The sequence below is a fragment of the Dendropsophus ebraccatus genome, chromosome 5 (genome assembly GCF_027789765.1).
Source record: "Dendropsophus ebraccatus isolate aDenEbr1 chromosome 5, aDenEbr1.pat, whole genome shotgun sequence".
In the NCBI taxonomy this organism is placed as follows: Eukaryota; Metazoa; Chordata; class Amphibia; order Anura; family Hylidae; genus Dendropsophus; species Dendropsophus ebraccatus.
This window is the reverse complement of record NC_091458.1, coordinates 69,365,552-69,425,176: the sequence shown is the minus strand read 5'-3', so window position 1 is coordinate 69,425,176 and position 59,625 is coordinate 69,365,552. Positions and strand designations below refer to the sequence as shown.

At 41.5% G+C, this 59,625-nt stretch overlaps 1 protein-coding gene across 1 annotated transcript; it reads left to right on the top strand.

Annotated features, from left to right (window-relative positions):
* Nucleotides 1-15,557: 15,557 nt before the first annotated feature.
* DNAJC15 (DnaJ heat shock protein family (Hsp40) member C15) lies at nucleotides 15,558-59,274 on the top strand. Its single transcript, XM_069972305.1, has 6 exons — nucleotides 15,558-15,758; nucleotides 38,500-38,551; nucleotides 40,207-40,280; nucleotides 40,431-40,507; nucleotides 44,485-44,555; nucleotides 56,334-59,274. Exons 1-6 carry the CDS (start codon nucleotides 15,654-15,656, stop codon nucleotides 56,402-56,404), a joined length of 450 nt encoding a protein of 149 aa, XP_069828406.1. The 5' UTR covers nucleotides 15,558-15,653; the 3' UTR covers nucleotides 56,405-59,274.
* The last annotated feature ends 351 nt before the right edge of the window (nucleotides 59,275-59,625 follow it).

Here is a 59,625-nt window from a genome sequence, read left to right as displayed (position 1 = left end):
TGCTGGGCCCATACCAGCTAACGTGTACAGTCTCAGCATAGCAACAGGCAGCTTAGACTGAGGGGGGCCCTGTTTAGTTGAAGAACCTTTAAGCGTGCTGCATAACTGACATTGACTTTAATGGGTATAAGTAAACATCTCCCACTGTGAGACAGTGTTACATGGCTGCCTCGATAACTGCCCACCTGAGGCAATATCTCCTCACACTCAAGGTCCATCTTTGATTGGTCTTGAAAAAATGAGTGGAGCTTTGTCTAATGCATTTACTATAATGTATGCCATTAACTGGTGTATATTATGGAGGAAATGTATGTCAGCTAGTAGTAGTACCGATTAGTAGAGTGAGTTAGGAGACATGCACGCTAAACGTGTCAAACTCTCAGTGATACCTTTGCAATGATATTTAGACAGTAGAGCTTATCTACTATCATAGTCTGTCTCTATCCCAGCTTTAACCCCTTAAGGACCGGGCCTAAAATGGCCTTAAGGACCGGAGCAAATTTTATGAATATGACCTGTGTCACTTTATTCATTAATAACTTCGGGATGCTTTTACCTATCCGGCTGATTCTGAGATTGTTTTCTCGTGACATATTGTACTTCACATTTCTTGTAAATTGGAGTCGATACTTATAACGAATCTTTATGAAAAAAACCAAAATAACGTGAAAAATTGTAAAAAAATGCATTTTTCCAACTTTAAACCTTTTCTGCTTATACAGAAAATGGTTATGCCACATAAATTATATATTAAATAGCATTAGCAACATGTCTACTTTATGTTGGCGGCATTTATTAAACTATATTTCATTTTTTTTAGACAATAGAAAGCGTAAAACATTAGCAGCAAATTTCCAAATTTTCAGTAAAATTTCAAAATCAGATATTTTTAGGGACCTGTTCAGGTTTAAAGTGTATTTGAGGGGCCTGTATGTTAGAAAGCCCCACAAAGCACCCCATTTCAGAAACTACACCCCCCAAACTCTGCAAAAGCAGATCCAGAAAGTGTTTTAACCCTTTAGGGGAGTCACAGAAATAAAAGCAAAGTGTGTAAGAAATTTGAAAATTTTAATTTTCTGTGCAGAGATTTTATTGTAATCCAATATTTTTCATAATTATAAACTTATTACCAGAGAAATACGCCCCAATATTTATTGCCCCGTTTCTGCAGTTTATAGAAATACCCCATATGTGACCCTATTGCGCTATTTGACGCAACCACAAGCCTCAGATATAAGGGAGCGCCTAGTGCATTTCAATGGCTCCGTTATATTTGGTCATTTCTGACTGTATCACTTCAGCTTGGCAGAGGCTCTGGGGTGCCAAAACCTAAAAAACACCCCTAAAGGGACACCATTCAGAAAACTACACCCCTCAAGGAATGTAACAAGGGGTGCGGTGAGCATCTGGACCCCACAGGTGCTTCACAGATTTTCCCAACAATATGGCGTGAAAAAAGACAAAAGTATTTTTTACACTAAAACGTTGTTCTAGACTTCAATTTTTCATTTTCACAAAGGGATAAAAGGAAAAAAAAAACACAAAACATGTAGCGCAGTTTCTCCCGAGTACGGAAATACCCTACATGTGGACATAAAGTGCCAAGCGGGCGCAGGACGAGCCTCCAAAGGGAAGGAGCGCCAATTGGCCTTTGGAAGCTGGATTTTACTGGAATGGATTTCAAGGGCCACGTCGCATTTACAGAGCCCTCGTGCTGCCAAAACACTGGAAACCCCCCACAAGTGACCCCATTCTGGAAACTACACCCCTCAAGGAATCTAACAAGGGGTTCAGTGAGCATATGGACCCCACTGGTGACGGGCACAAATGTGGAACAATGTGACGTGAAAGTGAAAAATTTCATTTTTTCACTTTCACGGCAAAAATGTGCCCGTCATCAAGGGGTCCATATCCTCATTGCACCCCTTGTTAGATTCCTTGAGGGGTGTAGTTTCCAGAATGGGGTCACTTGTGGGCGGTTTCCAGTGTTTTGGCAGCACGAGGGCTCTATAAATGCGACATGGCGTTCATCATCCATTCTAGCCAAATCCAACCTCCAAAATCCAAATGGCGCTCCTTCCCTTCGGAGGCTTGCCCTGTGCCCACATGGCGCTTTATGTCCACATGTGGGGTATTTACGGACTCGGGGGAAATTGCTCTAAACATTTTGTGTTTTTTTTTCTCTTTTAACCCCTTGTGAAAATAATAAATTCAAGGCTAGACCAACATTATAGTGTAAAAAATGTAATATTTCATTTTCACGCCACATTGTTCCATATTTGTGTCCGTCACCAGTGGGGTCCATATGCTCACTACACCCCTTGTTACATTCCCTGAGGGGTGTAGTTTCCATAATGGGGTCACTTGTGGGGGGTTTCAACTGTCTTGGCAACACAGGAGCCTTTTAAATGCAACATGGCCCCTCGAAATTCATTCCAGCCAAATCCAGCCTCAAAAAACCAAATGGCGCTCCTTCCCTTTGGAGGCTTACCCTGCACCCGCATGGCGCTTTATGTCCACATGTGGGGTATTTCCGTACTCAGGGGAAATTGCTCTACAAATTTTGTGTTTTTTTTATTTTTTAGCCCCTTGTGAAAATGAAAAAATCAAGACAAGATTAATGATTAAGAGTAAAAATTTAAAACAAATTACACCAAATGTTGGTCTAGCCTTGATTTTTTTCCATTTCCACAAGGCGTTAAAAAAGAAAATAAACGCAAAGCGTGTAGGGTAATTTCCCCTGAGTACGATAATACCACACATGTGGACATAATGTGCCATATGGGCAAAGGGCAAGCCACCAAAGGGACAGAGCGCCATTTAGAGGCTGGAATGGAGGATGGAGACCATGTCGCAATTACAAAGCTCCTGTGCTGCCAGGACAGTAGAAACCCCTGACAAGTGACCCCATTCTGGAAACTACACCCCATAAGGAATCTAACAAGGGGTGCAGTGAGCATATGGACCCCACTGGTGACGGGCACATATGTAGAACATGTGGTGTGAAAATAAAAAATACAATTTTTTTCATTTTCACGTCCCAAATGTGGCCGTCACCAGGGGGCCATATCCCCGCTGCCCCCCTTGTTAGATTCCTTATGGGGTGTAGTTTCCAGAATGGGGTCACTTGTGGGGGGTTTCTACTGTCCTGGCAGCACAGAGGCTTTGTAATTGCATCATGGCATCCTCTAATAGGAATGGCGGCCATACCTATTTAGCTGGGGAAAAGGGACAATTCTAATTTATTTGGGGGTATTAGGCCAATTATTACTTTATAAGGTTGGAAATGACAGGTGTCCATCAAACTCAACCTGTGTTGATCCAGAGGAAGGCAAAAAACCCCTCGTGAGGCAGACGACAGTAGCCTCATCACAGGGGAAAAATTCCTTCCCGACTCCATAATGGCGATCAGAATAATCCCTGGATCAACGTGACCCCTGAAATAGGAATAAGGGACAGAATATAGATAATGTAGAACCCCAGTGACGTGTGGTGCGCCTTGGAGCGATCCAGTATGCAGAGGCCGGGGTGATCAGGACAGGCGTCACACTGGAAAATGGTGTCCTTCCTGATCCCCCTGTTACACCACACTCTGCACTTCTTCTGGGGTCTCCTGTTTTCCAGTGTGGGGGACGTCACCTGAAAATGTTGTCCTGGTGCGATACGGGGTCCTTCATATCCATAAGCGCTGGGTCCGCTCCATGGCTGCTAAATATTAGGGCGCTATTACTACTGATATGTTTGGATCGTGCCGCAAGCTACAGGGCAGCGAGGGACCGGAAGAGGGGGTGCTGGTATAAAAGTTATCCCCGTACAGGTGGTGACCTTTATCCAGCAGTGGGAAGATCAGTTCCCGAACGATCTTCCCACTAACTCCGAGGATGGGGGGGGGGAGGGGGCATCTGGGGGCTGGATTCGGGTGTCCCTTCCTACATACACTCTAAGTGCACGTGCACACTGCGGAATGGCGAAGGATAACCCTTTGTGCATTCCGCAGCTGGCACCCACCGGCGGACTGATGCGGGCGCGCGTCTCCGTCCGTGTCATAGACTCCATTCTATGTACAGGTGGATTCCGCTCTCCGTCAAATGTGTTCATTCTTTGGACGGACGATGGAATCCGCCCATGCATAACATGGAGTCTATGACACGGGTGGAGACGCGCGCCTGCATCAGTCTGCCGGCGGGTGCCAGCTGCGGAATGCACAAAGGGTTATCCTTCGCCATTCCGCAGTGTGCACGTACCCTAAATCTGTAAGTGTACCCAGAGGTACTCTCACAGAGTTTGTAGAATTTCACGCCATACCGTGATCTCTTATTGGGACGGTACTGGCGGAAAAGACGTGTCTGGGGGGCAGCGTACGCTACGCTACCCCCAGACACGTCACTGGATGATGAGGATGAGGATGAATGGAGGAACAAATGACCCCCCCATTCATCCTCACTGGCTGTTTCGGTGTCGGAGGCAATAATAGCATATGCGTCCGACACCGAAAACACCCTGGGGGCCATCTTTATACGGGGATTGGTATATGGGATATGTAGTGGTGTAGTGTCAAACTTTATTCCGTGTAGTGTAATGGTGTTTTTTACATGTTTTTTTAACATTAAGTATAAAAAAAAAAACTACGCCAAGAAAGGAGTTGCTGATAAATGCCGCACTTATGTGCGGCACTTATAAGCAGACCGTGGCTGTAGGATATAGGAAAAAAACACTCTACGCCAAAAAGGAGGAGTTGCTGATCAGCGGCGCACTTACGTGCGATGCTGATCAGCACTCGGCGGCGATAGGGTGCGGAAAATAGAAGAAAAAAAAATTGGGAAAAAAAAAAAATCTTTCTTCAACCCTATAGCTACTGATATGTGTATTATATACACTTATCAGCCGCTAGGGGGCAGTAGAACGCCAATTCCGGAAAAAGCCGAAGTTTGACGACGCTGGAGCCGATGATTACCGACGGGGACCGCCGGAAAAAGACGAAGACGCCGACGAAGACGATGACGCGTTCGGAACCCGGAAGTCGCGTTCGGAACCCGGAAGACGCGCTCGGGACGCTGGATCCGGTGAGTATGGGTCAATACCTGCTCTGGACACCTCAGCTACCTAGCTGAGGTGTCCACAGCAGGTATTTAACCCTTTCATGGGGTACTTATATCGCCGTGATCGGCCGGCCGCTCCTGGCCGGCCGGTCCCGGCGATCGGGACGTGGCACCGTGGCCACCGTTACTTTTAACAGTAATGGCGGTCGGTGCCGTCCTCGGACAGCACCGACCGCCATTGCTTTCCGGGCCATCGGGTCACAGATGACCCGGAAAGCTGCAGATCGCCGCCATATGCTGATCTGAATTGATCAGCCAATAGCGGCGATCGTCAGCACGGGAGGGGTTAATCACCCCCCGTGCCGACAAGCAGGGATGGCCTGCTATACATTATAGCAGGCCATCTTCCCCGATCGCTGCGTGTGTACACGCAGCAATCGGGGAAACCGCGGGCGTAAATGTACGCCCGTTTGCGTTAAGGCACGGGTTTTGGGGGCGTACACTTACGCCCGCGGTCGTTAAGGGGTTAAACAGGCTGTAAACAATAGTATTCTACTTTACACCACACCAGACAATACTTAGCATTTTTCATGGTTCTCTCAAGCTTGTATGAAGCAGCTGAGTCTCAGACATAAACAATTGTCATGCTGATATCAAGCACAGATTACATTTATGTGTTGTATGCATTAGCACATTCTGGCTTTAGCACTCACTGGCCCTGCTGTGTGAACTTGTGTAATCCGCTGTATAGCATCTAGATGATTATTCTTCAAAATAATAGCACCTATAGGGGACAAGTGCAATTTTAGCAGAAAGTTGAACTGCCTTGTTGAAGAGGCAGGATCCTATGACAGCTCGGTGCCGCTGAGTCACTAAAAAACTTAGTATGACACATTCTACTGTTAATGTTATCCAGGCATATGAGGCTGGAAGCATACAGTAATTGTTATTTTTTGTCCCTTTTAGCAGTGGATGTGACTAAAACCTAGTAATTACAAAGGGTAGCCGCATGCTTTTAGCCTTGAAGAGCACTTCTCCACAATGCATCAAGTCACATCCTGAAAATAGAAAATAGAACTCAAACAAAAAGCTACTTCTTCTACTCTGGGACAAGAACTTGTTTTTCCCCTGCCACAAAAAAAGCTCTTATTTGTGACCCAGGTAATGAGTTGCATCAAATTAGCCGTAAATAGATTTTATACAAATGTGAGCAGCACTGAAAGAGCACACTGTTCCCTAAGTACTAATACATCTTATCTAGTCTGATACAGCAACCAGCAAATAGCCCATAGCAAGCTAAAGATGTACAGTGCTGTAAGCAGCTGCTGTATATCCTCTCATATATACTCATTAAACCCTCCAATAAAAAGGCTCTGATGTTTGAAGACCAATACTACATCATTAAATGCCTGATCTTTACTTACATTTGCACTTGGCCTCTAATAATAAATTGTAATAGTCCCCTTATAATAGGCCAGTAGTGTTTATCACAGGAAGGAGGCAACAAACCTAATTATAGGTTGCTTCCTATAACTATACAATATAGGTAGAATGCAGTTCTTGCTTGCTTGACTGTGGTAAATGGTAAATGTGCATTTACTGCATTGGTCTAACGCTGTAAATAGAATTATTTTTCTCATCACTGTTAAAAAATCTACATTTTTTGGAAAGTATAATACAATGCATCTGCCACTAGTTCTGCCTCTGAGTTTGTGGGTAATTCATGAACACATGTATGAATGAACTATCAGTGGTACCAAAGGGGCCAAAGTGAAACCTATTACCAAGAAAATGTTGTCTAATTTATCACCATCATGTTATAGAGCAGGAAGAACTGAGCAGATTGATATATATATATATATATATCAATCTTTATGGCATTCTGGGATAAGGAGTCCAGTGGGCGGTGTCATGCAAATGTCTAAATTCTTTAGCGTGGAAACATAAGAGACTTCAATCAATTAATTACAAATTGTACTAAATCTTTTCCCATAAACATATATCAATCTGCTCATCTCCTTCTGCTCTATAAGATGATGCCGATAGCTTAGGTACCATTTTTATGGTGACTGGTTCCCTTTAAGACTGTATTCACACATACTGAAGAATGCATCCAGCCGAAATAATGTCCCTATGTTTTAACCAACAGCTGTGCAATATTGGCAGGATTATCTGCAACATTGCTTGGCTGTTGGTGAACAAATAGGGGCATTGTATTATCCACGTGTGTTCAGCTGGGGTCTGGCTGGGGTTTCTTTTCTTTCCCAGCTTCTGTTACCTTGTCTTGCTGCTTGATATACTTTTAGATTTTTCTGTATACTATCCTCCATTGGAGCTTACCCATGCGGTTTGACAGATCTTGCAGCTACGTGGCTTATCCGTTATTTGTTATTGATTAGGGATGAGTGAACTGTGAGTGTGCTTGGGTTTGTTAATTACCGGTGGCTAAAGAAGTTAGATGTAGCCCTGTGGCTATATCCATGGTTTCCAGGCAGCCTTAGGGCTGCACCCAACTTCTTCAGCCGCCGGTAATCAAATGCCACATGCTCAGGTTTGGACAAACCCAAGCACACTCATGGTTCACTCATCTCCTCTATGGATCTAGGTTTTGCATTCAGTTTTTTTTATCTGACATTTGCAGGTCATTCATCCTCTGTCATACTTGCGTTTACATTTATGCCAGTATAGTTCAATATTTACAAGAATTGAGCTACTTTGTATGCAGTTTTTATGTGCATTTAAAAAAAAATGAAATCTTTCTCCTATATGTCTTAGTGTTTTTTGGCTTAATGGTGTACAAAAGTTACATAAGATGTGCAACTTTTTTCTTACCCTTTTAGGCTACCTGTATCACTTTTCCAAATGGCGGTTGTAGGGGTGGGCTTAGCAGAAGGGGTATGGCCTCCCATAACACACACAAGAAATTGGCATACCTTATGCCCGAAATCCTTTCCGACTGATCGATAGTTAAGGTCCTACTACACTGAGCAATTATCTCAACTTTCACCTTTGGCTGCACATCTCTGTGTGTAATAACCCATGTGTGGCCAATGGCTGATTAAAGCTTAAAGCAATTGCTGCATGATCATCCAGCCTTGTAATAGGCTCGGCAACCAGGTGCCGATCTAGCAGATTGTCAAATATCACCCTGCCATCAGCAAAGAAACAAGCAGTAGGCAGGCAGGATAAAATGGTAGTAGCAATTTAACTAACATCCATTAATGTTTTTAAATGATTTCTACCTTCTTATGGGATCCCTATAGAAGTACAAGCACTATGGACCATAAAATTATTTGTGTGGTTTATTCCCTATGTATTAAACACAAAGGGGGGAGATTTATCAAACTGGTGTAAAGTAGAATTGTCTTAGTTGCCCCTGGCAACCAATCAGATTCCACCTTTTATTTTTCAAAGGATCTGTGAGGAATAAAAAGTGGAATCTGATTGGTTGCTAGGGGCAACTGAGACAATTCTACTTTACACCAGTTTGATAAATCTCCCCCTATGTGTCTCAGGACTTTGTTATCAGTTATCAAACAAAAGTCATTTATACATATACGTCAGCCATTTAAAGGGGTACTCCATTTCTATCAAATCAACTGGTGTCAGAAAGTTATATAGATTTGTAATTTACTTCTCACAAGTGTAAAGTCTTCTCATACTTATCAGCTACTTTATGTCCTGCAGGAAACATTGTTTTCTTTCCAGTCTGATACAGTGCTCCCTGCTGCTACTTCTGTCCAACACAGGAACTCTCCAGATTAGCAGCAAATCCCTATAGAAAACCTTTCCTGCTCTGGACAGTTCTTGTCTCGGGCAGAGGTGGCAGCAGAGAGCACTGTGTCAGTCTGGAAAGAAAACAACATTTCCTGCAAGACATGAAGCAGCTGATAAGTACTGGAACACTTGAGATTTTTAAAGATTTTTGCTGGACAACCCCTTTGAGCTATAGAAAAACTAACACTGACAGTGAACATGATGGAATGAGGGAAACCCAGCAAAGCCTTGTGTGGTTATCATTACAGAACATGTATCATAAAGCCTGAGTTTAGCCGCATTCTGCATTTTAGCTAAATATATTATAAGATTATGGCGTAAAGCAGTAGTGGATGTATGTCTAGAGGCAGGTTTTCAGAGGAGATAGGGAATTTCTCAGCTTCCTGATCTCAATCTCACATTTTCCTAATGTGTACGATCCTGTTGAGACCCAGATGTAACTGACTTGATCCTGTATTGTCATGAAGTCACCCACACCTTGCGTATATTATGTTTATATTTACATTTATAAAAAAAAAGTTACTACAATGTTATCACATAATTAAAAACGAATCTGTGATTCCGTATTAACAGATTACAGAAGCCACACAAGGAAATAAAAGCGCGAGCTTAGCTGACAACATTACGTTTTATATTCGCCTTTCTTGGGAATTGAACATAAGTTCCATTAGGTTCTCAGAAAAAAAGGAGAAGTAATTAGGTTGGGAGATTAGGGATGTTAACATGTGTCTGGGGACTGCTAGTGCAGTCTGAAACAAACAGTACCATACTGTTCTTGCAAATTGTATTTTAAAATCCCGCTCTTGCTTAAGATTTAGTGTCTTGTGCACGCTTGCCATTCATCATAAAACTAAACACAGCTTTAGGCTGGGTTCACACTATGTATATTTGAGGCTGTATTTGGTCCTCATAGCAACCAAAACCAGGAGTGGATTGAAAACACAGAAAGGCTCTGTCCACACAATGTTGAAATTGAGTGGATGGCTCCATATAACGGTAAATAACTTCCATTATTTCAATACAACAGCCCTTGTTTTAAAATAACAGCACATATTTGCCGTTATATGACGGCCATCCACTCAATTACAACATTATGTGAACAGAGCCTTTCTGTGTTTTCAATCCACTCCTTGTTTTGGTTGCTATACAGCCTCAAACATACAGCCTCAAATATACGTAGTGTGAACATAGCCTAAAGGAAGAATATGTTTCACTTTATGCTGGTCCACTATAGACAAAGTATAATTTATATAGACATTTATAGTATAAATGAAAAGTCATACAATATTAGCTTGTAAAGGATTGATGGAATAAAAAAAAACATGAATAGAACAAGGCCAAATAAAAAATCATAGTTATGCAACAAACTGACAATAAGAATTAGATGTAGATGTACTGACAGTCAAGTCCCATTATCATTCCTTCCCAATCTGTACTTTCCTAGATTCATAGCATTTCTATTGTGGTTCCCTGTGTCAATATCAAGGTGTGCTGTATTCTTTTTCTGATTCTATTTCTACTTGAACCCTCCTGTGCCTTACCTGGATTGAAGATGATAAACGTGTGCTGTCTGCCACAACTTTTCTGCCTGGTTCTCACTATGCTCTCGTGCCCACTGCCCATGGGCTCACAACTTGCTGTTCTTGACTCCTTGGTAACCACTGTCTTCAGGTCCACTAGGCCAGCCGCTACCTATACTGAACTTAGGAAGCAAATTATTACCCTCTAGTAGCTTCCACCTCCCAGAGAGTAGAAAAAGGATGAAAACCTACTACTACCTGAGCATTGCCCAAAGCCTAAATGGTTATGTAGTGCAGTTGGTCCACAGCCATTACTTTGTCACAGTGAGGCTATGTTCACACTGCGTATGAATCCGTCCGTAGTGCGAACCGCGAATATACGCATGTTTTGAGGTTGATGCTTTCGCTTGAAAGTATACGATATACGCCCGCACAGTGCACACTACATATGAGCTTACGGCGGGATTGTATGCGGCGCCGTGAAAAATGAACAAGACCATTGTTTGAGGACGGAAATGTTGAAACTCACAGCTGTGGATTTCCATGCGGCCCCGTACAAAGTACTTATTTCAGCCAAATTGAACTTGATTTTTCGATCCAAAAGGTTCTGTGTGGTTTACGGGGCTGGGTGAAGATTTCCAAGTAAATGACCTGCCTCAGATCGCTTTGAAACAAACTAGGGAAGCATTACTGTACTACGGGCGTATGTTCGCGGTGCGTACGCATCCGGCCGCATGTCGATTTTTCGCACGCCCGTAGTTTCAGCCGCACATGTACGGCAGCGTAAGACCTGCATACGGATTCGTACGCAGTGTGAACATAGCCTAAAAATGTATTTAGTCTCAGCATTTACCTTTTACACTTGAATAGTTTTGGTCATTCGTAGCTTAATACATACTCATCAATACCTGGAACATCAATAATACCTGAATACATGTTAGCAGTATCACATTTTTTTTATAAACTAGTAAAATGAAGAGTCTCAGAAAAGAAAAAGATAAAAGACAGGACAAAGTCAGTAATGCTATCCTGATCCACAACCGTGTTAAATAATGTAGGACACAGTCTATGTTAATTCAGTGTCCTTTATGATTACAGAAACGAGTGACTAGGATTCTCTCAGATCCTCAGCTGGGTTTCTGCTTTTTACATTTCACTCAAGAGAAGCGAAGAGCAAAGAAGCAATGTGGAGAAACAGGTATCAGGAGCCCCGCAGCATTAGCTTCATTATGAGGATAATTCTTAGTTTGTTCACTGAGATATATGTTTGACTTTATTTTGTATTCCATAGACGACTTGCACAAAATCACTGAAAGTGGCAATAACAGATTTAGGACTTTGATTCCATTTTTCTAATGCTTTACTGAGTACAGCAAGGTACATAAATAATATATGGAACTGCATAAGGTGGTTTTTAATATGTTAAGTCAGGCCAAATGTCAAAGGATTCTCCCTAAGTATAGAACCACTAAACCAGCACCACAGAAAGGTAAATTACAGTACACAGAATAATGACAAATGACTGGAATACTGTACTTACTATATGAGTTATGGAATACATTTAGCTTATATAAAGGTTACCGACCATGAAATTAAAAACACCCTTTAAAATGTACAAATGTTGCAATCTCTACAAATGTGAAGATCAGATCTGGGGACAAGTAATTTTTAAATAAACATCTTAAGCTGTTCCTGCAACAGGTCGCTGATTTACAGTAAAGGCCTATTACACCAAAAGATGTCTGACAGATTATTTTACAGATTTTTTTCAGCCAAAGCCAGGAATGGATTTGAAAAGAGGAGAAATCTCAGTCTTATCTTTACAACCTGTTCTCTGTTTATAGTCCGTTCCTGGCTTTGGCTGAAACAATCAGATAATCTATCAGACATCTTTTGGTGTAATAGGGCCCTTGCATAAAAGAAGTCCCTCAGGTACATGAGGCACAATGATTTCCTGTATGGCTGGGTTCACACGTTGCAGTGGTTCTGCATAGCCAAAAATCCTTCAGCAAAGCCTGACATGTTTTACCATGTATTAGAACGACTTACTGATGCAGGTATTGATGGTGAGTTTTTACAGGAGAAAGGTTTAATAAATGTGTTTGACCTGTAAAAACTATATAACCAATAACTAGAGTGGAAAGTTGTTAGAAAGAACATCTTTCACATCGTAGGACCTGTCCTAGATTACACAGACAATCCATTGATTTGAATGGGCAGTGTGTAATGCCACACGTACCTGTGTTAGTGCCCAGCTTCCTTTTCCAGCTGCCCTCTGTCGTCTTCTGCATGGTACCCTCATGCGAGCTGCTGGCACATTTTGAACATGTCTGTACACAGCTGTGTTTTTTAACTGTTAGTCTGTGAGTCTAATGAAGGTGGTAAAACTTTATTACATTTTTGAATGGGAGTTCTAGCCATAGTCTCAAGCTTTCTCTTTTGTTGTGCACCTTGTTTTTTTTCTTTACATGAACACACTCCTATTACTTTAGATCATTTAGAGTGCCTGCCTATTCTCAGGTTGCTCTACTAAGTGTTCTGCCTGACTGTGTCCTGTCAGTAATCTGCTCAACTGTCCCTTACACACATCCGTAAATTCTCTGTGGTGCATGGTCTGTGATTGTGGGCAGCCAAGGACTGACATTTTGTGTGACACCTGCAGACACGGACCATGCACTTGTAAAGCAGGCAAAAGTCTATAGAGCCCTACAGGCTCTAGGCAAATGCACAGACTGTGTTATCCATGGTCATGTGTAGTGACGATCAGGCTACAGTGGCTCCACATTCTATCCCCAACTGCATAAAAAGGCGCTTATGGGGTACTCCGGTGGGAGGGCTTATTTAGCTATGGATGGAACCTCCCCGGTTTTAGCACCAGGCCCTGCATCACGCTACTTCGGTGCCCTGGTTGCTTCCTGGTCTATGACGCGGCTTGAGACGTGATGTTTCCGGCACGCTTAGCCATTAAGCCCGTTTAATGTGCTGGAAAGTCACGTCTCAAGCCGCGTCACAGACCAGGAAACTGCAAGGCACAGGAACAGAGCAGCACGATAAGGGATCTGGTGCTTGAACCAGGGAGGTAAGTGGATGTTGTTGCCGTCATCCACCCCCTCCGCGGCCATAGGTTAAAAAAAGCCCTCCCGTCTGGAGTACACCTTTGAGGTCTGCAGTGAATATGGATGAAAAACAACCCGTAGCATACCCTCACCATTGCTCAGGTCATACTGGGAGCTGTTGTTTCACATGGTATAGTCTTGGACAGCACATTAACCTGTCATGGAAATTGGTATATTTCAAAAGATTAGAAATTATTTTCTGCAGCATGCTACACCATGGACATCCATCATTTAAAGTAAGGCATCTGTTGTTAACCCCTGCACACTTTGCCTCTCAAAGGAACACTCATAGGGACACATTAATTCAAAATTGTCTTAATGTGCACAGGAGAAGCTGTAAGCAAGTCACAGCCAGGGACTGGAACAGAGGGGATAGCTCCACAATAAGGGCTCCAGTAACAGAATCCCCTGCACTCCTAGTCCCATGATGTAGTACGTACTGTATGGGCACTATTAGGAGAGGCTGTGGCAGGCACTATTAATGGGGGCACTGTGTGATCCACATTATACAGAGAGGCTGTGGCTGGCACTATTAATGGGGGCAATGTGTGATTGTCATTATACAGAGAGGCTGGGGGTGACACTATTAATAGGGGCACTGCCTGATGGGCACTATTATAAGAGAGGCTGGGGGTGACACTATTAATAGGGGCACTGCCTGATGGGCACTATTATAAGAGAGGCTGGGGGTGACACTATTAATAGGGGCACTGTCTGATGGGCACTATTATAAGCGAGGCTGGGGGTGACTATTAATAGGGGCACTGTCTGATGGGCACTATTATAAGTGAGGCTGGGGGTGACTATTAATAGGGGCACTGTCTGATGGGCACTATTATAAGATAGGCTGGGGTGAGACTATTTATAGGGGTACTGTCTGATGGGCACTATTATAATAGAGGCTGGGGGTGACACTATTTATAGGGGTACTGTCTGATGGGCACTATTATAAGAGAGGCTGGGGGTGACACTATTAATAGGGGCACTGCCTGATGGGCACTATTATAAGAGAGGCTGGGGGTGACACTATTAATAGGGGCACTGCCTGATGGGCACTATTATAAGAGAGGCTGGGGGTGACACTATTAATAGGGGCACTGTCTGATGGGCACTATTATAAGCGAGGCTGGGGGTGACTATTAATAGGGGCACTGTCTGATGGGCACTATTATAAGTGAGGCTGGGGGTGACTATTAATAGGGGCACTGTCTGATGGGCACTATTATAAGATAGGCTGGGGGTGACACTATTTGTAGGGGTACTGTCTGATGGGCACTATTATAATAGAGGCTGGGGGTGACACTATTTATAGAGGTACTGTCTGATGGGCACTATTATAAGAGAGGCTGGGGGTGACTATTAATAGGGGCACTGTCTGATGGGCACTATTATAAGATAGGCTGGGGGTGACACTATTTATAGGGGTACTGTCTGATGGGCACTATTATAATAGAGGCTGGGGGTGACACTATTAATAGGGGCACTGCCTGATGGGCACTATTATAAGAGAGGCTGGGGGTGACACTATGATTAGGGGCACTGCCTGATGGGCACTATTATAAGAGAGGCTGGGGGTGACACTATTAATAGGGGCACTGCCTGATGGGCACTATTATAAGAGAGGCTGGGGGTGACACTATTAATAGGGGCACTGCCTGATGGGCACTATTATAAGAGAGGCTGGGGGTGACACTATGATTAGGGGCACTGCCTGATGGGCACTATTATAAGAGAGGCTGGGGGTGACACTATTAATAGGGGCACTGCCTGATGGGCACTACTAGGAGAAGCAGTTGCAACTTGCAGGCATTATTTATGGGCGCATTGTCTGGTGGTGGGCACTGTTATGGAGGATGGGGATGGCATTAGGGCCACTATGTGGCTGGCACTGGTGGGTACTAAACAAAGAGGCTGTGGATGGCACTAGAAATGGGGGGACTGTTTGCTTGGCACTAGAAATAAGGCACTGTTCAATGTGACTAGCAGAGTAGCTGGAGGCAATGGGTTGTAGCTGACACTGGTAATAGAGCACTATGTGGCTAGCAGGAGCGCTGTGCGCACTCTCAGGCCGCTGCTCTGCCTCTGTATTCCCGGTACCTGCACGAGACGCCGTACAGCAATTGGAAAAGTTCCACTTCCGCATAGTTTGCAATCGCTGTGCTCTGCCTGAGCTCTGCGGCCACCGTCCTCTTCAGTCTGTCATGGCAACCTCCAGTAGCGGCATGGCGTCCTCAGATGCGCTACACTATGCAGAATATAGGACCGGGAACACAGTAACGCCGGGGGCTGACATCGGCCGGAGGCTGGTGAGTAGCGGCCAGGTGTGCCCGGTATAGGTAGGCGGCTAGAGGAGGAGGAGGCTGCTCTGTGCCCTTCTCGTGTCCTACAGAGACAAGCGGCGGCAGGTGGAGCCGGTGTACTCATCGCCTGTACCGTGTCCCCTGCCCCTCTGTCACTATCACGATCATTGTGTATGTGTGTCTGTATATATATATATATATATATATATATATATATATATATATAAATATTCAAAAAGTAACCGCAGCACACAGGACTTTGGTGAAAAATAAATCTGTATTGGTGATTAATCCATACAAACACACGGAAAAAATAAGCGACGTTTCGACGTCTCAATGACGTCTTTCTCAAGCCAGTGAATACATTTCCAAGCAAACATGTGATTTATATATCCTGTGCAAAGCAATTAATGACGTGTTCATTTCACACACATGATATTCAAATTAGCTAGCGTGAATAAATATATATAAATAATAAGGGAACAACAAGTTCCAAAGTGACAAAGTGAATATATCTTATATAAGAATTCATAATAGTCAACACAATTATATACAAATATACAAAATGAAAAACATATCGGAGCAGTTGTGATTCCCTCATACGTCGTGATCAGCAGCATCAACCAGGAAATGGATACTTGAACCGCACGCCGTAGGTGGAACGCACGGCCATCTTAGATTGCACCACCAGAGATGTAGCGTCCTGTTGCTAGAGTAACTAGTGACGTCAGGGGTAAACATGATTGGAGTGTATAGTAGCTTATAATGTACCGTGAGACCGACCTATTAACACATTCATCCGTTCTCCCGTGTTGTACGGTGGACAGCGCCCATTAAGACAGTATCCACCGTCTCTGATGATCCATTCGTGGGATGTCCGCGGATGTCTGTGGGGGCTCAACGGTATAGGTGATTGTTCAGACCATAGATGTCTCGTAAGTACTAGCCAGGATCCATAATGTCTCGGGGTGTAAATAGATGTTGATGCTGCCGTTTCACTACTTCTGAGTTGTCACTTATTCTGCTCCGAGTGATAGGCTTTCCAATAGTTTAATCTGAAATAATCAAATAAAGAAAATTAGTATTAGTATCATTATATCTCATAACAAATATATCAAAATCAATATTATTGTTCTCTGTTAAAATGTATTCATCATACTAAGATGTGTCAGCAACTGCGCTAATGGACAGAACTGCATAGTTCAAGTAGCATTTCAGGCATAATCTTATATGGCATAATTTATTTAATGTAACAATATTTAGGTAGGATTTTAAACTCCACATTCAATCCATGGGGTTTTAAAGAATTAAGCCGGAATATCCATTCCAATTCTCTACGTTTTAACATAGATATGCGATCACCCCCCCTCCACGGTTGGGGGATGTGATCAATGTACATCAATTTTAAATCGCTCTCTCTATGTCGTGCCTCTATAAAATGTTTAGAGACTGGGAGATCAAGTTTTCCTTTTCGTATGGTGTATCTGTGTTGTGTTATTCTGGTTTTGGCATCATAAGTGGTTTCCCCCACATATATCAGATTACAAGGGCACCATAGGACATAGATAATGTATTCAGTATTGCAATTAATGAATTTGTTAATTCTGTATGTCTTTCCAGTGCCCGGATGTACGAACACCTGTCCTCTCTGGACATATCTGCAGTTGACGCAACTACCACACGGGAAACTGCCCACGGTGCGAGGACCTAAAAAGGTAAGTACAGTGCTGTTTATCTTTACATCGGTCTTAACCACTATATCTCTAATATTCCTAGCTCTCTTATAGGACATCAACGGTCTATTACTCAGAGTGGAAATATGAGGGTAGCTTTGTTCTATGATGTGCCAATGTTTATTGATGATTTGAGAGATTTGTGGGCTAAGTGAATTATATGTAGATACATAAGGAATCCGTTGTTCACTATGCCTCCGTGTTTGTGTAGTTAATAGTGTGTTTCTATCCATGGGTTTAACTGTCTCAATGTGTTGCTGTATCAAGTTTCTAGGGTATCCCCTTGTTTGAAAATTATGAGCCAGTAACTCCACTGATTGGTCCAATTTGGTATCCTCTGATACAATGCGTTTTGCTCTCAGAAACTGGCTTTTGGGTAGACCACGAATCATCCTAGGAGGATGATTCGACTCATACCTCAACAGTGTGTTCTTATCTGTATTCTTCACAAATAAATCAGTTCCTAGTTTGTTCCCTATTTTGTACACTCGTGTGTCCAAAAAGGAAACCTCAGATGATGAATGTGACATGGTGAATTGTATGTCTCTGTCAATGGTGTTAAGGTATTCCCAAAAATCCATCAGTTGTGATTCAGTGCCATTCCAGATGATGAAGACGTCATCTATGAATCTGAACCATCCCAGCAAATACTGGGCATGGTCAGATCCATAGATGTACGTCTCCTCTAACTGCGCTACAAACAGATTTGCGTAAGTAGGTGCCACCGGACTACCCATCGCGGTACCTCTTTGTTGTAAATAGTACTGTTTGTTAAAGAGAAAAAAATTACTAATTCACAACTTAAAGTACTGAGTAAAGGATTATCTTATTGTCCTGATACTGTTACTGACTGGTTTGAGGTAGAATTAAATTTATTTCTTTTTTTCAGGCGTATTAAGTTAAACATTTGGAGTGACATGATGAATAAATCACCTGCCGTACAAACCCAGAATGTTGTCTGTGAATTGTCTGCAGATGATTTAAATTTATTTAACAAAAGTGATTTTGTTCCTCTCACGTCATCACATGCGCTGGAAACATACATGACTCTAGTAAGACAAGATATTAGCAGATTGAGAAGTCAGACACCGGAAGGTTTTTTAAAAAAACCAAATTTGACAAAGGAGGAGGATCTAGCTTTGAAGGAATTGACAAAAGATGACACATTGACTATAAAACCCGCTGATAAGGGGGGAGGGATAGTGGTGATGGATACGACAACATACATAACAGAAGCAGAACGACAATTATCCGACACGAATACATACTTACCGTTGACTGGTGACCCGACAAATTCTGTAAAACAAAGACTGAGAATTAAAATTGATGAGGCACACAGAGACAACATTATTGACAAAAAACTAAGTCAATTTCTTTGGGTCGAATATCCTCAGACCCCAAGATTGTATCTTCTACCGAAGATTCATAAAGACCTACGGAATCCCCCAGGGAGACCAATTGTCTCAGGGAGGGATTCAGTATTAAGCAAAACTTCCATTTTCCTAGATAAGATTTTACAGGATCATGTAGTTAACATGAAATCTTATGTACGAGATACTTCAGATTTTATTCTTAAGATCAAAGATATTGTAATTTCAGAATCTGTCATTCTTGCCTCTTTAGACATAGCGAGTTTATATACTTCTATCTCCACTGAGAAAGGCCTTAATGCGATTAGACATGTATTGAACAACACTACTTTCACACCTCCTTGTCAAAATTTTTTATTAGAGCTTTTACATTTGATTCTGACTAATAATTTTTTTCTCTTTAACAAACAGTACTATTTACAACAAAGAGGTACCGCGATGGGTAGTCCGGTGGCACCTACTTACGCAAATCTGTTTGTAGCGCAGTTAGAGGAGACGTACATCTATGGATCTGACCATGCCCAGTATTTGCTGGGATGGTTCAGATTCATAGATGACGTCTTCATCATCTGGAATGGCACTGAATCACAACTGATGGATTTTTGGGAATACCTTAACACCATTGACAGAGACATACAATTCACCATGTCACATTCATCATCTGAGGTTTCCTTTTTGGACACACGAGTGTACAAAATAGGGAACAAACTAGGAACTGATTTATTTGTGAAGAATACAGATAAGAACACACTGTTGAGGTATGAGTCGAATCATCCTCCTAGGATGATTCGTGGTCTACCCAAAAGCCAGTTTCTGAGAGCAAAACGCATTGTATCAGAGGATACCAAATTGGACCAATCAGTGGAGTTACTGGCTCATAATTTTCAAACAAGGGGATACCCTAGAAACTTGATACAGCAACACATTGAGACAGTTAAACCCATGGATAGAAACACACTATTAACTACACAAACACGGAGGCATAGTGAACAACGGATTCCTTATGTATCTACATATAATTCACTTAGCCCACAAATCTCTCAAATCATCAATAAACATTGGCACATCATAGAACAAAGCTACCCTCATATTTCCACTCTGAGTAATAGACCGTTGATGTCCTATAAGAGAGCTAGGAATATTAGAGATATAGTGGTTAAGACCGATGTAAAGATAAACAGCACTGTACTTACCTTTTTAGGTCCTCGCACCGTGGGCAGTTTCCCGTGTGGTAGTTGCGTCAACTGCAGATATGTCCAGAGAGGACAGGTGTTCGTACATCCGGGCACTGGAAAGACATACAGAATTAACAAATTCATTAATTGCAATACTGAATACATTATCTATGTCCTATGGTGCCCTTGTAATCTGATATATGTGGGGGAAACCACTTATGATGCCAAAACCAGAATAACACAACACAGATACACCATACGAAAAGGAAAACTTGATCTCCCAGTCTCTAAACATTTTATAGAGGCACGACATAGAGAGAGCGATTTAAAATTGATGTACATTGATCACATCCCCCAACCGTGGAGGGGGGGTGATCGCATATCTATGTTAAAACGTAGAGAATTGGAATGGATATTCCGGCTTAATTCTTTAAAACCCCATGGATTGAATGTGGAGTTTAAAATCCTACCTAAATATTGTTACATTAAATAAATTATGCCATATAAGATTATGCCTGAAATGCTACTTGAACTATGCAGTTCTGTCCATTAGCGCAGTTGCTGACACATCTTAGTATGATGAATACATTTTAACAGAGAACAATAATATTGATTTTGATATATTTGTTATGAGATATAATGATACTAATACTAATTTTCTTTATTTGATTATTTCAGATTAAACTATTGGAAAGCCTATCACTCGGAGCAGAATAAGTGACAACTCAGAAGTAGTGAAACGGCAGCATCAACATCTATTTACACCCCGAGACATTATGGATCCTGGCTAGTACTTACGAGACATCTATGGTCTGAACAATCACCTATACCGTTGAGCCCCCACAGACATCCGCGGACATCCCACGAATGGATCATCAGAGACGGTGGATACTGTCTTAATGGGCGCTGTCCACCGTACAACACGGGAGAACGGATGAATGTGTTAATAGGTCGGTCTCACGGTACATTATAAGCTACTATACACTCCAATCATGTTTACCCCTGACGTCACTAGTTACTCTAGCAACAGGACGCTACATCTCTGGTGGTGCAATCTAAGATGGCCGTGCGTTCCACCTACGGCGTGCGGTTCAAGTATCCATTTCCTGGTTGATGCTGCTGATCACGACGTATGAGGGAATCACAACTGCTCCGATATGTTTTTCATTTTGTATATTTGTATATAATTGTGTTGACTATTATGAATTCTTATATAAGATATATTCACTTTGTCACTTTGGAACTTGTTGTTCCCTTATTATTTATATATATTTATTCACGCTAGCTAATTTGAATATCATGTGTGTGAAATGAACACGTCATTAATTGCTTTGCACAGGATATATAAATCACATGTTTGCTTGGAAATGTATTCACTGGCTTGAGAAAGACGTCATTGAGACGTCGAAACGTCGCTTATTTTTTCCGTGTGTTTGTATGGATTAATCACCAATACAGATTTATTTTTCACCAAAGTCCTGTGTGCTGCGGTTACTTTTTGAATATTTATATAGACACCCGTGGATCGGGGTGTGAGCTACGGCACCGGGCCAGGAATCTTCACTGAGTGCTGCGGTATTTGTGTTTTGATATATATATATATATATATATATATATATATATAATTTATACACACACAAACGTAGTGTTCTGCCTTGATGCTGACACCACAGTCACCAGACATTGCACGGCTCTTACATCAGACATGCCTGACATCCGGGAACAGCGTGTCACCCACTTCACAGGGAGGGTAATGTGTCAGGATATAGGGAGGGGGGTATACATTACATCCTATAGTATACACCACAGGGAGCCCTATACATTACATCCTATAGTATACATCACAGGGAGCCCTATACATTACATCCTATAGTATACATCACAGGGAGCCCTGTACATTACATCCTATAGTATACATCACAGGGAGTCCTGTACATTACATCCTATAGTATACATCACAGGGAGCCCTGTACATTACATCCTATAGTATACATTACATGGAGCCCCGTACATTACATCCTATAGTATACATCACAGGGAGCCCCGTACATTACATCCTATAGTATACATCACTGGGAGCCCCGTACATTACATCCTATAGTATACATCACAGGGAGACCTGTACATTACATCCTATAGTATACATCACAGGGAGCCCTATACATTACATCCTATAGTATACATCACAGGGAGACCTGTACATTACATCCTATAGTATACATCACAGGGAGCCCTATACATTACATCCTATAGTATACATCACAGAGAGTCCTGTACATTACATCCTATAGTATACATCACAGGAAGCCCTATACATTACATCCTATAGTATACATCACATGGAGCCCTATACATTACATCCTATAGTATACATCACAGGGAGCCCCGTACATTACATCCTATAGTATACATCACAGGAAGCCCTGTACATTACATCCTATAGTATACATCACAGGGAGCCCTGTATATTACATACTATAGTATACATCACAGGAAGCCCTATACATTACATCCTATAGTATACATCACAGGGAGCCCCCTACATTACATCCTATAGTATACATTACAGGGAGCCCTGTACATTACATCCTATAGTATACATCACAGGGAGCCATGTACATTACATCCTATAGTATACATCACAGGGAGCCCTGTACATTACATCCTATAGTATACATCACAGGGAGACCTGTACATTACATCCTATAGTATACATCACAGGGAGCCCCGTACATTACATCCTATAGTATACATCACAGGGAGACCTGTACATTACATCCTATAGTATACATCACAGGGAGCCCTATATATTACATCTTATAGTATACATTACAACCTATAGTATACATCACAGGGAGCCCTATACATTACATACTATAGTATACGTTACATTTTATAGTATACATCACAGGGAGCCCTATACATTGCATCCTATAGTATACATTACATCCTATTGTATACATCACAGGGAGCCCTATACATTACATCCTATAGTATACATCACATGGAGCCCCGTACATTACATCCTATAGTATACATCACAGGGAGCCCTGTACATTACATCCTATAGTATACATCACAGGGAGCCCTATATATTACATCCTATAGTATACATCACAGGGAGCCCCGTACATTACATCCTATAGTATACATCACAGGGAGCCCCGTACATTACATCCTATAGTATACATCACAGGGAGCCCTATATATTACATCCTATAGTATACATCACAGGGAGCCCTATACATTACATCCTATAGTATACATCACAGGGAGCCCTATACATTACATCCTATAGTATACATCACAGGGAGCCCTATACAATACATCCTATAGTATACATCACAGGGAGCCCCGTACATTACATCCTATAGTATACATCATATGGAGCCCTGTACATTACATCCTATAGTATACATCACAGGGAGCCCCGTATATTACATCCTATAGTATACATCACAGGGAGCCCCGTACATTACATCCTATAGTATACATCACATGGAGCCCTGTACATTACATCCTATAGTATACATCACAGGGAGCCCTATATATTACATCCTATAGTATACATCACAGGGAGCCCCGTACATTACATCCTATAGTATACATCACAGGGAGCCCTATATATTACATCCTATAGTATACATCACAGGGAGCCCCGTACATTACATCCTATAGTATACATCACAGGGAGCCCTATATATTACATCCTATAGTATACATCACAGGGAGTCCTGTACATTACATCCTATAGTATACATCACAGGGAGTCCTATACATTACATTCTATAGTATACATCACAGGGAGCCCTATACAATACATCCTATAGTATACATCACAGGGAGCCCCGTACATTACATCCTATAGTATACATCACAGGGAGTCCTATACATTACATCCTATAGTATACATCACATGGAGCCCTATATATTACATCCTATAGTATACATCACAGGGAGCCCTATACATTACATCCTATAGTATACATCACAGGGAGCCCCGTACATTACATCCTATAGTATACATCACAGGGAGCCCTATACATTACATCCTATAGTATACATCACAGGGAGACCTGTACATTACATCCTATAGTATACATCACAGGGAGCCCTGTACATTACAACCTATAGTATACATCACAGGGAGCCCTATATATTACATCTTATAGTATACATTACAACCTATAGTATACATCACAGGGAGCCCTATACATTACATACTATAGTATACATTACATCCTATAGTATACATCACAGGGAGCCCTATACATTGCATCCTATAGTATACATTACATCCTATTGTATACATCACAGGGAGCCCTTTACATTACATCCTATAGTATACATCACATGGAGCCCTATACATTACATCCTATAGTATACATCACAGGGAGCCCCGTACATTACATCCTATAGTATACATCACATGGAGCCCTGTACATTACATCCTATAGTATACATCACAGGGAGCCCTGTACATTACATCCTATAGTATACATCACAGGGAGCCCTGTACATTACATCCTATAGTATACATTACATCCTATTGTATACATCACAGGGAGCCCTTTACATTACATCCTATAGTATACATCACATGGAGCCCTATACATTACATCCTATAGTATACATCACAGGGAGCCCCGTACATTACATCCTATAGTATACATCACATGGAGCCCCGTACATTACATCCTATAGTATACATCACAGGGAGCCCTGTACATTACATCCTACAGTATACATCACAGGGAGCCCTGTACATTACATCCTATAGTATACATCACAGGGAGCCCTATACTTTACATCCTATAGTATACATCACAGGGAGCCCTATATATTACATCCTATAGTATACATCACAGGGAGCCCTATACATTACATCCTATAGTATACATCACAGGGAGCCCTATACATTACATCCTATAGTATACATCACAGGGAGTCCTGTACATTACATCCTATAGTATTCATCACAGGGAGCCCTATACATTACATCCTATAGTATACATCACAGGGAGCCCTATACATTACATCCTATAGTATACATCACAGGGAGACCTGTACATTACATCCTATAGTATACATCACAGGGAGTCCTGTACATTACATCCTATAGTATACATCACAGGGAGCCCTATATATTACATCTTATAGTATACATTACAACCTATAGTATACATCACAGGGAGCCCTATACATTGCATCCTATAGTATACATTACATCCTATTGTATACATCACAGGGAGCCCCGTACATTACATCCTATAGTATACATCACATGGAGCCCTATACATTACATCCTATAGTTTACATCACAGGGAGCCCCGTACATTACATTCTATAGTATACATCACAGGGAGCCCTATACATTACATCCTATAGTATACATCACATGGAGCCCTGTACATTACATCCTATAGTATACATCACATGGAGCCCTATACATTACATCCTATAGTATACATCACAGGGAGCCCCGTACATTACATCCTATAGTATACATCATATGCAGCCCTGTACATTACATCCTATAGTATACATCACAGGGAGCCCCGTACATTACATCCTATAGTATACATCACAGGGAGCCCTATATATTACATCCTATAGTATACATCACAGGGAGTCCTGTACATTACATCCTATAGTATACATCACAGGGAGTCCTGTACATTACATCCTATAGTATACATCACTGGGAGTCCTGTACATTACATCCTATAGTATACATCACAGGGAGCCCTATACAATACATCCTATAGTATACATCACAGGGAGCCCTATACAATACATCCTATAGTATACATCACAGGGAGCCCCGTACATTACATCCTATAGTATACATCACAGGGAGTCCTATACATTACATCCTATAGTATACATCACAGGGAGCCCCGTACATTACATCCTATAGTATACATCACAGGGAGCCCCGTACATTACATCCTATAGTATACATCACAGGGAGCCCTGTACATTACATCCTATAGTATACATCACAGGGAGACCTGTACATTACATCCTATAGTATACATCACAGGGAGCCCCGTACATTACATCCTACAGTATACATCACATGGAGCCCTGTACATTACATCCTATAGTATACATCACTGGGAGTCCTGTACATTACATCCTATAGTATACATCACATGGAGCCCTATACATTACATCCTATAGTATACATCACAGGGAGCCCTGTACATTACATCCTATAGTATACATCACAGGGAGCCCTGTACATTACATCCTATAGTATACATCACAGGGAGCCCCGTACATTACATTCTATAGTATACATCACTGGGAGTCCTGTACATTACATCCTATAGTATACATCACATGGAGCCCTATACATTACATCCTATAGTATACATCACAGGGAGCCCTATATATTACATCCTATAGTATACATCACAGGGAGTCCTGTACATTACATACTATAGTATACATCACAGGGAGTCCCGTACATTACATCCTATAGTATACATCACAGGGAGCCCCGTACATTACATCCTATAGTATACATCACAGGGAGCCCCGTACATTACATCCTATAGTATACATCACAGGGAGCCCTGTACATTACATCCTATAGTATACATCACTGGGAGTCCTGTACATTACATCCTATAGTATACATCACAGGGAGCCCTATACATTACATACTATAGTATACATCACATGGAGCCCTATACATTACATCCTATAGTATACATCACAGGGAGCCCTATATATTACATCCTATAGTATACATCACAGGGAGTCCTGTACATTACATACTATAGTATACATCACAGGGAGCTCCGTACATTACATCCTATAGTATACATCACAGGGAGCTTCGTACATTACATCCTATAGTATACATCACAGGGAGCCCTATATATTACATCCTATAGTATACATCACAGGGAGTCCTGTACATTACATCCTATAGTATACATCACAGGGAGTCCCGTACATTACATCCTATAGTATACATCACAGGGAGCCCCGTACATTACATCCTATATTATACATCACAGGGAGTCCTGTACATTACATCCTATAGTATACATCACAGGGAGCCCTATACATTACATACTATAGTACACATCACAGGGAGTCCCGTACATTACATCCTATAGTATACATCACAGGGAGCCCCGTACATTACATCCTATATTATACATCACAGGGAGTCCTGTACATTACATCCTATAGTATACATCACAGGGAGCCCTATACATTACATACTATAGTACACATCACAGGGAGCCCTGTACATTACATCCTATAGTATACATCACAGGGAGCCCTATACATTACATCCTATAGTATACATTACATCCTATAGTATACATCACAGGGAGCCCTATATATTACATCTTATAGTATACATTACATCCTATAGTATACATCACAGGGAGTCCTGTACATTACATCCTACAGTATACATCACAGGGAGCCCTATACATTACATCCTATAGTATACATTTCATCCTATAGTAGGGCTGGGCGATATAAACGATATGCCAAAATATCGTCATCAATTCGGTTGACGATATAGATTTTTGGCATATCGTCATATCACGATATACCTCGGAGCGGTAGTGAATAAGCTTCTCACTTACCGCTCCGTGGTACTGCGCTGCAGGGCCTTCCGTTCACGCATCATCAGCGCGCTAGCGCGCTGATGCGTGTGACGTCAGGTCTCCCAGTGCATGCTGGGAAGAAGACGCGGCCCGTCTCGCCTCGCGGACTCCATCAGCCAGCCCTGCAGGAAAGGTAAGTAGCAGAGGGGTCGGGGGCGGCAGATGGCTTGGCATGGGGCTGATGATGGCCCTGGCTGGGGGGACATGATGGCTGCCACATGAAATGGCTGGAAAACTGAGAGGGGAGATGACTGGCACTGGGGGGGGGGGCTGATGACTGGCAACGGGGGGCTGATGACTGGCAACGGGGGGCTGATGACTGGCACTGGGGGGCTGATGACTGGCAACGGGGGGCTGATGACTGGCAACGGGGGGCTGATGACTGGCGCAAGGGGAAGGCTGATGAGTGGCGCAAGGGGAAGGCTGATGAGTGGCGCAAGGGGAAGGCTGATGAGTGGCGCAAGGGGAAGGCTGATGACTGGCGCAAGGGGAAGGCTGATGACTGGCGCAAGGGGAAGGCTGATGACTGGCGCAAGGGGAAGGCTGATGACTGGTGCAAGGGGAGGGCTGATGACTGGCGCAAGGGGAGGGCTGATGACTGGCGCAAGGGGAGGGCTGATGACTGGTGCAAGGGGAGGGCTGATGACTGGCGCAAGGGGAGGGCTGATGACTGGCGCAAGGGGGGCTGATGACTGGCGCAAGGGGGGCTGATGGCACAGGGGAGGGCTGATGACTGGCGCAAGGGGGGCTGATGACTGGCGCAAGGGGGGCTGATGACTGGCGCAAGGGGGGCTGATGACTGGCGCAAGGGGGGCTGATGGCACAGGGGAGGGCTGATGACTGGCGCAAGGGGAGGGCTGATGACTGGCGCAAGGGGGGCTGATGACTGGCGCAAGGGGGGCTGATGGCACAGGGGTGGGCTGATGACTGGCGCAAGGGGAAGGCTGACGACTGGCGCAAGGGGAGGGCTGATGACTGGCGCAAGGGGGGCTGATGACTGGCGCAAGGGGGGCTGATGGCACAGGGGAGGGCTGATCACTGGCACAGGGTGGGCTGATGGCACAGGGGAAGGCTGATGACTGGCAAGGGGGGTGATAACTGGCACAAAGGGGGCTGAAGGCATAGGGGAGGGCTGATCACTGGCACAGGGGAAGGCTGATGACTGGCAAGGGGGGGGGGTGAGTATACACACAAAAATTTTTTTATATATCGTGATATATCGTTATATCGTGCATGCATCAAATTATATCGTGATATAAATTTTAGGCCATATCGCCCAGCCCTATCCTATAGTATACATCACATGGAGCCCTGTACATTACATCCTATAGTATACATCACATGGAGCCCCGTACATTACATCCTATAGTATACATCACAGGGAGCCCCGTACATTACATCCTATAGTATACATCACAGGGAGCCCCGTACATTACATCCTATAGTATACATCACAGGAAGCCCTGTACATTACATCCTATAGTATACATCACAGGGAGCCCTATACATTACATACTATAGTATACATCACAGGGAGCCCTATACATTACATCCTATAGTATACATCACAGGGAGCCCTATACATTACATCCTATAGTATACATCACATGGAGCCCTGTACATTACATCCTATAGTATACATCACAGGGAGCCCTATACATTACATACTATAGTATACATCACAGGGAGCCCTATACATTACATCCTATAGTATACATCACAGGGAGCCCTATACATTACATCCTATAGTATACATTACATCCTATAGTATACATCACAGGGAGCCCCGTACATTACATCCTATAGTATACATCACAGGGAGCCCCGTAAATTACATCCTATAGTATACATCACATGGAGCCCCCTACATTACATCCTATAGTATACATCACAGGGAGTCCTGTACATTACATCCTATAGTATACATCACATGGAGCCCCCTACATTGCATCCTATAGTATACATCACATGGAGCCCTGTACATTACATCCTATAGTATACATCACAGGGAGCCCTGTACATTACATCCTATAGTATACATCACAGGGAGCCCTGTACATTACATCCTATAGTATACATTACATGATTCCTTTACATTACATCCTATAGTATATACAGTGGTACATTGGTTTAAGAGTTACTATGTTTAAGAGCATTTTGGTTTAAGAGCTCACAGTTTTTCAAAATTGTGGCTTGGTTTAAGAGCATTGCTTTGGTTTAAGAGCTCCCTTTACTGGGTGGGGGGGGGGGGGGTGAGTGGGGGAGGGTCATGGTCTGCATAGCGGGGTCTACAGCACTGTACTCTGACCCAGGAAGTCTCCCTCACCTTCCAAATCAGAGCAGATCCACTTCAGGCTGGGGCTTACATCGGGGACAGGACTGTGGAGGTAATCTCTTCATAGCTGTAACCCCTCTCTCCCCGGACAGAGTGCTGCATGTATGTGCCAACATATGCCCTGCTCATTCCTTCTTGCTCCCTGCAGCCTCTGTCAGTCCTGATTGGTCCATGCTGAACTTACACCCTTCCCCATTGCTGTCATGTGACCACACAGACCTCTGGCAGCAGCCCTGCTTCTCTATTCTAGCCTGTTGTACTACGCTACTGCATTATGGGGATCTGCAGTTTTTTTCTTATATCTGCAAACAGCTGCTGTTATTTCAGGTTTATGCACTTACAATACATTATACTCCACATGCTGATTGCTATACAGTACAATAACATATAATATAACAAATTCAACTGTTTATAAATGTTTGTTTTATCTGTGCTACATGTTATTCACAATATAAAATGATTACTTTTAGGGTGTGGAACTAATTGTCTGCATTTGAATAATTTCTTATGGAAAAATTTGCTTTGGTTTAAGAGTGGATTTGGATTAGAAGCACGGTCCTGGAACGAGATATGCTCTTAATCCAATGCACCACTGGGTATTTGAAAAAGAGACAAATCACTCAAATTGCTGTTAGCACCTCCATCTTGTTTATGAATAGTCCCATCAATAATTGGAAAAGCACGAAGAGACTCAGGACTCCAAGGGATCAATATTCTTATGGAAAAACTCCATAATGCTCTTCAGCTTTTTCTTAAAAATCCAAAACTTTCTCATTCATCTTAAAAACATATGACGCGTTTCAGACTCAAAGGTCCTTAATCATGGCTCTTCTCCCTGTTGGTCAATATTTTCCAAAAGGGATGTGTAGGATAGCGGTACACTGGATCTGTATGTGACCAGTGTCCTCTTAGTGGCCTGCATCAAGCATGGTGCCGTTATATATTAATATTATTCTATCATTACATACTACACATCACCCTTACATAGTGTTTAGTATTGAGCCTTGTAAGAACACAACCTTTTTGGACGCTGCATTCAAAGAGCTATCATTTTAATAACTTTTACGTTATTTTATCTACATAGCTGTATTGTTGTTTTAAAGGTTGTATTTTCCCTTTTACTTTTGGTGTGGTAGTGCAGCCATTTGGGGTCCATTGGTCCTGTCTGTCCGGCATGCAGGGGATCTGGAGTCATCTTTAACATAGGCGATGGACTGCTCAGCACCCCTATGCTTTACCTTTACAAGGCACGATTAATTCTATTTCCTATGCTAATGAGGCATTTTGGCGCACTGGGTTTGGGACTACAGCCCCAATGCACCGATCCGCCCGGCTAGCCCACCCCTCCTAATGAATATCAGCAGAGCAGGCCGACTGGATGGCAAGCCAGCCAGGGCGGATCGGTGCACTAAGAGCCGTAGTCCGGCCCCTGTGCACCAAAATACCTCTTTAGCATAGGGAATAAACTGCAGGAAAATTTTGCTGTGGATGAACATAAGAAACTTGTCTTCATCCTCAGCACCTGGAATCCCGGCCTAAGTGTATACTATGTGTATACCCTCAGGCCAGGATTCCATAGAGTGCAGTACATCAGTTTTGAATTAACAACGGCCATTGTTGCGAATCGGCAACAATGGTCGTGATTAATTCAAAACCTACCTTGTGTGAGCATAGCCTACGACTGGGTTCACACTACATTTTTGCAGTGTTTTTTTCATCTGTTTTTGTAAAAAACGGATGGAAAAACTTATCCATTCTTTTTACATACACAAAATGTAGACTACCTCAATTTTATGGCCATTAAAAAAAAAATCTGTCCGTTTTGATTTGTTTCTTTTTATGATGGAAGTCATTTTGCAAAAACTGATCAAAAAAACAAATTGCAAAAACGTAGTGTGAACTCAGCCTAACTGTGCTCTCCTATAAGTAGTTATGCTCAATATGTGCCTCCAAACAGTAGTCAGGCCACCCTGTGCCCCTATATAGTATAGGCTTCCTCTTGTTCTCTATGTAGTGTAGGAGCTCTCGCCAAGTAAGTAGAATACCACATGTATAGTAGCTGGCAGTTACACTTCACCTTCAATATACCCCCTGAAGGCAATGTCCCTATAGTAAGAGCCCCCCCACCCGTAGTCATCCACCACTGTACCAGTGCCTTCTTGCCAGACAATTGTACAGGTTGGGGGTCCCTCTCAGCCCCCAGGAGGCAAGTTGCCTCTCTATAGCTGGCTGTTGTGGTACAGGCTCCAAAATGAATTTGATTAATTGCCCAGCCCTAGTTAAAGCACTACTCTAGTGTACTGACACAGTTCTATCAGCTCAGTAGTGTCCTAATGATTTGAAGAGGTGAGTCCGTGGTATATAGCCGGTATACAGACCGTATATCCTCCATCAGGTATGTGTGAACGCAGCCTAACAGCTAAATGAGCAGGGGAAAATTCAGTTCATATAAATCCACCACCAAATAACTTGTTTTATTCAAATATCTGAATGTTTAGAATGATTAGATGAATCTTTAGTGATTGCATTTCATTGGTTTTGGGTAATAGTATTAGTATTTGATCATTTCTGAGTTGGCGTAATCGAATTTGAAGTTAGAGACCATATTCACTGTTATTTTCAAGAATTTCTCTGTAGCTTTTTCCTTTATTGACTTGATGTATTGGCTTTGTAACATGATTATAGTGGTGGCAATCTGAAACATTCTTTCTGCTTTTTTCTTTTTCAAAGCTTGAAAATGTGTGACGGTGAGTTAACCCAGAAGAATGGAACTCAGCTAAGCTTTAAAGATGGTTTTGTTCCATTTATTTTTCTTTTCGTTGATGGTCTTTCCAGAGTTGTCAGAATCCTTGGTTCCATATGAATGAGGCTTGAGGAATCTCATCTAAAAGTGACATTTTAATTGAACTTTTTTAAAGGTCATTTCTGTCAGTAAAACATGCTTGGTAAACACTCGCCGTAAAACTATGTTTGGTTGAAGGCCGCTCTTCCAAGAAAACAGCATGCAAATAAAGCCTTTTTGTGCATTTTACATATTTCTGTTTCTTTAAAGGGGAACTATCACCAGGTTAGATGAATATAACCTGCTGATAGCTCCCTAGTAGGCTGGGGGCACTGAGGATGAAGGTATGTCTCATACCTTTATCCATGGCACTGTTGTTGTGCTGATTGTAATGAAATCCTCTGTCCCTGGTAAGGTCCTTAGGAGCACTTAGGGGCGGGGCTACCGACCCAAGTGCTAATCCACCCCAGACCCCGCCTCCGGATTGGCGCTGAAGGACACCAGTGCCCCTAGCGGCCTTACCAGACAGAGAATTTTACACCAAACAGCATGGGAACAGTGCAGAGGATTAAGGATCTGCAGCTGATCCGCAGCAGATTTGATGGTGCAGATTTGATGCTGTGTTCCGTTATTTAGATGAAATCTGCTGCGCGCAGCAGAAAATCCGCTGCGGATCCGGTATGTGTGAATGCACCCTAAAGGCTTTTTAGGTACCAAAATGACCATGAATACATAGTGCTGTAAGTGTGCTCAGCAAAATGCTAATTTACCTAGTCATGCATTCTTAATAATTTAGTAGAAGAATGTGAAAAAGATTGTTGGTACAAAAATTGTGCAATGGTATGCATCAAAGCTTACGCGTCTTCTGGATTGCTGTAAATCCCATTAAGGATTTTTCAGGTCTTAAGTGTAGATGTTGGGTTTGTTTTAAAAGATTTCTAATTTACACAAGGTGATTTTAATGCTGTGTCTGCTATTTTTGAGCATTTCAGGATTTGGAACCAAAGCTGGGCTGTTTGCCAGTAGAGCACACACGGCCTTTTCCCTTTACCTCTCTGGCCAAGCACAGTACATATTCCTCTTTGCTATACTATGATATAGCACAGGTGGAAATGCACTCAATAGGCTGGCAGTGTTCTGGAATGAGAATTACATGGTAGGCTGGTTTCACACTACGTTTTTGCAATTAATTTTTTTCAACCATTTTTTGCAAAAAGCGGTTGGAAAAAAACGCATTTGTGTGCACCCATTTTGATCCGTTTTTCCTTTGACTTCCATATATATATATATACACTCACCGGCCACTTTATTAGGTACACCTGTCCAACTGCACGTTACCACTTAATTTCTAATCAGCCAATCACATGGCGGCAACTCAGTGCATTTAGGCATGTAGACATGGTCAAGACAATCTCATGCAGTTCAAACCGAGCATCAGTATGGGGAAGAAAGGTGATTTGAGGGCCTTTGAACGTGGCATGGTTGTTGGTGCCAGAAGGGCTGGTCTGAGTATTTCAGAAACTGCTGATCTACTGGGATTTTAACGCACAACCATCTCTAGGGTTTACAGAGAATGGTCCGAAAAAGAAAAACCATCCAGTGAGCGGCAATTGTGTGGGCGGAAATGCCTTGTTGATGCCAGAGGTCAGAGGAGAATGGGCAGACTGGTTCGAGCTGATAGAAAGGCAACAGTGACTCAAATAGCCAACCGTTACAACCAAGGTAGGCAGAAGAGCATCTCTGAACGCACAGTACCTCCAACTTTGAGGCAGATGGGCTACAGCAGCAGAAGACCACACCGGGTGCCACTCCTTTCAGCTAAGAACAGGAAACTGAGGCTACAATTTGCACAAGCTCATCGAAATTGGTCAGTAGAAGATTGGAAAAACGTTGCCTGGTCTGATGAGTCTCGATTTCTGCTGCGACATTCGGATGGTAGGGTCAGAATTTGGCATCAACAACATGAAAGCATGGATCCATCCTGCCTTGTATCAACGGTTCAGGCTGGTGGTGGTGGGGTCATGGTGTGGGGAATATTTTCTTGGCACTCTTTGGGCCCCTTGGTACCAATTGAGCATCGTTGCAACGCCACAGCCTACCTGAGTATTGTTGCTGACCATGTCCATCCCTTTATGACCACACTGTACCCAACATCTGATGGCTACTTTCAGCAGGATAATGCGCCATGTCATAAAGCTAGAATCATCTCAGACTGGTTTCTTGAACATGACAATGACTTCACTGTACTCCAATGGCCTCCACAGTCACCAGATCTCAATCCAATAGAGCATCTTTGGGATGTGGTGGAACGGGAGATTCGCATCATGGATGTGCAGCCGACAAATCTGCGGCAACTGTGTGATGCCATCATGTCAATATGGACCAAAATCTCTGAGGAATGCTTCCAGCACCTTGTTGTATCTATGCCACCAAGAATTGAGGCAGTTCTGAAGGCAAAAGGGGGTCCAACCCGTTACTAGCATGGTGTACCTAATAAAGTGGCCGGTGAGTGTGTATATATATATATATATATATATGTATAAAAAAAAAAAAAACAGATCAAAACGGAGTGTGAACCCAGCTGTGTTCTGTTATAAATGGCATGTTAAATGTGAAGGGGTTTTGATGATCTGACTTTGCAAGGTGCTATGAAATGAAAGGAACAGCAATAGGGGGGTTACAATGAGCTCTGAACTACTACAGCTGCTGACAAGTTGGTGGAAGAGAGACAGGGAAATAACACTGCAGCACTGTGGACATACAGTGGTAAAAATAGTCCAGAGCTATAGTCCAAAAACAACAGTCCAGAGCTTTACTGGTAGTTATAATTAAGAGGGAATCCTCTATTTTTACCTTTGAGAAACAGTGTGGACAGGGGTGTAAGTAGAAATGGCTACTACGCTACTGAGTGTAGTCTTAATGATATTATAATAATACTTATATACTTGCTAAGTCTAGCAAGGAACGGAGTGGAGGGGTTACATTCAGCCAGGACAGCATTGAAGGGGTTACATTCAGCCAGGACAGCATTGAAGGGGTTACATTCAGCCAGGACAGCATTGAAGGGGTTACATTCAACCAGGACAGCAGTGGAGGGGTCCTTCCAGCCAGGACCGCATTGAAGGGGTTACGTTCAGCCAGGACAGCAATGAAGGGGTTACATTCAGCCAGGACAGCATTGAAGGGGTTACATTCAGCCAGGACAGCATTGAAGGGGTTACATTCAGCCAGGACAGCATTGGAGGGGTTACATGCAGCCAGGACAGCATCGGAGGGGTTGCGTGCAGCCCACAGACTCTATTAGTTACTGATGCATTAGTGTATATTGCTGTCTCTCAGCTGCTATGAACACAGTGACCCTAGTGTGAACATTGGCTTACAGTTTATACCAACCTACCCACTAAACACTAAAGAAATGGGCTCCAAAATAAGTTACTAATACCATTTGCTATCAAAAATAATTTCTATTGAAATGTTAAATCAAATGGTGGTGTAGCCAGAGGCTAGTGAATGAAGAGCCTTTTACACTGGCCGATTATCGTCCAGGCGCATTGCTGATAATCGGTCTGTGTAAAAGTGACAGCGATCAGCTGAGGAGGGGGAAAACGCTTAATTCTTATCTGATTCTGTCTGGACTAGAGAGCTGGAAGCCAGATAATAAGCAGCGTTGATGGGAAGTATAGACTGCTTGTGATCTGGAAACTGACAGCACAGATATATACATATATACACCGACAAAATAGTAGAAAGACGGGCACTCCGGTCCTTCCAATGCACACAGTGCGCATCCAGCACTCAGAGCCGACAGCTCATCAGATCCCAGGTGGTGCTCAGCTATATTAGTAGATATGCAATCCACAACGTAGAAGAAAGTAGCGGCCATTTGGAATTAAGTGTCTTTGATCCAGTCAGTGAGTGGCCGCTACTTTCTTCTACGTTGTGGATATACATACCTGTGCACTCAGTTTCCAGGGCTGCACTAATGATAGAAGGATCATTCTGGCAGCCTGGCCACTTGATTTGTCGTGCCATGTGAAAGCACTAGTGCTGATCTCGCTGACTGGCACTTGTTTGCAGTTGATGAATTGCTGAATGTAAAAGGATCTTTTATCTTTTATTGTTGATAAAAGCGATTTCAACACAATTTTTGCTGCAGTCCGTTAAGTTTTGGGGCCACCATGGACTGTTTTCTATTCACCCATCTTTTCTTCCCTTTCTGGTTTGGATAATTTGAGCAAGGGACCTTCTAAACTACATAGACCAGCATTCGCTGCACACCAGAGCCCGTCCCCTTCCACCACGCATACTTCTTGTAATACCTTCCCCATTCCCTCCCCCCCAGTGACCACTAGCCAATCAGAAGCAAAAACCACACAAAAAAAAATAGAAAATAAAATTTTTTAGAACTACAGAACTTCCTGGGTGGCTGGAGAGGGAGTCAAAGTCAGGCAAAGTGACCAGACCACAACTGGAAGCACATAGGGGGTATGTATAACTTTGGGAAAGGGACAGAAAGGGAGAAAAAAGTTTAAACGGCACAGCCCCTTTAAGGAACATTTGTATAAATTCTGTTCACATCGTTCTTTAGATGATTGCCTTTTACTTTTTCCCAAGTTTCATTTTTCTGCGCCATAGCTGTATCCTAATAAGTGTGACTTCAGGCATTCTTCTTCTACCTACTATAATGTTCTTCTATCATGTTTTATTTATTTGGTTTTGTTCTCTTGGTATTACTATGCTTTACGTAGTGTCTGTGATGAGTCAGCAGATTATATTTTCAGTACATCGAAATAAAGTCAAATCGCTTTGCTCTTGGAATTTGAAATAAACTATAGAAGGCATAAAATACAAGGATGCCACATAAAAATACGGAACAAACACCTCAGCAGAATGGGAAATGTCACTGGTTGGGATTGGGATGTGAATCATTTCTGTTCGCTGGAGAAATGCGACAGTCTTCATAAGAATTCCAGCTGGGGCTGAAGCAGATGGTTTCTGTCCTGCTCCTCTCACTGCTAATGTGTAGTACATGTAACTAATACTCACCCAGCGCGATCAGGAGGCTACGGGAGAGGAAGTGATATGACAGGCTGAAGCTAAAGATCTCCAGAACTTCAAATCTACATAGATTGGATCTTGATCCATATCATTAGACAGATTCTTAAAATAAATTAGACAAAAAGAACTGAGACCATGCTCGACTTGAAGACATGGCATAGCAGAAAGTGTGACTATCCCCCAACAGCTCCCTAGACAATTAATGGAGCAGCAGCATGTGTCGTGGCCCTGTTTTAGAGATCACACACACACAGTCTCACACTTTCAAGAGGCTTTTTCATCTACAGACCCATATGTGGGACCAATATACTTTGTAATTCCATAAAATTTGCTGAGAAAGCAAGGGTTTTTATAATTTTTTTTGTGCCGTTGCCCCAGTATTCTTTGAGAATATAGAGAGCGCAGGTCCAATCCAGAGATAAACAAGAGGGTATCTTTGGCTGCAGGGATAAAAGTATCAAAAAGAAAGAAATAATAAAATAATAAAAATGTGTGACAGCATTCGGAACCACAGGTTGGAGATCTATAGTATATGCACAATAGTTGTCTTACCAGCTGTACTGTAGATCTAGATCTGTAATTTAGAGGTTTTGCTGCAGTAACCCATTTGTACATGGGTCAGTGTATGATGTTTTGATTTTCTTCTTATAGGGTGGAACTATGATTGCAGTGGGACTTGGAGTTGCAGCAGCAGCTTTTGCAGGTAAGTGCCGTTTTTTTTCTAGGCCTAGAAGTGTTTTTCACCACTTTACATTGATTGAAGAAAGCTCTAGGCTCTTAGCTCATTGATTGGAGAGTTCCTGAAGCTTTCTCACCACCGAGCAGTCTAAATATGACATGGGGCTCTCTTTTAGAAAAGCAAACAAGCACAGAGATGAAATAACACTACAGAAGCCTAAATAACATGGATTTCTTTTTACCATCACCACTATATTCATTCTAATCTGAGGCCTGGGTATCTACAGTAAACAGAGTACCTGTATAATATAAGACTTACCTTTCTTTTGGATACAATCTTCGGGGGGGGGGGGGGGGGGGTGAGGAAAAGACAGATAGGAAGCAGGTAATTAATAATAGCCTTGGACATGTAGGTGAAGTGTATGGCCAAAATGAATGCAGTCCCCACCCCCACATGTATAGTTACTAAGTCACTATAAACCCCACCTAAAGGAGACCTCTCATCAGTTCTGTGCTTCTGAAACCCCAGGAGCAGGTGGTCTATGATTCACTCTAAAATGCTTCATCAGAGGAATCATAGTTATAAAACTGGCCAGAAATGGGTCTCTCCCCCATTGGAGTAGACCCTAGTAGATTCACACTGACCCACAGGCCTTGATTGACAGACCTCTTCCTACTTGCATATTGGGAAATATCTATTGATCAAGGCTAAAGGGGCAGGAGAGAGTTGCCAGGGCCGCCCTAATTACTTCTTCCCCCATTCCTGGGCAGTGTTATAGCTGTGATTCCTGTGGAATGCTGCAAAGCTTCTATTATGTGTTTTAAATATATTTTTTGTTAGACAGCAGTATCTAATGTGTCAGATTTATTACAGTCACTGTGATGAATTTAACCCAAATTTAACTCATGTTTATCTTGCTTAAATTTACCCTGACTACAAAATTAGACAAAATTAGTAAATCTGTAGACATGTGCTCACACCATTTGTGGTGAGTGTTTGCTTTATATTACAGCTGACCTTCTGATCACAGCTGTATCACAGAACCCGAATCAAGTCCATTAAACCCTAGCCGTCACACTTGAGAGTGCCCTAAATGACTGGGAGGGGGGCAGTTCCACTTTTATCACATCCAAAATTGCAGGTGATTGCGGGATCTAAGGTTTCTTTTATTAGCGGTCAAACGATTATATGCAGCTTCCTTCCTGGGAGGGAAGCAAATGCATCTCAATAGAGCTTGCTATCTGAGGCTTATAGCTGCTATAGCTTGCTATATACGCACAGGAGACATTCCCCCTTCACGCCAAGCTGTGCCCTTGCTGAGCGCTGTGCAGCTCTAACAGTCTTATAGCTAGATTTGATCTGTATTTAGCACAATATAGAAAGATGAAGAACTAGTTTTGTAAAGTTTGCTAATAAAATGGTAAACTATTTTTTTTATTCCCTCCAAGATTCAACATTCATTTCTGTAAAAAAAAAAAAAACCCCTGAGTGAATAAATGGGAGACTTAAATTGCTTGATGGAAGGTGGAAAATAGCTAGAATTTAGTTAGTGCCATTACATGCGATCAACAAACAAAATAGCTTATCTATCACATCTATTCAGATTTTGACTGTAGGTAATAAATTATTTTCAGTAAGCAAATTGCTGTGTAGCACATAAATTGTATGCATTTTTATAGGTCGCTTCGCCTTCCAGCTGTGGAAACCTTTGGGTCAAGTTATCATGGAAAATGCAAAAAAAATCTCTACTCCAGTAAGTGTGAATTGACTTCTTTTGTAAGTAAGGCCTGGCTGTGTGATTGTTCAGGGTAATTGTCAGCTTCAGCTTCTGATCACGTCCAGGAGTGTGATATTGGTACATTGCTGTCATTTCTGCAATATTGCTTGTTTTCTATTTCTGCAGAGCCTTTCTTATTACTACAAAGGAGGATTTGACCAGAAAATGAATAGGCGAGAAGCAAGCCTTATTTTAGGTGTCAGGTGGGTGTACTGGACTTTATCTTCCTTTGTAACAGTAGTGAATAAAGTAAATGCTCATAAGATCACCTGGATTTAGAATGGGAATAGACAAGATGGCTGTTATAGTTGCTGAAAAAAAAAATCCGGTAGAAGATTACTCAAGTCCTGCCACTTGGGATTATAAATGGTTAAAAGGAGATATAAAAAGTCTCAGAGATAATTTTGGTATTAAGATATTAATAAATGGTCTTTCACATTCTGGGGTTTTCACTGATACAACCAGTTTTTTTTTTTTTATACCCCAGACAGTAAAGGGATAGAGAGTAACATTTTACTTATTTATTTTAGTACATTGCTTCAATAAACTTAATAAATGTTATATTACAAAGTTATGTTACTTTGTACTATAACAACATTAAAATACATGTGTAGTTTTCTACTGCTGAGTGGCAGCAGTAAGAAGCAACACAGCCCCTTCTGCTGTCTCCAGCGTTTGTGTTGAGAACTGCAGGGTTGTCTAAGCCCTGTAGTTTCTGGTCCCTTTTCTCTGATCAAGCACTAGTGGTTGGACAAAACATAAAGTCAGATCTGTCAGTATTAATAAATCTCACTTGTGACCTGTGTTTTAACAGTCATTTACAGTGGAGAAAATAAGTACTGTATTTGATACACTGCTGGTTTTGCAATTTTTCCTACCTACAAAAATAGAGAGGTCTGTAGCTTTTATTGTAGGTATACTTGAACTGTGAGAGACAGAAAAAATTCTAGAAAATCAAATTTTTTATTTTTAAATAATTATTTAGAATGTTATTTCATGAAATAAGTGTTTGATTCATCAGAAAAATAGAACTTAATATTTGATACAGAAACCTTTGTTTGCTATTACAGAGGTAAGGTGTTTCCTGCAGTTTTTGACCATTTTGCTCACACTGCAGCAGGGATTTTGTCCTACTCCTCCATACAGATCTTCTCCAGATCTTTCAGGTTTGGGGCAACATTGAGTTTCAGTTCCCTCCAAAGATTTTCTACTGTGTTTAGGTCTGGAGACTGGCATGGCCACGCCAGGACCTTGACATGCTTCTTATGGAGCTACTGCTTAGTTGCCCTGGCTGTGTGTTTCAGGCCATTGTCATCCTCTAAGACCCAGCCACGGCCCATCTTCAGTTTTTTTTACTGAGTAAAGGAAGTTGTTGGCCAAAATCTTGCAATGCATGGCCCCATCCATCCTCCCTTCAATATGGTGCAGAAAGGAACCCTCAAAGTATGATGTATCTACCTCCATGCTTTACAGTTTGGACTGTGTTCTTGGGAATACATTAATCCTTCTTTTTCCTCCAAACACTGCAAGTGGAGTTGATACCAATAAGTTCTATTTTTGTCTTGTCTGACCACATGACCTTCTGCTATGCTTCCTTTGGATCTTCCAGAAGATCATTGGTGAACTTTAAACGGGCCTGGACATGTGCTGGTGTGAGCACGGGGACCTCCTGTGCCCTGCAGGATTTTAATCCATTATGATATAGAGTGTTACAAATGGTAACCTTTGAGACTGTGGTCCTAGCTCTCTTCAGGTCATTGACCAGGTTCTGCTGTGTAGTCCTGTGCTGATTCCTGACCTTTTTTGGAATCATCCTTACCCCACAAGGCGAGATCTTACATGGAGCCCCAAACCGAGAAAGAGTGATAGTTATTTTGTGGTAGAGATGAGCAAACTTTGAGTATGTTTTGGTTTGTCTGAAGCTGAACTTTCAGCATTTGATTACTGGTGGCTGAAGAAGTTAGATGCAGCTCTAGGGAGTCCTGGAAAACATAGGCTTTTTTTTTCCAGGCAGCCTTAGGGCTAGATCCAACTTCTTCAGCCACCGGTAATCAAATGCTTAGTTTAGACAAACGCGAATGTACTTGAAGTTTCTTCAAGTTGTTGCCTTCTTACTAAGCTGCTTGCCCATTGTCCTATAGTCCATCCCAGCCTTGAACGGGTCTACAATTTTGTCCCTGGTGTCCTAAGACAGCTCTTTGGTCTTGGCCATGGTGGAGAGTTTGGAGTGCGATAGATTGAGTCTTTGGACATGTGTTTTTATACAGGTAACAAGTTAAAACAGGTAATGAGTGCACAGTAGGAGGGTCTTCTTAAAGAAAAACAAAGAGGTCTGTGAGAGCCAGAATTCTTGCTGGTCAGATACTTATTTCATGCAATAGAACGCAAATTAATTATTTAAAAATTATACAATATGACTTTCAGGATTTTTTTTTTTATGGATTCTGTCTGTCACAGTTGAAGATAAAAATTACAGACTTCTCCATTCCTTGTAGGTGTGAAAACTTGCAAAATAGTCAGTGTATCAAATACTTATTTTCCCTACTGTATATGGTGTTTGATACTAACCATGTAGATGGGGGGGTGAACATAGATTGGATGGACCGCCAAGGCAAATATCAGAACTAAATCAAGGCAATACTGCCTGTCTGCAAACAAATCAAATTCCCCTTGGTTTAGGCTAATGTTAGTGTCTGAGGTGACCTTTTGCACATGGACACCACTTTAATATCTACCAGATTTAACTACTCTTTTCATGTGCCAGCCTATGGCATTTGATGCTGCTGCTTCTTATAGACATAAATAGGGGTATGGGTATGTACAGTGGTGGACATACTGCATGTGCCGCCAGTTCAGTGCTTGCTTACACTTGATTACTAGGGGTAATTCTCCTTAAGGAGAGTCCCATCTCTCCGAAAGGAAAGACTACCCAGCAGACGTGTTTCAGGGTTGTCCCCCCTCTTAGCAAACAGCAGGTATTGGCTGCCTAGTGAGAGGTCTAGTGACCTTGGTCGAAGGGGCAACAACCCCTGAAATGGCTGTCTGCAGATGCATAGTCCTAGATGGAGTGAAACACTGACTTGAAAGGACACCACTTTGCCTATGTGCAGTGACAGCTATTTTGCTGATCGTTTCTTCCCAGAATTCCTAGTGGAGCAAGAATGGCTCTTATGTCTCCACACGTATTCATGACTGGCTTTTCTTAAGAATTAGTAACCCTTTGACACATATTGCTAGGCCTCTTAATAGCTAGCCAACACCCTGCTCTGCACTGAAGAGGGGCAGCAACCCTGAAATAACTGTCTGCAGATGGGAAGTCTTTGCTTTTGGAAAGATTGTTTGGCTTTGCATACATGAAACACTGACTTAAAACCCTTAAAATGTCATAGAGACATGTCAAAAGTTTAATCAGTCAAGGTATGGGTATTCAGTCAAATGTGGATTATTTCAGATTAACAATATAAAATCAGATTACTCATATGTACAACTAAGAACCAAAAGCATCTGAACATGGAAAGGTGTGATATGGGGGGGGGGGGGTCTTTTTTTTTTTTTTGCTTTTTATTGAAATTTTAAATAAAGTCTTAGGTTGTTGTTGTTTTTTTCAAGTGTTTGTTCAAATTCTGTTTCTTTTTGGGTGTTTTGCCTTGCACTGTAATAGCATTTTAAATGCACATCACAGTGCGGCGAGCTACTACTTTAAATGCAGACCAACCCAATGGTTAAAGGTGTTGGGTGTTCCACAAGGTGTTAATTATATGGTTATCATTTGGTAAGTATGTTAAAATAAGCCATAATGTACTCAATGCTTGAATGATCATAACAGGTCTAGTCTGCATGATTAACTTTGTCTCAATGTGAACGGTAATGCATATGTCCTAGTGAGTCTGAGTGGATAAGCCAGCAATTTGTCCTTCATACTCAGAAATGCAAATATCCCCTTCCTTTCATCTGGACAGAATGGCATTAAATGAATCGCTAGAAGAACAATTACTGAGTCAGCTAATGAACAGTACAGAGCCGACACGTTTCTTAATAGATTTGTATTTAATTCATTTGTGTAATACTAGATCTCACCCACAAGATGGCAAAAGTCCTGCTTCATTTGGAATACAGGGCTGTAAAATGTAATTTACGCTCAGTAGTTGATGCAGTTTATTGTAAAACTTTACTTTTACAGTCCATCTGCTAGCAAATCCAAGATCCGGATGGCACATCGGAAAATCATGATTTTAAATCATCCAGATAAAGGTAAAATAACTTTTCTTTTTTACTTTTATTTAGCAATAAAACAGCCTGGAAATGTTGACTGTGTAATAAAAATATATATATATATATATATATATATATATATATATATATATATATATATATATATATAATATTGTAATGTGTATTTTTTCTCTAGATTAAAAATGTACCCATGTTCCTCTTACACATAATAAAAATTTACAGTAGCGTATTGTTTTTTTAAGGGTTTTTCTGACAAGATTATGTCCTTTTATAATAAGTCATATATGCAGATTTATTTTGTACACACAATAGACAGTGACTGCTTATAAGTTACTTCTCTGATGAGGGACCGACGAAAGCCTCTCTGACAAACATAACCAAAGTCTATTGTGGGAGAGGCCCTTTAAAGTGTCACCAGCATTTACAAAAATATTTGACGTGTTACTGAGACATGGTTGGGGCAGGGCCGGCGTCAGCACCCGGCTAAGTAGGGCAAATGCCGGGGCCCCCAGCTCCTCTAGGGGCCCACTCCCGTTTGTTACTACATTTTTTTTGTTAGTAAAAAAGAAAAAAAAGTGTAGTAACAAAGGGGACTGGGCCCCTAGAGGCCGCATGTGACAGTTAGGGGCCCGCCGATCCATACTGGGGCCCCCGAGCACCTGTCTTCCATCACAAATCTTCCCTACAGCCGAGTAGGAAAGAGGACCTTTGAGTCTGAAGGACCTTTGATGATGTCACAGGTCATGTGATCGGACACATGACCTGATAAAGGGCAGCAGGTAGGCTCTGCAAACTAAGTGTCCTGTATGTGCTGGTTCTTCTACTTGTTTTGTGTATAGAGGTCCTGCTGTAATATATCTATATCTATTACAGCAGGATATATATATATATATATATATATATATATATATATATATATATATATATCCTGCTGTAATAGATATAGATATATTACAGCAGGACCTCTATACACAAAACAACTAGATATCTGTATCTATCTATCTATCTATCTATCTATCTATCTATCTATCTATTTCCCTATCTATCTATCTCCTATCTATCTATCTATTTCCCTATCTCCTATCTATCTATCTATCTATCTATCTATCTATTTCCCTATCTCCTATCTATCTATCTATCTATCTATCTATCTATCTATCTATCTATCTATTTCCCTATCTCCTATCTATCATATGAACATGGTGAGACCTCTAGTTCTCCTATATTCAGGCCCTGCAGTGATATACAGTGTGTGTGTGTGTGTGTGTGTATATATATATATATATATATATATATATATATATATATATATATATATATATATATATACACACACTGTATATCACTGCAGGGCCTGTATATAGGAGAACTAGAGGTCTCACCATGTTCATATTATAAATAAATATATAATGCTGGTGCTGCTAGTTCTCTAGTATACAGCTCCTGCTCTGTGTGTGTGTATGTATATACACACACACACACACACACACACACACACACAGAAGGAGCTGTATACTAGAGAACTAGCAGCACCAGCATGATATATATATATATAATCCTGTGACTGGGTCTGACTCCTCCAGAGTCCTGACTACTGCAGAGATCAGGAGATACAGGAGGAGAAAGATATGCAGCAGCCGCATGTTTCTTCTGCTGCAAATCTTTCCTCGCCTGTCTCTCCATGATTTGCTCCTCAAAGGGGCCCGCCGAGGCTCTGTCGCCCAGGGGCCCACAAAAAGCTGGAGCCGGCCCTGGGTTGGGGTCTTTGTGTTCATGTCCCCTCCAGTCTCTAGACTGAACTGAGAATACTATGCGGATAAGCTCTTCTCTTACAAGATTGCTGCAATCTCTGTCTCAGGACAGAGATGTCTACTGCAGCTAGACAAAAAATGCAGTGAGTTTGGGAGTGAAGTGCTTTACCGAGCGCATCTCCCATCTCATTTTTGAGATCCGTGTGGGGGAAGGGGCTAAACACTTAAACCTGGTTTGTCTGTGCCTGTGGCCATTTAAGAGTTATACCATAAAGGTATTGTATTAACATGAAGTGGAATGTAGTACAGACTTTAATGTAGTTATGTCTGTGTGTGTTTTTTTCAAATAAAGTTTTGTGAAAATCACTGCATATCTATCTATCTTTTATTAGAAGTTAAATCTCCCCTTTTCATGTCCATTAGATTGCCTTTGAAGGATTTCGTTTTGTAATGTTCACAATAGCACCAGCAGTGTCAAAGGTTCACTTTTTACATTTTCTGTGAAACAAGCTCAGGTCATGCTACCAGACTCTGGGGTGGAGACATAGCTGTGGAACTGACATTACTGACACAACTTCTGTATGAAAATAATGAAAAAGCTTACACTTATGGCATGACTGTGATTGTTTCAGTGGAAATCATAGTGTGGCAGCAGCAACCTCTCAGCAACTCGCTCATATGAGCACCTCCCATGTAGCGTAGGGTTTCTTCATAATAGTATATTGTTACATATGGGCTCAACACCCCTGAAAGCCAGTTTATTGATTATTCTTACTCTCCCCCCTTTTCTGCTGTGCTCGGAGGTAAGCTCTATTTCTCATTCTGTCTCTGTCTGCATTCTGCAAACTTTTGATTCCCATCTCACACAATCCTAGTGGTCCAGGTTGGCTCATGTCTACATTATTGTAAACCAGGCTGTAATTAATCATTTATAACCGTAGATGCTAAAAGTGAGTAAAAAGTCTGCTCAATCACTTGCATTTTGGTAATACGCAAGAAATAAAAGCTCTTCTGAGTGAGATTGCCTTCTGTAAACTTCCCATAAAATATTAATGCCATTCAGAGTTTGGAAATTACAGGCTGCAGAACCGGAGCACAAATGCTGTAACTAGCCAGGTTTTGAATGTAAATGATTTATTTTACAGAAAGACTATTATTATAACTTCTAAGTAGACTGCATCTGCTGGAGAAAAGCACACCCATATGCTCATTCCTGCCTCAGCTTAAAAATAGCAGATGGTAAAACATTACGCTGTATTTCAAAAGTCAAACAGGAGACTATTTTTTGCTTTTCTCATAGTAAGATTTACAGCGCTTTCCACGTTTGATAACACTGTGCTGACATTTTACCTATGCCAGTAAACCTAACTTGTGCACTCCTGTATGGCCAGGATTAGGCATATAAGTGGGATGTCAGTAAAAGAGTGATGTGATTCTGTTCTGACACTGAATATAGTGACTCTTCATATAGACACATTGTAAAGCTGTCTCTAATAACATACAGAAGAAAAGTAGCTGTGTGGGCTATTGGTATGGAATCTAATAGTTTAGCATTGACTTAAGGCCCTATTCCTCCAACAGATCTGACGACAGATTATCTGCCAAAGATTTGAAGCCAAACCCAGGAGTGGATTTGAAAAGAGGAGGAGAACAGGTCTTTCCTATATGACCTGTTCTCTGACCAGTCTGTTCCTGGGTTTGGCTTCAAATCTTTGTCAGATAATCTGTCGTCAGATCTGTTGGTGGAATAGGGCCTTAACCTGGCGTATATTGCAATTTCTGGTTCAATGTTTTTATTAGTTTTTTTTAAGAACAAATTACAAAAGAGAAAGTCTACAAGCACTGACTTTAGTGCCAACAGTATAGATAACATGTTTAGAAACAACAGTAATAACATTAGGTATATTACATTAATATAAAATTGTGGTAACATACATTCAGCATGGTAGAATTACGTTAGGTGTAGCACCTCCTGAGCAAATTAGTGTAAAGTATACTGGTTTGTCAGTAAAGATAATATACAATGTAAAGAGAGAAAAATAATATATTGTAATGTAAATTTCCTCAAAGCCCATATGTGAGCTGCTCATTGTGTGTGTGTACAGTATGATGATTCCATCCATGAACCGCATTTGCGTATAAAAGGTTGTGTGGAGCCAGCGCCATATGCTAAAACCTTTTCAAAATGGAAAGATGAGTTTACTACTGTTATATACTCATTTTCCGGAGGGAGGGTGCAAGTTTTCCAGTATCTGGCTAACACTATTTTTGCATGTATGAATAGTAGACAAGCTAATGGTCGGATTGTGGGAGGAATAGAGTGGGCATCCAAGAAAAGAAGGATCATGTGGGGCCCCAGGGGCAGCTGTACCTGTCGTACTCTATTAATGATATTAATACATGAGTCCCGATACTGTTTCACTACAGGGCACTGCCAAAGTAGATGGAAGAGCGTGCCACGGTTGCCACAATTTTTCCAGCATTTGTCTGATGTTCCTGGGTAGATATGTGCCAGTTTTGTGGGTGTGTAGTACCATTGCTAGATGGTTTTTATAGCAGATTTTATATATGGGTGCTACATGTGAAGGTTTTCTCCTCCCTTATTCCTGTATATTGCAATTTCTATGCTTGCACCCTCTTCGCAATACTAGTAATATTACATACTTTGAATGTAGTATTATATCATTTGGGTTCAAACTGTATTTTTGCTGTCTGTTTAACATATTCATGTTTTTTGGGGAAAAAAAGTATGGTAAAAACGTATGCAGTTGTATGCCAGCCATTAGGATCTGTTTTCCATTGTTTTTCTTCTAAATTAATGTAAGTCAATCTTTTGCTAATACATTGGTATAATAAACATATTACTTTGTAATCTAATGCTGCTTTTACACGGAAAGATTATTGTTTGAATTTTCGCAATAATGATTGCAATTGAGCGGTAATTGTTCCGTGTAAACACAGCAAGCGATCAAGCGATGAGCGAGAAATCGTTAGCTTTGATCTTTTAACATGTTCTCAAATCGTCGTTCTCTAAAAACACGAAGATCGCTTTGTGTAAACAGTCTTTCAAAGATTCACCCTATGTTAAAGATGGGCTTAAGCGATCTTAAAAATGATCGCAGTAACGATTTTTCTTACGAATTTTCTAACGATTTTTCTAACAATTTATTCGTCTAAATGCTGATCGTTATAAAAACAAAATTGTTGTTTCAAAATCGTTAAACGATTGATTGGGAGAATAATCGCTTTGTGTAAACGCTGCATAATTTATATATATTCCCAATGCCCTGAGCTAGCGCTTATATATAGTTCATGGAAGGAAGCTGCCCAACATTGTTGTTGGACAGCCTCTCAAACACCACACGTCGGGCAGCTTCCTTGAGGCTATGACCTCTCACTATGCTAGAAGCAAAATAGGCAATCGGGCACTGCAATTGTGTTGGGCAGTAAAATGGGGAAACAAATTCTGCTCAAAATGCGATTGGGAACTGCTGGGATTACAGCCCAGCCAGTTTAAAAAAAAGTTAGACTTTATTTCATTCTTTGTTGTAGGGCGTTATACAGCTCCCAATGACTGTAAATAGGAACATTTTCAGTATTTAGTGTAATGTGACTTTTGCTATGCTATATAACCACCATGGCCTTTTATATAGACAGGCCTGGCCTTTTATAAGCCATACGTAACCTAAAGAAACTTTTCTTATAATATATGACGCTTGAACTTTCTTGCATATTACAGTGGGAAGGATAGAACATATTTTAAGTCACTTTGCAGCTCTCCTTGCTAGGGTTTTTTTTTTGCCTTGCTATTATTCATCCTATTCCCTGAAATAAGCAACTTGAAAACTTAGTGAAGTTCGGACCCATTTGATTTATCCAGTTATCTCACCGTGATAATCCAGAGGTCAAACAACCCCCAATGGGACTGAAGCTTAGTTTTCTCATTTTAGGGCCAGTTCACTTGGAGTAAAACTGGCGAATCCCTCTAGCCTCCGTGTCATACTGTCAGTCTATGGAGGGCTTGCGCGCCTCCTCTCTCCACACCTCTCTGTTCGGAAGAATTGACATGGAGAGAGAAGGCGCCAGTATGACACGGAGGCTGTGGGATTCCGCGGCAGAGAATTCCGCCGCCGAATTTCGCCAGTTTTACTCCGTGTGAATTGGCCCTTAGAGGGAAAAATCCCTCTTGCCTGCATATATGGCACTCTGAATATTCCCTGGATCATTGTTGGTGTCAATGGTGACAACTTCCTAAGGCAAAGTTTTCCAGAGACTCAATACTCCTACAGTAAAGAATAATAAAACCTATTCTCTTGCTTCTACATCTCCTTGGGAAACCAAATGTGCCTGGTGCAGCTGCTATACCTGGGCTATAACACAAGTTTTCCTCTACACCAAGACTTTTCTTATGCTGAGCCCAAATTAGTTTCTAGCTACAGTATATACAATATATAGTGAAAACATCATTTATGAATATAAATAGGTTGTGTAAATGTGTTTTCTTTGATTCAGTCCTGTCCCAATGTGATATGCAGCATATAAGATGGTTGCCTGGTCCCACTCATCTGTGTAGGGCGGTTGCAGTCATGTATTGAGACATGTTAGGGAAAAAGAGATGCTTATTTTAGTCAGCCAGACACCAGTTATTTGTCTTTATTGCTCCATTTATTAAGGGGTAATAAAAGTGTGCAATAAAAATCTTACAGCTTCATCTACTTTTAAGTTTAGTTTTAATCAATCCATTTTACTAGTGAATGGAAAAACGATAGAGGTTGTGACCAAGTGCAATTGATCATGGCTTTAGGGAAAGTAGAGTTTTTCTAAAAAGACATCTTGTGTGCTTTCTTTATGTTAATAAATAATACTTCTAAATGCTGTTAGCCTGTGTAAAAAGAGCCTTTTTTCTTATGAAATGGACTTCACCGGCAGATGCATTTAGTGGTAAGTCATGGAGCAGAGGCTTTCTGGAATCATGTATAAGCAATAAGCACTGAGCAGGACGTTCCTGGGAAAGTTACTGAGAAAGCCTCTAATACAGTTACACTCGATTCTCTCTATATCTCTACAATGGAACTTACCATTAGTATATATAAAACTGGGTTCCATAGCCATATAGCTTTGTATATCAAGAGATAGTTTTTGGTAGGTATTTGCTCAGTTTCTTAAATTGTAACAAATGTGATTTAAGCATTGAATAAATTAATTGTTTTAGTGCATTGCTCATCAGTCATGTCATTATATCATCATACTATGAACATAATGTGCCATCTGTGCATAATTGTGAGGGCCATGTATGATTTAATGTGTTGATATTCCCTGATGAGGCTAACCCACTGATGTATGGAGTCCTGAAAGCTGTTATTGGTCTGAAAGCTGTTATTAGTCTAAATTATATTTGACTTCATTAACAGATTGAATAAAATACATTGACTAAGTGCAAAAAAAACCCCTGTTTAGTGTGGTGAAGTTTGGGAGGTGGCTAACCACTCTGTGTCATGTACAGTGTAATACCATGGCTGACTAACAACTGATAATTGCATCTATTTTTCTCTGATACCCAAGTACAGTGAAAAGAGAAGTCTGGTCAGGGGCATAATTTCTAACAGCAGGGGGGGACATAAAAAAACTATAGCAACTCAGCTCTCCCCGTACTGGATCGCTGCTTCGGGATCTCCACCAGAGCCAACATCACGACCCAGCTCATGGACTAGTCGCTCAGCCAGTCAGTGACTGGAGTGGGACACCGATGCAGTCACTGATTGGCTGAATGGGCTGTCCATCAGCCAGAACGGACATTCTTCCCTGAGTAGTGACATCATCACAATTTGGGGGAAAATGCCTTCCGGCTGGGCTTTCAGGACCGGTCAGACTGCTCCTCGCGGGCACAGGGAGAGGTAAGCAAAGGTTCAAAGGTTGCTTGTTATTTTCTCCCCTGTTGCCTGTAAGATTTTTGACAGGGCCAAACTTTAAAGCGACTCTATTCCCACAATCTGACCCCTCCCCCCAAACCCCTTGTACCTTCATATAGCTGCTTTTAATCCAAGATCTGTTCTGGGGTCCGTTCGGCAGGTGATGCAGATATTGTCCTAAAAAACAACTTTTAAACTTGCAGCCCTGTGTCAAAATGGCGTGGCCTAGAGTGTCTATGTTTTAGGATTCGGACATCCCTTCTTCTCTACTTCCCGTCCTCTTCACCATTAGGAATGCCCCTTGAACAATTTCTCCTATTCATCACTTGTCTGAACACTGCACATGTGTTGGATCTTTAACTCCTTAACGATGCATGATGGGTATACCCGTCATGTGGCCGTTAAGGGGAAGCGGAGAGGGCTCCCGGCGTGAACCCTCTCTGCAGCCCGCGGTCCCCGGTTGCTATGTGGCGGCTAATTAACTAATCAAATGCAGCTGTCAAAGCTGACAGCTGCATTTGAATACTCTATGTGGCCCCTGTCCCTGGTGCCTAGTGGGGGATATCCCCCCTGGGGGAGATCCGTTCTAATGAGCCATCCGGGGCTCAGCATCGGAATGACGCTGATCCCAGCTCGGTAATCCATGTAGATGGTCTGCAGCAGACCATTATAATAGAGCACAGATCTGATGGATCATTGCTCTATTATATACACAGCATTGATCTCAATGGGAGATCAATGCTGTGTATATAGGAGTCCCCCTGAGGGCTTCTAATTACTGTATGTGAAAAAAGAATAAAGTGTTTTTATTAATAAATAACCCCCTCCCCTAATAAATAAATAAACAAACATGTTTGGTATCGCTGCGTGCGTAATCGCCCGTAATATTAATTTATTTAATTCATGATCCCCCACGGTAAACGGCGTAAGCGCCAAAAAATTTAGCAAAATTGTGCATTTTTTGGTCGCATCAAATCCAGAAAAATTGTCATAAAAAGCGATCAAAAAGTCGCATATGCGCAATCAAGGTACAGATATAAAGTACAGATCATAGCGCAAAAAATGACACCTCATACAGCCCCATAGACCAAAGGATAAAAGCGCTATAAACATGGGAATAGTGCGATTTTAAGGAACGTTTATTTTCTGTAAAAGGTTTTATCTTTTTACAAGCCATCAATTAATATAAAAGTTATACAAGTTGCATATCGTTTTAATCGTACCAACTTGAGGAACATATATTTCCAGTTTTTCTATAGGACACACGGCGTAAAAACGAAGCCCTCCCAAACAAAAAGAATTGCGTTTTTTTTTTTCAATTTCACTGCGCATATAATTTCTTTCTGGTTTCTCAGCATATTTTATGCAAAAATTCAGCCTGTCATTGCAAAGTACAATTAGTGACCCAAAAAATAAGGGCTTATGTAGGTCTGTAGGTGTAAAAATGCAACTGCTATGGCCTTATATACTCAAGGAGGAAAAAACGAAAACGCAAAAACAAAAATTAGCCCGAGGCACCTGTGCAGTGTGCATGACAAGTGATGAATAGGAAAAATCTTGCCTGGGGGTGTTCCTGATGATGAGGAGGGACGGAGAGGCGGTGGAAGCCTAGGGCAAAGGCAATCTAGGCCCTGCCAATTTGACACAATGCTGCAGTTTAAAAGTTGTTTTTTAGGACAATAACGGCATCACCTGCCGAACGGATCCCAGGACAGATCTTGGATTAAAAGCAGCTATCCAACGATACAAGCGGTTTTGGGGGGGTCAGATTGTAGGTACCCACCCTATACAGCAAGCTTAAAGTGTAGCTGTCATTTAAATTTTTATTGCAGAAATAAATAGTTAGTGAAGAAACTCTGTAATAGGTTTTATTAGGCAAAAAAGCTTCTTTCTGTACTCAAAAAGCTGTTTCACAGTTCCCCCCTCACTTCTTATATGCTCATTATCAAGCAAAGCCTTTTTCATTACAGAGGAGCAAAGTGAAGACTGGTTCGCTAAGTCTATTATAATCTATGGAGGGGGGAGGGGTTGAGGTGGATGAGTGAGCAGAAAGAGGACATAGCCAGCTTGTGCAGTTTGCAGACTCTTTGGACACATAAAATGCTAGATTCACAGGTCAGAAAGGTCAGTACTTATCTGAGAGCTTGGGGAGAAAAGATTGCAGGGTGTAGTGTTTTGCAGGGCTGCCTTTTCTCCTCTCTTTGCTCACTCAGTCCCCTTGACCCCTCGCCTCTCTATAGAGCATAATGGACACAGAAATGCTGCTCCTGAAGTGATGGGGGAGGTAGGAAAACAGCTTTTTGACAACAGAAGGGAACCCTTTGCTTAATAAAACATATTAAAGAGTTTCTTAAAATCGCTTGTACTATTGATATTTATTGATTTTTGAAAAATAACATTTAAAAGACAGTTATGCTTTAAAATTTACTTGTCTGTTTCAATGAGTGTCTTTTGAGGAACATTTTGTTTGAAAACACTTTTGTGTAAATAACACCTAGAAACCCAAACAGAACTGCTTTATAAATAACGGGGACATTTTCTACTTTTGTCACCCACCTAAGGGCCCATAATACCTCATAATAAAGTGGGGCTAATTTACTTGTCTGTTTAGCAGACCTCGAAAGGTGCATGGCTTTCTCCCGACAGGTAATGTCAGAGGAGAGAAGGGTCAGGTGTGATTTTTTTTTTTAGTTTTTTTTGTTTTTGACGGCCGATTCTATTGCCCTATTGTTCTTGGAGGGATATGCTGGCACCGTAAGCAGTCTGGTGGTGGCTTACCTACCTTGCCCCATTGGGAACACATGAATGTCTAAAGTCAAGACATTTGTCTGACAGTTTTTGAAAGTGCATGGCCAGCTTTATTCTATGAGTGTAAGAAGTTTTATTTTATTAGCCTACCTGGCTTAACAGCAGAGCAAGCAGGGAAGCATCTAGTTACAGCATCCAACCAGTAAAAAGCAAAGCAGGGTTTACTGCTAGCATATGTTACCAGCCACTAAACGGCTGGTGTGTTCTGGTTATTCTGTTCTGTTATCATCATTGTACATGGTGCTCACGTTAGAGTATGTATGTACATTGCATCCTTACAGTTCCTTATTACAGAGAGATAGATACTCTATGTACCACCATATCTTTGTGTTACTCTTGCCTAAAGACTTCTAGAAGAGAATATCTCTGATATACAGCACATCTTTAATGTAGCATTCTTTTTATACAATGCCTAAAGTGAAAAATTCTCTTCATGGATGTAAGGATATATTTATGGTCCTATAGTTCTATTGGTGCCGCATTCATGACCATTTCATGAGCACATATGTTTAAATATATATATATATATATATATATATATATATATATATATGGGAAATGTATCAACAAAAAGTTCCACATTTTGGCACATCTATAAAATTTGCAATACTTTTCACAGATGTCATTTTGGGGGGGCAAGAAACTTAGTGTGAGGGTTGGGGCATCAAGTTGACCAAAAGATTTACTATAATTTATTCCAGAAATTAGTATTAAGTATAGTGGAAATCTCCAGTTCTTGGGAAACTACACTGTTGGTGCACTATGGAATTATAAATGATTGTGAGTGCACAACCTGCTTCAAATAGACACACTTTGCATTAAATGGGTATTTCCATGTCAAGATGTTATCCCCTATCCACAGTATAGGGATAACAAGCTGATCTGACTGCTAGGACCCCCTAGTGATAACTAAAATGGAAAACAAATTGTGGTTGGACCCCTACTGATCAGCTTGTTATCCACAATAATAACATCTTGAGATGGAAATACCATAAGGAACACCAGTTTTAATGAATTCCCCCCATAAACTTACATGGATATGTTCACAGTTTATTGCCGCTTCCTTTTTTCCCCTCTTTTTAAAGATCCAACTGCTGTCTGTGTCTTTTGATTTAGCATTGCTTGCGGATATTGTTATTTGCATGGATGCTCTGCTTAATTTATAAACAGCAGTTGTCTGTCCTGTCACTCTCAGAAAGAAAGAAGCTTTAGAACCACTATAACTCACGGCATATCATATTTTTGGGGAAAGGCAATAACCAACTGCATGCATTTCATCTATTTAATTGGCGTTAAACTGATTAAATCTCTTGTGTTTTCCATTGCAGGCGGATCACCTTATATAGCAATGAAAATAAATGAAGCAAAGGACTTACTGGAGTCTAGTGCAAAACAATGACATAAGAAAGATGAATAATTAATTTGTATTAAGCTCTTTGCTGCCAGGAAAGATAGCAGCCAGCCTGTGCCTGCGTACCTGTTAGAAAAGTTTTTGTTCCACATTCATTTTATAAATGTAATTTACACAGTTCATAAACATGTATATTTAATGAAAAAAAGCATCCACCCTTTATTTTAATATAAAGAATATATTGCAACGGGAAAAGTACTTGACAGAATGCCAGTGACACCAATACCCTTTCTGCATTATGTGAATGCATAGTACATTTGTATATATGGACTAAATTAGATGTTTCTCCAGAAGCTGGATGTTTTTCATCCTATTTTTGAGTATTTGCCCAGGCAAATAGACTTTGCTGTAACCTTGGCAAGCTCACAAGAGCTGGAGCTGTAGAAACTTCATCACATTCTGTGCCTAGATCCCAGCTGTTCTTATAAGGGGCCATCAGCCGGCTTCACAATCATCTCTCTCTTTGGACCATCGTCTTCATACATTGGATGCAGAGCACGTCCATGCAATGTGGAAAAAAATAAATATGTAATAAAATGTTGTAGTCGCTGCCAGCTTCTCCCTGCAATCAATGGCTACTGGCTGAATAGAATGAAAAAACTCGCAAGCATCCACCGCCACAAACTAATTCAACAGGAGGGGAGAGAAATCTATTTGTTTTATTTAAAGGAAAATGTCAGAGCTGGCAATTATATAAAATGTAAATTGTATGTGTAGCACATTAGAAATGACATTTTATGGGACTCATCAAGGACCCCCCCGAGCTTTAATAAGCCGTAGGTTCAAAAGATCAGTCTATGCGAGTGGGCAGAGAGACAATGCCTGGCTTCATTATGAATTTTCAGCTCTGGCTGTGAGCTGAGAGATGCATAATATTCAAGCACAAATTAAAGAACAGACCTACTGTGTTAATGGAATATGTATTGGTGAGCGGCAGTACCTTTATTATCTAGATTGTGTTGTGAGGTCAATGAGCCATGTGATATATTGTGCGTGTAGTGACCTATAACCGTAAGCATTCTACAATAGGAGTTCCCTATAGAAAGCTTAAATGTTATGTTTCCTGCCATTTTATTCCAATCTTCTAATTTACCAATTTGTTTTTCAGTTCATTTTTTCCATGGCAAATTACCTTTTACCACTTATCCTTTTCTTTAAAAAAAAAACAAAAAAAAAACAGATCTCATTACAACTCAGCACGGAGACAGCTACTTTTGTGGTCTGGAGAGTAGTTTAACATTTTGTCTAAATAATATTCCCAGGTCTGGCTTGGATCACAGCTTGTTCAGACTTTGGTCGCTAATATATATGCACTGGCTAGAAAGGATGTCTTCCACCCCCATCCCCCCCCCCCCCCCCCCCCCGGCTCTCACCCACTCGCTGCTGACACGTGTAACAGCGCCGGCAACAAATGGAGAACTAACAGCGCTCGTTTGCTCCTCAACATCGCCCCATGTAATAGGGGCTTTAGTCTAGACAATGGACTGACTGTGGTCACTAGTAAACTAACTTCAGGCCATTAAAGGGGTATTCCACTTAAGAAAATGTAACCCTGTTGAATTCCTACGCTTAATCTAAGCTTGTTTGTAATAGGTTTCTATTACATGAATTGGGCCATTTGTCTGCCCAAAACATGCTGGCCTACATCCTGAAGCTGCTGAAAATTCTCACTTCGTGGTCCACTTGGTCCAGTTTCTGGTGTCCAATTCTCTATCCTCCCCCTCCCTTTTGAGACCAAAGTCACATGATTTGTGTCTTCTGTTGCCAGGCGAGCAGTAACACCTCATCTGTAACCCCACCCACCCACCACTGGCATCACACCAATCAGTGAGCACCTCTCCAAGGAGAGGGAAAGCAACAAAGCAATGACAGCCTCCTAAGCAGTATAGGGAAAATGAAACAGTTGTTTCAACTACCTCTCTTTCTAATCTATCTATGTAGATTGATAGATATTTTGTTTACAGTGTAGAGCAGAAGCAGATTGAACCAGGGTTGGGAAGATACCACAAGATGAGGTGGATATTTGGCAGTTGCAATGCATGCTGGGAGATTCCCAAATAGCTAGTTAGACAGGAGATGGCACAAAATACTCAGAGGGACTTGGTGATTAGGTGCAGCTAGGTTTGGCAGCATTTTATTATTTAGCTCTTGGGTGGAATACTCCTTTTAAGAGTAATCTGTCAGATCCAGAGCTTTCAAGGAAAAATGCAATATTATTGCAAAGACACAGGCATCATTTGTTTTATTTCCCTATCACATGTCTGCCTGTTTATACAGCTCTGTACCTGGTACAGACCGGACAAATTTCCTTTAAGGTAAAATAGTGCTCTACAGCATATGTTGGCATACATTTTTGCCTGATGTACAGTATACAGGCATCACAGAGCACAAACTAGAGTGTCCAGTAAGTTGAATGATGTGCGTTACTGTGCAAAAGTTGTAGGCAGATACAAACAAAAATGCTGTAAAGTAAAAATGCTTTTAAAAATGAAAATGTTAATAGTTATTTTTTTCAACTAACAAAATGCAAAGTGAATGAACAGAAGAGAAATCTAAATCACGTCAATATTTAGTGTGACCACATCAGTTCACTTGGTACACTTGGACACAGTTTTTGAGGGTACTTGGCTGGGAGGTTGTTCCAGACATTTTGGAGATTTAATCACAGATCTTCTACAGATGTCAGCTTGCTCCAGTCCTTCTGCCTCTTCGTATAAACTTAGACAGACTTGGACATTGAGATTAGGGTTCTGTGGGGGATATACCATTACTTCCAGGACTTGTTCTTTTTGCCGAAGATAGTTCTTTAGACGTTGGCTGTATGTTTGACTGTATGTATATTCTGCTAAATAAATTATGGGAGGTATTTTACTTTGCAGGGTTTTTTTTTTATACTTTTCTAAAACTACATTGAAACCTTGGATTACAAGTAACTTTGTTTGACAGTGTTTTGCAAGACAAGCTAACAAAGAGGGCTTTCTACTCCTTACAGTATTAGAATGAGCTTGCAGGGGTGCTTGTATTTAGAAAACTTACTCATTTACCGAGTTACTAGTTTTTAAAAACAACTGTTCCAGGCAGACAGCACAAGTACCAGCTGGTACCAGCATTAGCAGGTTTGTAGCCACCTGGGGAGTTGTGTGTGGATGGAGAGTTAACTTTTTACTGATACAGTGTTCTTATGCTGGAAGATCTAGCCAGGACCCATG

What these genes read in the sequence shown, in the direction of transcription:
- DNAJC15 (XM_069972305.1), top strand. Translation starts at nt 15,654, where the DNA reads ATGGCAACCTCCAGTAGCGGCATGGCGTCCTCAGATGCGCTACACTAT. An exon ending in CAAAAAAAATCTCTACTCCA is followed by an intron (nt 40,281 to 40,430) that starts GTAAGTGTGAAT and finishes CTATTTCTGCAG; the next exon opens with AGCCTTTCTTATTACTACAA. An exon ending in AGCCTTATTTTAGGTGTCAG is followed by an intron (nt 40,508 to 44,484) that starts GTGGGTGTACTG and finishes TTACTTTTACAG; the next exon opens with TCCATCTGCTAGCAAATCCA.